Below are 72089 nucleotides of genomic sequence, written 5' to 3'. Positions count from 1 at the left end.
GCGCTCCTATGAATTCCAGAGACTGAGTTGGCTGGAGATGGGACTTTGGGTAATTTATCACAAACCCCAGCAGCTCCAGAAGGTGAATAGTGCACTGCATGGACCGGAGGGCTCCTGCCTCCGAGGTGTTCTTGACCAGCCAATCGTCGAGATATGGGAACACGTGCACTCCCAGCTTGCGTAGGTAGGCCGCTACCACCACGAGGCACTTGGTAAACACTCGTGGGGCAGAGGCGAGCCCAAATGGCAGCACACAATACTGAAAGTGGCGTGCGCCCAGGCGGAATCTGAGATACTGTCTGTGAGCTGGCAGTATCGGTATGTGAGTATATGCGTCCTTTAAATCCAGGGAACATAGCCAATCGTTTTTCTGAATCATTGGCAGAAGGGTGCCCAAGGAAAGCATCCTGAACTTTTCTTTGACCAGGAATTTGTTCAGGCCTCTCAGGTCTAGGATGGGACGCATCCCCCCTGTTTTCTTTTCCACAAGGAAGTACCTGGAATAGAATCCCTGCCCTTCCTGCCCGGGTGGTACGGGCTCGACCGCATTGGCGCTGAGAAGGGCGGAGAGTTCCTCTGCAAGTACCTGCTTGTGATGGGAGCTGAAAGACTGAGCTCCCGGAGGACAATTTGGAGGCAGGGAGGCCAAATTCAGGGCGTATCCGCACCGCACTATTTGGAGAACCCACTGGTCGGAGGTTATGAGAGGCCACCTTTGGTGAAAAAATTTTAACCTCCCTCCGACCGGCAGATCGTCCGGTACGGACACTTGTAGGGCGGCTATGTTCCCGTGGATCCAGTCAAAAGCCCGTCCCCGGCTTTTGCTGTGGAGGCGCAGGGGGCTGCTTAGGCGTACGCTGTTGACGAGAACGAGCGCGCTGGGGCTGTCCCTGTGCCTGGCGAGGCCTTCGGGCCGGCTGGTTGTACCTACGCTTCGCAAAAGAATAGGGTGCAGCCTGCCGGGCCCGGGAAAAACGTCCACCTGTGGAGGTGGATGCTGAAGGCGCCCGGTGGGAGAGCTTGTCGAGAGCGGTTTCCCGCTGATGCAGTTGGTCCACCATCTGCTCGACCTTCTCACCAAAAATGTTATCCCCCCGGCAAGGGACGTCGGCCAGTCTCTGCTGGGTACGGTTGTCCAGGTCAGAGGCACGCAGCCATGAGAGCCTGTGCATCACTATACCTTGGGCCGCAGCACGAGATGCCACGTCACAGGTGTCAAAAATACCCCTGGACAGGAACTTTCTGCACGCCTTCAGCTGCCTGACCACCTCCTGATAAGGCCTGGACTGCTCCGGCGGGAGCTTATCGACCAGGTCCGCCAGCTGTTGCACATGGTCCGCATGTGGATGCTCATATAGAGCAGGTATGACTGGATGCGGGTCACGAGCATGGAGGATTGGTAGGCCTTCCTACCAAACGAGTCCAGAGTGCGAGACTCCCGCCCCGGGGGCGCCGAGGCGGTATCCCTCGAACTCCGTGCCCTCTTGAGAGCAGAATCCACGACCGCTGAGTCATGGGGCAATTGGGGCCGCATGAGCTCTGGGTCAGAGTGGATCCTGTACTGGGACTCTGCTTTCTTGGGAATGGTGGGGTTAGTTAATGGTCGCACCCAGTTCCGAAGCAGCGTCTCCTTTAGGACATTGTGCAGCGGCACCGTGGAGGACTCTCTAGGTGGTGATGGATAGTCGAGGACCTCGAGCATCTCGGCCCTCGGCTCTTCCACAGAGACCACGGGGAAGGGAATGCTGATAGACATATCCCGCACAAAGGAGGCAAAAGAGAGACTCTCAGGAGGTGAGAGCTTCCTCTCCGGTGAAGGCGTGGGGTCCGAGGGAAGGCCCGTAGACTCCTCTGAGGAGAAATATCTAGGGTCCTCCTCTTCCCCCCACGAGTCCTCATCCTCGGTATCGGACATTAGCTCATGTAGCTGAGTCCTGAACCGGGCCCGGCTCGACGTCGAGGCACCGAGGTCTCGGTGTCGTCGAGCGGTGGACTCCCGCGCCGGCGGGGACGGAGCTCCCTCCATCGACGTCGATGGGGACTCCACCTGCGTGGCGGTCGAGACCGGCGCCGCAAGCGGCGGCGGTGTCGACGGCCCCGGCGCCGGGCTAGAGCTCACCGGCGCCACAGTCATCGGCGCCGAGGGCACAAGCACCCCCGGCGCCGGCACAGCCTGGCGCATCAGCCCTTCCAGGATCCCCGGAAGGATGGCTCTGAGGCACTCGTCCAGGCCCGCTGCCGGGAAAGGCGGTGGGGCCGGTAAGGGTGTCGGTGCCGGAAGCTGCTGGGGGCCAGGAGACGGCACCGAGGTGCCGGAACCCCGACGCGTCGGTACCTCCACAACCGACGGAGACCTCTCCTCTCGGCGATGACGCTTCGGCGTCGCCTCCTCTCCGACATCCGGATGCACCGAGGGCGACCAGTGACGGCGCTTCTTATCTTTCTTCCGATGCCCGTCACCGGTGCCGGAAGGCATGGAGGAGGAGGAGGTCGATCCCCCTCGGTCTCGAGGTACCGGGTCAGACAGGGTTCGGTCCCGTGGCCCACGAGCTGAGGGAGTGACCGGGGCCGATTGCCCACGCGGCCTCTCACCCCCACTCTCACCGGCGGACCGGCGGGCCGACGGGACCTGTTCTCCTGGGGCCGCTGCCATCGGTGCCGATGTCTTGGGCATCGATACCGGTACCGAAGGACCGGCCGTCGATACCGATGCCGTCGAGGTCGACGTCGAGGGGCCGGCGCAAGTTCCAAAAAGACGGTCCCGCAGAACTTGCCTCGCAACCTGAGTCCGTTTCCGGAGACCTAGACACAAAGAACACGACTTGAGATTGTGCTCCGGCCCGAGGCACTGGAGGCACCAAGCGTGGGTGTCGGTCTGCGAGATCGGCCGGCCGCAGCGACCACACTTTTTAAATCCACTCGGGACCTTCGCGGACATCGACGGAAAAATCGCGTCGGCGAAGTCAAAGTCGTCAATGGTGGCTGGAATCACACCACGAAAAAAGAAACGACCGAGCGACCACTAGGCCGCAACGTGGCGTCCCCGCTAGAAGCGAGGGAAAAGGGGAGCGCGTGCTCCACATGCGCAGGTTTTTTTTTTTTTTTTTTTTGTTTTGAAACAAAAGGGAAACCGTACGGTAACCAGAAGCAAAGCGACGATCCGCGTAAACGCGATCGAGAAAATCCGGCGGCTGAAAACAGAGAGAGTGGCAAAAGCACAACTCTCTCCAGTCGCGGAAAAAAAGGAACTGGCGGGAGCGGTCGCGCACGGGCGGGAAGACGGCCGCGCATGCGCGGTGGGCGTGCCCTGCGTCCCGACCGTCCCGCGAAGCCTTTTTCCGGTTGGTGGGGGCTGCCGCGGACGTCACCCAGTCGTGAGAACAAGCAGCCTGCTTGTCCTCGGAGAAAACTGTGTTACAAAAATGGCCAATACCGCATGGACTACCGGAAACACAACAGGGCACACTCTGACCCAGTAAGCAGGAGGAAAAGCACTATGGGAGTAGAGCCTACCAACATCGTGAGCTTTTAACACAAGCTAGTGGAATCACGAAGCCCAATACCCTACACCCACCACAATGCATTGCTGATGTGACTCTGCAGTGCACCTAACAGAAAAGGTGTCACACTCACCCGAGAGCCACATCAGAACCAGGGAAAGGCTCACAGGATAGAACACATTCTGCTGTCATGGAGGTGGGTACAGCATTTGAGGCTGGCATACAGGCTGGAAAAAAAAGTTTTTAAAGTGGGTTTTTTTTGGTGGGAGGGGGTTAGTGACCACTGGGGGAGTCAGGGGAGGTGATCCCCGATTCCCTCCAGTGGTCATCTGGTCAGTTGGGGCACTTTTTTGGGACTTGGACCTGAAATAAAAGGGTCCAAAAAAAGCAGACCAAATTCTCGTCCAAAACGCCCTTCTTGTTTCGATTATCAGCTAAAGACGCCCATCTCTCCTCGGCCGATAACCACGCCCCAGTCCCGCCTTCACCATGCCTCCGACATGCCCTGTCAACTTTGTTCATTCCTGCGACAGAGTGCAGTTGAAGACGACCAAAATCGGCTTTCGATTATACCGATTTGTTCGCCCACGGGAGAAAGACGCCCATCTCCCGATTTGGGTCGAAATATGTGCATCTTTCTCTTTCGAAAATAAGCTGGATAGTAACGTGGAGGGGCATAATCGAACACGAATGCCCATCTCCATGGGTGTCTATGTCCGAGAACGGGTACGTGAAGGAGTAGGACAGACCGTATTTTCGAAAATAAAATGGGTGTCCATCTTTCGTTTCGAAAATACGGTTTGTACGGACCAAAATGCCATGGATTTAGTCGTTTCTGAGCTGGGCATTTGTTTTTTTTAGCGATAATCGAAACTAAAACCGCCCAGCTCAAAAATGTCCCAATCCAAGCCATTTGGTCATGGGAGGGGCCAGGATTTGTAGTACACTCGCCCCCCTGACATGCCAGGACACCAACTGGACACCCTTGAGGTCAGTGCGGTGGACTTCAGACAACGCTCCCACATGCATAGGTCCCTTACCACGGGTGCTGAGCCCCCAACCCCCTCCCCCAAAACCCACTACCTACAAATGTACAACACTACCATAGCTCTTAGGGGTGAAGGGGACACCTACATGTGGGTACAGTGGGTTTTGGAGGCCTCCCATTTACCAGCACAAGTGTTACAGAGATAGGGGGGCTGGGCCTGGGTCCGCCTGCCTGAAATGCACTGCGGTACCCACTAAAAGTGCTCCAGGGACCTGCATACACACAGGCCTCTAGGACTTGTTGCTGCTGTATAACCTTGGCACACCAGTTGACACCTGAAGACTAATGTCTCCGAAAACGTCTTTTATTGGAATAAGCACGTTTACTCACAGTTAACTGCAGATCAGAGGTTGTGCCCCACTGGCAAAGAATCTCCCTGGGACTGAGATTAGCAGTAGGTCAGAGCTGGCATAATGGTGTACATTGCCCACTTTCAGTAATATGGGTAATACATGAAAGGGAGCTAAAGGTGGCTTACAAAAATGGCCACTACCTCATGGACTACCGGAAACAAAACAGGGCACACTCTGACCCAGTAAGCAGAGGGAAAAGCACCATGGGAGTAGAGCCTACCAACATCGTGAGCATTTAACACAAGCTAGTGGAATCACGGAGCCCAATACCCTACACCCACCACAATGCATTGCTGATGTGACTCTGCAGTGTGCATAACAGAAAAGGTGTCACACTCACCCGAGAGCCACATCAGAACCAGGGAAAGGCTGTCACAGGATAGAACACATTCTGCTGCCATGGAGGTGGGTACAGCATTTGAGGGTGGCATACAGGCTGGAAAAAAAGTTTTTAAAGTGGGGTTTTTTTTGGTGGGAGGGGGTTAGTGACCACTTGGTGAGTCAGGGGAGGTGATCCCCGATTCCCTCCGGTGGTCATCTGGTCAGTTGAGGCACTTTATTGGGACTTGGAGCTGAAAAAAAAGGGTCCAAATAAAGCGGACCAAATTCTCGTCCAAAACGCCCTTCTTGTTTCGATTATCAGCTAAAGACGCCCATCTCTCCTTGGCCGATAACCACGCCCCAGTCCCGCCTTCACCTCTGACACGCCCCCGTCAACTTTGTTTGTTCCTGCGACGGAGTGCAGTTGAAGATGACCAAAGTCAGCTTTCGATTATACCGATTTGTTCGCCCACGGGAGAAAGACGCCCATATCCCAATTTGGGTCGAAATATGGGCGTCTTTCTCTTTAGAAAATAAGCTGGATAGTAACATAGTAGATGACAGCAGAAAAAGACCTGCACGGTCCATCCAGTCTGCCCAACAAGATAAACTCATATGTGCTACTTTTTGTGTATACCTGACCTTGATTTGTTTCTGCCATTTTCAGGACACAGACCGTATAAGTCTGCCCAGCACTGTCCCCGCCTCCCAACCAGCCCCCCTCTCCCACCACCGGCTCTGCCTCCCAATCTCGTCTAAGCTTCTGGGGATCCCTTACTTCCAAGCAGGATTCCTTTATGTTTATCCCACGCATGCTTGAATTTCGTTACCGTTTTCCTCTCCACCACCTCCCACGGGAGGGCATTCCAAGCATCCACCACTCTCTCCGTGAAAAAATACTTCCTGACATTTTCTTGAGTCTGCCCCCCTTCAATCTCATTTCATGTCCTCTCGTTCTACCGCCTTCCCATCTCCGGAAAAGGTTCGTTTGCGGATTAATACCTTTCAAATATTTGAACGTCTGTATCATATCACCCCTGTTTCTCCTTTCCTCCAGGGTATACATGTTCAGGTCAACAAGTCTCTCATATGTCTTGTAACGCAAAGCCCATACCATTCTCGTAGCTTTTCTTTGCACCGCTTCTATTTTTTTAACATCCTTCGCAAGATACGGCCTCCAAAACTGAACACAATACTCCAGGTGGGGCCTCACCAACGTCTTATACACGGGTTTTAAAACCTCTTTTCTTTTGCTGGTCACACCTCTCTCTATACAGCCTAGCAACCTTCTAGCTACAGCCACCGCCTTGTCACACTGTTTTGTCGCCTTTACGTCTTCAGATACTATCACCCTAAGATCCCTATCCCCGTCCGTACCTATCAGACTCTCCCCGCCTAACACATACATCTCCCTTGGATTTCTACTCCCTAAGTGCATCACTTTGCATTTCTTCGCATTGAATTTTAATTGCCAAATGTTTGACCATTCTTCTAGCTTCCGCAGATCTTTTTTCATGTATTGACATTGTAAGTAGTATACCTTGCCATACTTTTTATTGTTAATTTGAATATTTTTACTGCTGTAATTGCCTATTGCTATGTTTGATTTATTCTTACTGTACACAGCCTTGAGTGAATTCCTTCAAAAAGGCAGTAAATAAATCCTAATAAAAAACTAAAAAATAAAGTCTACATGCTAATGGGGAAATTTTAGTGTAAACTGCTTTGTGGGAATATTTGGATTTGAAAACATGAGACACATGAGTAGCAGACAGAAGTCAAAATGATGTCAAATTTCTATTGTTCTTCCCACTGTTAGGTGGTATTGTTACTCCTGCCTCCTATTAATATCAGTCAGAACTTTAGGACACCAACAGGCTAATTTTCGAAAGAGATGGACGTCCATCTTTTGACATAAATTGGAACATGGACGTCCCAGAGACGTCCAAATCTGTATAATCGAAACTCGATTTTGGATGTCTCTAGCTGAAGTCTGTCGCAAGGACGTCCAAATCTCGAGGGGGCGTATCGGAGGCGTGGTGAAAGCGGGATTTGGGTGTGCCTAAGACTTGGACGTCTTCAACCCATAATCAAAAACAGCAGGGACGTCCATAACTAACACTTGGACGTTTTCACCCGGACATGATTTTTTAAGAATAAGGCACAAAAAGGTGCCCAAAATGACCAGATGATCACCGGAGGGAATCGGGGATGACCTTCAGTTACTCCTCCAGTGGTCACTAACACCCTCCCACCCTAAAAAAACATCATTAAAAATATTACGTGCCAGCCTCCGTGTCAGCCTTAGATGTCATGATACTCAGGTCCATGACAGCACATGCAGGTCCCTGGAACAGTTTTAGTGGGTGCAGTGCACTTCAGACATGCAGACCCAGGCCCATACCCCCCCTACCTGTTACATTTGTGGAGGAAACAGCAAGCCCTCCAAAACCCACCACAAACCCTCTGTACCCACATATAGGTGCCCCCTTCACCCGTAAGGGCTATGATAGTGGTGTACAGTTGGGAATAGTGTTTTTTTTTTGGGGGGGAGGGGGGTTGGGGGCTCAGCACACAAGGTAAGGGAGCTATGTTCATGTGAGCATTTTATGAAGTACACTGCAGTGCCCCCAAGGGTGCCCAGTTGGTGTCCTGGCATGTCAGGGGGACCACTGCACTACAAATACTGGCTCCTCCCACATCCAAATGGCTTGCATTTGGATGTTTTTGACTTGGACGTCTTTGGTTTCGAAAATCACCAAAAGTCAAAGACGTCCAAATCCAATGACGTCTTTGGATTTAGACGTCTTTGACGGTATTTTTGAAACGAAAGATGGACATAGCAGAATCTCAAAAGGTAGACTCAATGTCCCTTTTTCCAGGGATCAGCAGTGGCTTTCCCCAGATCTATCTTAATAATGGTTTACGGACTTTTCCTTCAGGAATTTCTGAAAACCTTTTCAAAACCCAGCTAACTATTTTTGTGACATTCTCCAGAAACAAGTTTCAGAACCTAACATGCACTGAGTCAAAAAATATATTTTCCCTATTTGATTTAAATGTACTATTTACTAATTTTATGGCTTGTCCGTTAGTATTTTTACCTTTTGAAAGAGTAAACAACCATTTTATAGTTACCTATTCCTCTCCACTCATGATTTTACAGACCTCTAACATATCTCCCCTCTGCAGTTACTTCTCCAAGCTGAAGAGCCTTAACCTCTTTAGCCTTTCCTCATATAAGGTCCAATCTAGCCTCTTAATCATTTAGTCACTCTTCACTGTACATTTACATATGCAGCCACAAGAATACTACAAAATACTTGTGGTGCAGCTGAAAAGAGTTTGGCCCATGGGGGGGGGGGGGTAATTTTATAAAAGGGCACCAATAATTAGGTGCCTAGAAGATGTCTGGGAGGAGTCTATTCTCTTAAAAAACATAGACATTCATGTATGTCCTGCAACTGATGCTATTTGTGAGATAAGAAGACAATATTTTTCTGTCTCAGATATGGATACCTGTATAACATGCCCAGAGGACCAATGGGCCAATCAGAAGAGAGATGCCTGCATCTCAAAAGTAATAACTTCTTGTCCTATGAAGAGCCTTTGGGCCTTTGGGGATAACTTTGACTTTCATCATAATTTTCTTCTTTCTCGTCACTGCTGTTATTCTGGGAATCTTTATTAACTACCGAGATACTCCTATAGTGAAAGCCAACAACCAAGACCTCAGTTACATTCTCCTCATCTCACTCATGCTCTGCTTCCTCTGTTCTTTGATATTCATTGGCCATCCTGCAAAGGTGATTTGTATTCTCTGACAGATTGTTTTTGGGACCATTTTTTCCTTATCACTCTCCTCTGTATTGGCAAAAACCATCACTGTGGTCATGGCTTTCCATGCCATCAAACCTGGCAATAAGATCCGGAAAGGGATGAGTTCCAGGTTCTCAAACTCTGTAGTCCTTTTCTGTTCTCTTCTTCAGGCTCTTCTCTGTCTCATCTGATTGTGTACTGCTCCCCCCTTCCCATATCTAAATATGAGATCAGAAACTGGAACCATACTAATTGAATGTAATGAAAGGTCAATAGTTGCATTTTACTGTGTTCTGGGATATCTAGGATTTTTGTCTGGTATCAGCTTCGTCATAGCTTTCCTAGCAAGAAATCTGCCTTATAGTTTCAATGAGGCCAAGTACATCACCTTCAGCATGCTGGTGTTCTGCAGTGTCTGGGTCTTCTTCATCCCAACGTATTTGAGCACCAAGGGCAAGTACATGGTGGCAGTGGAGATATTTGCCTGGCTTCAAGTGCTGGACTTCTGGGCTGTATCTTTCTCCCTAAGTGCTACATTATTCTGCTGAGGCCTGAAAGGAACAGTAGAAAATATATAACTAAAAACTGGAATGATAAAAACTTTTGCAAATGATGGATTAATGTATTTATTATTGTTATCATTTGTTGGGCAAGTCCAAAGTAAATGATCTGTGCTTTTGCCAGAAACTTCATCATTTGTCGAGACCATCTTAAATTTCACACTTGTTTTTATATTACAGCTAAAATAAGATGTTATACACAATTTGAACATAAAATTTATGTAAATATCTTGGTAAATAACAATTTTGTCTGGGATACCTTATTATTGGATTACCTTATACATGTGAGTAGCTTTTCAGCATCTTCTTCCGTTCATCAAATCAATGGGCAACAGTAGTAACACTTGAGGGCTACTTATGAAGCTGTGTTAGCTATTAACATAAAAATTAACATGTGACAACAGTTAATGAGGTACTTCAGCACCTATTGCATTTTCATTTGGACAGTACCCTCTAGTAAGTGGATATCCTCACGGCAATTTACAAAATGGCTCCTTTTATGTAAATAGTACAGAGTCAACTCTGGAGTTTGATTGCCTACATGTGACATTTAAATTCAGTAAAGGACAGGAGTCAGGTGATGAGACAGTAAGATAGAATTTTCAAAGGCTTTTTCACAAATAAAATATGGTTTTACATGCAGAAATTGGGCTTTTTGCAGTTCTCCAAGATGTACACACTTATGTCTAAGTATATGTTCATAACAAAAATAAATAAATAAATATTGGGCAGGGAGGATGGTGATTCCATAAGGTAGAGTTGAACAGACAGTTCACTTACACAGATGCCCACAGATTCTATATATGGCACTTTGAGTTATGTGAACAAATCGGCATGTGTAGTCAATTTGTGTGTGTAACTTAATTTAATTTGAAACAATTTTTTATTGAGGTTACCAAAAGGAACAACAAATCAAACAGGCACAAAGCACAAGAAAGCAACTGCTAACAATTTATCCCCCAATTATCAAACACCAAAGAACCCTCCCACCCCTACTGTCCCCCCCCCAAAAAAACATGAAAATGTAGGGACAAAAAACAAGATTACAGTTGGTTAACAACCAGACTATGAGCTCAATGGGGCAGGGATTGTAAATAAGGCTTCCAAATGTCTAAGAATCTCTTTTTTTGTTGATAAGAACCCTTAGCATGCCAAGCTTCTAAAGTCATATAGGAAAGGAGAGCATTTCTCCAGAAAATGGGCGAGGAAGCAGAAGTCCACCAGTGCAAAATGATTTAGCCAGGAAAGGATGACCCCCCCCCCACAGGCCAAAAGGCCAGGAATAAAACATCTGCTAAATAACATACCTGTCTATGTAAGATGGAGAGACTGCCTGAATAAAGCCCTTAAGTAACCAACAAATTGTGAACAAAAATCTTGTATGGCTGGACAGCTCCAGAAAACATGTGCCAATGTGCCCACTGCGGTCCAACATTTCAGACGGGACTGCAAAAGGCCAACATGATAAGCACGATCTGGAGAGAAATACGCTCTGGTACGCATCCTGAAGTGACACTCCTGCAAAGCAGGTCTACAAGTGATGGAAGATGCCTGACTCAACAAAGTTACAAAGTCTGAGTTTGTGAGACAGAGACCCATCTCACAAAACTAGTTCTCAGTCACCACAGAGTAGTACACCAAAGGAAGAAGATCTTGAAATTCCCGGTGGAGTTCTATTTAACATATTTATAAATGATATGGAAATTGGAACAACAAGTAAGGTGATTACATTTGCAGATGATACAAAACTATTCAAGGTTGTTAAAACACACGGCTGTGAAATATTGTAGGAAGACCTTAGGAAATTGGAAGACTAGGTATCCAAATGGCATATGACATTTATTGTGGACAAATGCAAGGTAATGCACATTAAAATGCATAATCCGAATCATAGTTACCTGATGCTAGAGTCCACCTTGGGGGCCAGCACTCAAGAAAAAGATCTAGGCGTTGTAGATAATATGCTGAAATCTTCTGCTCAGTGTGCGGTGATGGCCATAAAAGCAAACAGGATACTAGGAATTATTAAGAAAGGGATGTTAAATAAGACCAAAAATACTATAATGCCTCTGTATCGCTCAGTATTTCGTTCAGTTCTGGTCGCTGTATCTCAAAAAAGATATAACGGAATTAGAAAAGGTTCAAAGAAGAGCGACCAAAACAATAAAGGAGATGGAATGCCTAATCATTTATATAGCGCTACTAGATGTATGCAGTGCTGTACACATTATATACAGGTACTTTCTCTCTGCCCTACGGGGGCTCACAATCTAAGTTTTTTGTACCTGGGGCAATAGAGGGTAATGTGACATACCCAAGGTCACAAGGAGCTGCAGTGGGAATTAAACCCAGGCTCCCAGGAGCAAAGCCAACTGCACTAACCATTAGGCTATCCTCCACTTTTCTCTTATATGAGGAAAGGCTAAAGAGGTTAGGGCTCTTCAGCTTGGAAAAGAGATGGATGAGGGGAGATATTATTGAGGTCTACCAAATCCTGAGTGGTGTAAAATGAGTAGAAGTAAATCAATTTTTACTCGTTCCAAAAGTACAAAGACTAGGGGACACTCAAGGAAGTTACAAGGAAATACTTTTAAAACAGATAGAAGGAAATATTTTTTTACTCAATGAATAGTTAAGCTCTGGAACTCTTTGCTGGAGGATGTGGTAGAAGCAGTTAGCATATCTGGGTTTAAAAAAGGTTTGGACAAATTCCTGGAGGAAAAGTCCATAGTTTGCTAGTGAGACAGACATGGGGAAGCAACTGCTTGCCCCAGGATTGCTACTAATTGGGTTTCTGCTAGGTAGTTGGTTTGGCCACTGTTTGGAAACAGGATACTGGCCTAGATAGACCATTGGTCTACTCCAGTATAGCTACTCATGTTCTTATAAGTGTTGCCATACTGGGACATACCAAAGCTACATCAAGCCCAGTATCCTGTTTCCAACAGTGGCCAATCCACGTTACAAGTGTCATGGAGGGAACCTACTGACTGTTAGCATCTAAGCTGCATTTCAAGACATCAAGCCCAACGGCACGGACACCTATACAGAAGTTAAGGCTGCAATTCTGGAGATGACAGGCTGTATACAAGAAGCCTATCGACAAGGGAAGTCTTGCCTCACCAATTTGCTTCATTTCTTTGAAGGCATGAATAAGCATGTCAATAAAGGTGAGCTGGTTGATGTGTATCTAGATTTTTGGAAAGCTTTTGACAAACTTCCTCATGAGAGACTCCTGAGAAAATTAGTCATTGGATAGGAGGCAATGTTCTGTTGTGGATTAGGAACGGTTATTGGACAGAAAACAGAGGGTAGGGTTAAATTGCCATTTTCTCAGTGGAGGAGAGTGAATAGAGTCCTGCAGGGATCTGTTTTAGGACCAGTGCCATTTAACATATTTATAAATGCTTGGAAAATCGGAATGACAAGTGAGGTGATTAAATTTGCTGATGACAAAAAACTATTCAAAGTTGTTATAACACATGCAGACTGAGAAAAATTGCAGGAAGTCCTTAGGAAATTGGAAGACCTTAGGAGTCAGAACTCAAGAAAAAGACCACGGTGTTATTGTAGACAATATGCTGTGTGCGGCAGTGGCTGAAAAAAGCAAACAGGATGCTAGGAATTATTATGAAAGGGATGGTAAATAAGACTAACAATACTATACTGCCTCTGTATCGCTCCAAGGTGCGACCTCACCTTGACTACTGTGTTCAAATCTGGTTGCTTTATCTCAAAAAAGATCACCACAGTTATAATAACTACTACTTCAAAATATCATTTTTTATTGTATCTAAATCATCCTTTAATTAAATAATTAAAATCATGAAATCTTAACACAATGTTGTTCTAATATATGTAATACAAATTCACATTCACACCCTCATTTCAACTCCCCTCAAATCAGTCCATTGTAAATATGGAACCACAAAATGGTGTATTCATTTCTACAGTTCTTTTGAGAGTAGTTCAAACAACGGCATCATAGCTGTCTATGTCTAGTCGCAACCTATTTTAGCAGTGCGTCTTCCTATCACCACATCCCCCATCAAGGACCTCAAAACAAAGTCATTGTTTTCTCACATTCTCTTCACTCCATATTCCTCAATATAATCGGAGCCAATGTAGCACTTGAAAGGTAATCCTTCGGCATAGATGATAAACAAAGAACTATTCTCTAGAGATGTTCCTCTCTCTTTTGTCACCACATACAAAAAAGCCTTGCTTGAATGGCGTTAAAACACCCTAAATTGACACCGGAGAGCACCTTGGAAGTGGCAGAGGTCTTCTACCAAGCGTAACCAGAACCTGGACCTTTCAATGGCACAAATTGATTAATGAATCCTGGGAGACAAAGAGGGGCATTTTCGGCTGTGGACGCCCATCTTTAAGGGCGCCTATCTCCGAGGATGGCACAGTGAAGGGGCGGGGCCAACCCTATTCTCGAATGAGATAGGCGTCCATCTTTCATTTTGAAAATACGGTTCGGGACGCCCAAATCTTGACCTAAATGCTGAGATCGCCGGATTTAGAGATGGGCGCCTTCGGTTTTCCCCCATAATGGAAACCGATGGCACCCATCTCAAAAACGAATAAATCCAAGGCATTTGGTTGTGGGAGGGGCCAGGATTCGTAGTGCATTGGTCCCCCTCACATGCCAGGGCACCAACCGGGCACCCTAGGGGGCACTACAGTGGACTTTGCAAATTGGTCCCAGGTGCATAGCTCCCTTACCTTGGGTGCTGAGCCCCCCCCCCCCAAACCCACTGCCCACAACTATACACCACTACCATAGCCCTTAGGGGTGAAGGGGGCACCTACATGTGGGTATAATGGGTTTCTGGTGGGTTTTGAAGGGCTTCCATTTTCCACCACAAGTGTAACAGGTAGGGGGGATGGGCCTGGGTCCGCCTGCCTGAAGTCCACTGCACCCACTAAAACTGCTCCAGGGACCTGTATACTGCGCTGCGATGGACCTGAGTATGACATTTGAGGCTGGCAAAAAAAGTTTTTAATGTTTTTTTGAGGGTGGGAGGGGGTTAGTGACCACTGGGGGAGTCAGGGGAGGTGATCCCCAATTCCCTCCAGTGGTCACCTGGTCAGTTCAGGCACTTTTTTGGGACTTGGACCTGAAAAAAAGGGACTAAATAAAATGGACCAAATTCTCGCCAGAGACGCCCTTCTTTTTCATTATCGGCCAAGGGTGCCCATCTCTTAACCACGCCCCGGCACGCCCCTGCCTTGCCTTCACTACCCTTCTGACACACCCCCAGGAACTTTGCCCAACCCGGCGACGGAAAGCAGTTGGGGACGCCCAAAATCGGCTTTCGATTATACCAATTTGGGCGCCCCTGAGAGAAGGACGCCCATCTCCCGATTTGTGTCGAAAGATGGGCGCCCTTCTCTTTCGAAAATGAGCTGGAAAGAGAACTCAAGGACCAGAAGCCTTCTTCAAGCCCGGGGTCTCAAAAAGTTGGGTTGGAGTGATGGAGGCTTTCGCCAACTACAACCCAGCACCCTACACTTACCCAGTTCTGGGAACTGACCTCTCTGACCTGTTTCAGATGTGGGGAAAAGGAACATACAGTAAGGAAGTGTCATGGGTTAAGCGAAGAGGCTATGATGTGAACTTGGTAACCACACATTCTTGCAAACTTTGTGGAAGCTTCCTACCCCAGAAGCAGGAACTTTATGATCTAAGTCGAGTTGGACAGGAGCCCCACCAGGTGTTGGTAGACTCTGGAAGTGGCAGTGTGAAGACCCTCATGAAGAGAGGAATAGTCACCCAACTTCATGTGTACATGGGGACCAGATAACTTCTATAGCTTACAATGTGGGCTGAAGGGGATATGACTGTATATCAATCAATTGTAAAGTCCCCTTCTAAATGTGACTCTTCTTAAACTTTGAAAATTCAATCATCTCAATCTTCAAGCTCTCAATAGTAGATGATTTCAGAAAACAAACGTAGATATTTATCAATAGAGGGAAAAGCCTCAAGGGACAGCTCCTGTAAAGTGTGGCACTACAGCCTTCTGTACTAAGGAGCACACATGTCTAATCATGGGCACAAAACCTCCGTCCGCCACTAACCGTACATTCTCATTTTAATTTTAACTTCTTTTAACTTATTTTTAATGCCGTAACTTATCTGTGTATACTGTTTAGTGATATCCAGAACGCCACGGCCGACTATGGCCAGAGTTTTGATCCTTCCTCAGGGTCCGTGGCGGGTAGTTCTGTAGGATACAAGACAACAGTGTCAAGCATCGATAATTAGCCTGTCACTACAGGATACACTTTCAAAGATTTAAACAGTCATTCTCACTTCACTCTCCTGGTATCCGGTCATACAGCGTACTTCCTCTCATGTTTCCTCCACTAAGGCTCCTCTATTTATGCGCTGATGTCAGACGCCAACCTTCTCAAGAGGCTACCTGCACTGCCTTCTTAATTAAGATTATTCCTTTTTCTGACTCTGGGTATATCCAATCACGATTTTTAATATTCTTTTTCAATTAAAAAAAATTTTTTTAAGAACAATTTTTAGAAAAAATGACTCCATTCTAGTTTTGAGTTTAAACCTCTCGGTTGTAGGGTGCGTAGGCGAAAGATCCATCTCTGTTCCAATTGAGCTAGGAAGCGTCTATGATCCTCTCCTCTTTCATTAAGATATAACTGCTGCAGAACAACACATCTCAAAGATGTAAAACTATGTTGCTGAGTGTCGCAATGAATAGCCAATGGTGTACCCGCTTTTTAAATGTGTATGTTGCTTTTATGTTCAATTAAGCGGGTGCTCAATGTTCTGGAGGTTTGCCCGATATATAGTTTATTACATGGGCACTGCACTCCATATATCACAAACCTTGACTTAATTGTCGTTTTAGAACTTAAACTAATATGTTCCCCTGTCTGGGGATCAACAAATCTTGTGGTGCTTATCATCATTTCACACATTTGACAGTCGCCACATTTATCATGGCTTCCTTCCTCCATTTGATTTCTGTATTGGGTCCTTAATACCGCAGGTGACAGTATCTCTTTAAGGTTATTCCCCCGGCTATACGCAAATCTAACTCTTGTATCTGCTAATATAGGAATGGTCTGTACCGCCGACCAGTGTTTTCTGATTGCAGCTGTCACCTGCGGTATTAGGGACCCAATACGGAAATCAAATGGAGGAAGGAAGCCACCTGCGATATTAAGGACCCAATGCGGAAATCAAATGGAGGAAGGAAGCCACGATAAATGTGGTGACTGTCAAATGTGTGAAATGATGATATGCACCACAAGATTTGTTGATCCCAAGACAGGGGAACACATTAGTTTAAGATATAAAATGACATGTAAGTCAAGGTTTGTGATATATGTGGTGCAGTGCCCATGTAGTAAACTATATATCGGGTAAACCTCCAGAACATTGAGCACCCGCTTAATTGAACATAAAAGCAACATACACATTAAGAAAGCGGGTGCACAGGAATCCAAGATGGCGGTGGAGTAGGCGGACGTGTCCCGAAACCCTCCGTAGCGTTTCACCCAAGCAGTAAAGGGAGGAAACCCGTGCCTGCCTGATGTGAGGGCTGAGAGTTTCAGGGATTAAGGGCAGCTAAAAAGAAGAATTGAGGTGACTACATCAAAGAGTGGAGAAGAGAAGGAGTGTGTATCCTGGCCGCCACGTGGCTGGCGTGGGGGGCTGACAATTTTGGCAACAAGGAGCGGTCACTGCAGACAGGCGAGTGCAGCAGTCTTGGTGAGTGGTGGACCGGAGAAGAGGAGGGCAGCGGCGGAGAAACTTGTGAGCCATGGAGGCATTGTGGGGCCGTTACCGGGTGCTACTGGAGAGCTGGAGAGTCGGGGCCTGGCGGTGATTGTGTTCTGGTACGGGGCGGGGGTGGAGGCGAAGACCCCATGTGAGCGGCCGGCGGAGAGTGTAGGAAAACGGCGAATGGGAGGAGCAATCGGCTGGAGCACTGCTGGTGAGTGGGGCTGTGAATTACAGTCACTTAGAGGGAAGCACAGTTTATTATCTGGACTTTAGCATTGATAACGAGGAGGCACAAGTAAGCCTGTTGGCAGATGAGAGTTTGATTGGATGGAGCTGTGCTTGGCCTCTTTGCTGTAGAAAAGGCTGAGTTTCTGAAGAAAAGTGTCTGCAGATAGAGAAAAAGATTTGGAACAGACAGAAATAGTCTTGTGTGAATTGGTGGGTTGTGGACTGGAAGGGTAGATTAAGTGCAGAAATTTAAAGGAGCTTGGGCCCGAGCAGGTGAAGCCTAGAGACTCAAGTGGGGTCTGGAAAGATATCTTGAGGGGGAAAGATCCCTGAAGAATGCCACCCAAGAGGGGGTTGGAGAGGTTTCGTTATACAACAGAGCAAGGGAAAAAGACTTTGGTGGCGGCGGCAGGGGCTGAACGGAATGGAACAAAGACGGCAGCGAGTCCCGCGGGGGCTAGAGATGAGCTGGCTGAGGAGGGCCATGAATCCGGTGAAAATGAGAAACGGGAGATGGGAGAATGGTTTCAGGACCTGAAGGCTGATTTTGCAGGAGTCAGACAGGATATAAAAAATGCCCTGAGAGAGATCCGGGCTGAAATTCGTGATTTGGGAACGCATGTTGGAGAGGTCAAGAAGGGGATGGAGACTTGCAAGCAAGATGTGGAAAAACTTCAAAAAGTGGTGAACGAAGACACGCAGGAACTACAACAGCTCAAGAAGCAGGTGGAGGACCTGCAGAATAGGTCGCGCCGCAACAATCTGCGATTTAAGGGAATCCCTGACTCTGATATATTTAATAATTGCGAAGTGGTGATTCGAGAACTGTGCGGGTTCATTTTGAATGGAGAAGATGGGGGACCATTGCCGGACTTGGAAATTCAGAAAGCGCATAGAGTGAATGGCCCATAGCGGGACTATTGCCAGAGGGGCATTGTGGTGTGTTTTGCTGACTTTCCCATGAAGGAGAACATCTTGACCAAAGCACTGCAGCAAAAAGAAATCATATGGAAAAATTGTAAGATTACAGTGTTCCAAGATCTGGCCTGGACTACATTACAAAAGCGTCTATCCTTTAGAGAAGTCATGGCATATATGAGATCTAAAGGGATTCGATATAAATGGCTATTTCCATTCGAGATGTGGCTAACAGTGGATGGTAAATCGCGCAAGGTCAAGACTCCGGAAGCGGCTTGGGCAGCGCTGTGCTTATTGGGGTGCAGGGACGTTCCAGCTCAGAAGGAGGTGCGGCAACCATCCGGGGAACCCAGAGCGGATTCGGCGTGGCAAAAAGTGGTGGCGCAGGGAAAGACCTCTAATAAGCAAGTGGCATGAGGGACTACAGATTTGTATGTGATTGGTGGTGGACTGCTCTTACCATTGGGGAGGTTGGGTTGAGGAAGGTGGGTTTCAAGAAGGTAAGGGATGTGGATGAACTAGGGTGTTGGGAGGGATAGGGATTAGGGTTGGAGAGGTTAAGGTTTGGGGGAGTGTGGGATTCCTTGTGGGATGGCTGATTCATTGCTAGTGAAATCAGTTACAGGGAGGGAGAGGGATGGGGAGGATAGGGTGGGAGTTGGGGTAACGGTGGAGCAGAGGAGTGGGGGTTTGGAGAAGGGGGGTGGACAGAGATTGCTTGTGGGGAAGGAGAGGGAATGAGGGGAGGGGGTGGGGAGAATTTATTGGTGGGAACATGGAAAGTAAACGGGCTCAACAATCAGGGAAAGCGTAGCAGAGTATTTAAGGAGCTGGGTAAGCTAAAATGGGATGTAACGTTTTTGCAAGAAACACATTTAAGGCCGAGGGATGTTCATTTCTTGCGTCGGAAGACGTTTCAGGAGGTGGTGGTACATCAGGGAATAGGGCCAAAATGGGTGGGGTATGTGGCTATTTTAATAAGTCAAACGTGTGGAATTGCAATGAAAGAGGTGTTTCGGGATAACAGTGGGCAGTGTGTGGGTCTTAGAGGGTGGCTGCAGGGGAAGGAGTTGACATTGATTAACTTTTATGCTCCTAATGTGGGACAAAGGGAATTTTTTCAAACATTAAGAGACGAACTTGCAGGGTTTGTGGGAGGGCAGGTGGTGGGGTGGGGGACTTTAATATTGCCCCTGATGCGAGACTGGATCATTCAGTGGGGGGTGGACAGCAGAGTGGTTCTGGAAGGAAAGCTTTGTTACAATTCTTGAAGGGGCTGGAGATGGTGGATTGTTGGAGGTTGCTACATGGGGTGCAGCGGAATTAAACCTTTTACTCGCATGCGGCACAGACCTACTCTAGGATAGATGGGTTATGGGTACATCGTAATGGTTGGCATATGGTAGAGACTGCTGAGATAGAGACTATTAGTGTTTTGGATCATGCGCCAGTGTGGATTAAATTAAATGGGTTGGGACATGGTAGGCGACAAGGATTTTGGAGACTCAATGAGTCATTGCTTGGGGATGAGAAAGTGAGGGAAGAGGTACAGCGCACTATACAAGAGTATCAACACTTTAATTACAATGGGGAAGTAAAAGATGGGGTTCTTTGGGATGCATTGAAGGTAGTGGTGAGGGGGGTCTTGGTCAAGTGGGGGGCGCAGAAGAAAAGGGAAAGAGGGCAGCAGGCGCTGGCTTTGAAGAAGCAGTTATTACATTTAGAGCAGAGGCATAAGAGAAATCCCACACTGCAGGTATGGGCAGAACTCAAGCAAGTGAGGGGGGAAATAGCGCAATTGCAGATGATAGAGGTGGATTTCATGAGAGCTAAGCTTAAGCAACAACATTTTGAGTTTGCCAATAAATCAAGCGCAATGTTGGCCCGTTATTTACAGGCATGGAGAGAGCACGCCATTATTCAGAGGTTAAAGGATGAGAGGGGAAGCTGCCATTATAATGACTGACATTGGAAATTGTTTTGTGAGGTATTATCAAGAGTTATATAGTGCTGCTGAGGAACCACAGGTGTTAGAGATAACTCAATTCTTGGATCGAATTCCCTTAACATGCTTGGAGTTTGATAGAGCTCAGCTGGGGGAGCCCATTAGATTAGGAGAGATACAGGGGGTGATAAAAAGGCTACCTAATGGTAAAGCACCAGGGTTAGATGGCTATTCGGCAAGGTTCTATAAATGTTTTGTAGAGGAGTTGGGTGGTCTTTTGGTGAGGATGGGAAATGGAGTGCTGGAGGGGAATGGGCTTCCGAGATCAATGTCTGAGGCAGGGATAACGGTTATACCTAAGCCTGGGAAGGATCCTATGGTGTGTGGCGCTTATAGGCCGATTTCACTTCTGAATGTAGATGCCAAAATAATAGCTACGGTTTTGGCGAACAGGTTGGCTAGGGTATTGCCAAAACTGATTCATGTAGACCAGTCTGGGTTTATCCCGAGGAGGCAGGTAAGAGATAATACAAGGTGTACTTTGCATTTAATATGGGAGGCACAAAGATCTCAGTCTAGTGCAGTCTTGGTGGTGTTAGACGCAGAAAAGGCTTTTGATTGGGTGAGTTGGGGATTTCTGCGAGCAGTGATTAAGCGCATAGGTTTGGGAGATAATTTTGGGGCTTGGTTGGATGCATTGTATACAGCTCCTACAGCATGTGTTAAGATTAATGGGGGATATACGTCTTTTTCCCCCATTGGTAGAGGGCCTAGGCAGGGTTGCCCATTGTCACCACTTCTTTTCGTGTTGTACATTGAACCGTTGGCAGTAATGATACGTCAGGATCCGGATTTTCGGGGTATTAAGGTAGGGGGGTTAGAACACCGTATTGCATTGTTTGTGGATGATGTGTTATTCTACGTGGTAGAGTCGGAGCAAACATTACCGGGGGTGTTGGAGATATTTAGGAACTTTGAAAGATGTTCTGGCCTTAGGATTAATATGGATAAAAGTGAGATTTGGGGGATTTCTTTTAAAACGGGGGGAGGGGGGGGGGGGAAAGTAGATTGAGGGCTTTGTTTGCTTTTAAGTGGGCCAAACAGCAAATTCGGTATTTGGGGATTCAGATCCCCAGGGACCTGAGTGGGGTATATAGTCTTAATTATGGGAAGATCATAGATAAAATTAGGGGGGAGTTGTCTCGATGGAAGGGATTGTGGCTGTTGTGGTGGGGGCGTATGGCAGTGGTGAAAATGAATGTGCTTCCTAGATTGTTATTTTTGTTCCAGGCGCTCCCAGTGGTGGTTCCAAAACGGGTATTTAAACAATTGCAGGGTTTGGTGACCCAATTTATATGGGGGGGGGGGGGGCAGGCATCCCTGACTAGCCCAAAGGGTGCTATGGGGATCCCCTGAGAGGGGGGGGGTAGAGCAGTGCCTAATATTGAGTGGTATTATATTGCTGCTCAATTGAGGATGATTATGGATTGGGAGAAGGGGATAAATAAACCTGCTAGCCTATTGGAGCAATCATATAGCCCACATAGATCGTTGAGTTCATATTTATGGACTACTGAAGGAGTGGGGGGGATCTTGGCAGGGATACAGAATCCGTATGTGAGGCATTTGGGGGAAGTATGGGGGAGAGTAAGGAGGAACTGGGGGCAGTTTGGGGGTGTCGACACTGGCACATTTGCAATGGGAGCAAAAATTTGCGGCGGGGAGGGTAAATGCTAGTTTTGTGAGGTGGGAGCAAGTGGGTATTAGGAACTTTCAGGCTGTGCTGCAGGGGGGAGGATGAAGAGCTTTGAGACTCCACGTACAATTTGTCTGAGGGTGACAGATTTCCTTATATACAAATTCAGCACAATGGGCTGGAGGGGGGAGAGTCCTCAGGAGCGGGAAAGTTTGGAAAATTTGTGGCTTTTGTTGAGAAAAGTTCCCAGACCTATATCAGTGATATATAAATTTTTTACAGGACATGATCATAGACGGTGAAATTAGATCTTACCTGCTAATTTTCTTTCCTCTAGACCCTCCAGACCGGTCAAGACGCGTGGGTTATGCACTCCTACCAGCAGAGGGAGACTGAGAAAACACTGAGCTTTGGATACTGTATATATAACCTGTGCAGTACACCCACTAGCCAGTATAACCGTAACAAAGCAGAGAAACTAAAACACTAACCAAAACTATCAACCCTGTACGTGGTCATTGCCAAATGCAAGAACAACTTCTGTTCCTTTTATCTGTTTTACTCACTGTGTTCTGTTTGTGCTTCCACAGGTGGGCTATCCAACCACACCTGTTTCAGACTCATACTAACAATCATCTGAAAAAAACAAGAGTCTGAATTATGTAAACCACAATCATCAGCTGCCAAGAGATATCCAATCACTAAAGTCTACCTCCTGGCCTACAGAAAAAAAAGGGCGGGCTCTTGACCGGTCTGGAGGGTCTAGAAGAAAGAAAATTAGCAGGTAAGATCTAATTTCACCTTCCTCAGCGACCCTCCAGACCGGTCAAGACGCGTGGGATGTACCAAAGCAGTAAATCTCTACGGGTGGGACCCCCCTAGGCCAGAGGTCAACACAGCAGCCCCAAAACCTGCCTCCTCTTTAGCATGAACATCAATCCGATAATGTTTAACAAACGAATGCAGAGAGGACCAGACTGCCGCCCGACAAATCTCTAGAGGAGGAAGCATACTACTTTCCGCCCAAGAGGCTGCTACTCCCCTGGTGGAATGAGCCGAAAAACCCTTAGGTACCGCACGACCCTTCAAGACGTAAGCAGACGCAATCGCCTCCTTCAACCACCGAGCTATCGTTGCCTTGGATGCAGCCGCTCCCTTTTTAGAACCGCCAAAAAGAACGAACAGCCGATCAGATGTTCTGAACTCTCGCGTTCTAGACAGATAACACTGCAACACTTGCTTCACGTCCAACTTCGCCAGTCGACGCTGTTCCGAGTCTCCAGCTAGATTCCCTAAGACTGGCAAAGAAATGACCTGATTCACATGAAAGTCGGACACTACCTTGGGCAAAAAGGAGGGCACCGGTCGCAGAGAAACCCTTTCCTTGGAAAAAGACAAGAAGGGCGTCCTTCAAGACAAAGCCTGGAGTTCCGAAACTCTGCGCGCTGATGAAATGGCTACCAAAAACACCGTCTTTAAGGATAGATCCTTGTCCGTAGCCGAATACAAAGGCTCAAACAGAGGCCAAATTAACGCCTCCAAAACCAGATTCAAATCCCACAGCAGAACCAACCGGCGTTGCGGAGGCCGAAGCAATTTCACTCCCTTCAAAAACCGAACCACATCCGGAGACGAAGCCAACGACCTACCCTGAACTTTGCCACGAAAACAAGACAAGGCCACCACCTGAACCTTCAAAGTAGACAAGGCCAGCCCCTTGTCCAGACCATCCTGCAAAAATTCTAACACATCCGCGAGCAAAGCGTGTATAGCCCTCAAATTCCGAGCCAGGCACCAGTGCTCAAAAAGCCTCCAGACTCGAACGTACGCCAGCGAAGTGGACTGCCTACGGGAACTCAACATCGCAGCAACAACTCTGGAAGAAAAGCCCTTCTTCCTCAACTTGCTCCTTTCAAGAGCCAAGCCATAAGCGAGAACTGAGCAGGATCTGGGAGAGTGATGGGACCTTGACACAACAACACTGTCTCTGTCAATGGCAGGGGTTCCGCCACCGCCAGACGCACCAGATCTCCGTACCACGGGCGACGCGGCCAATTTGGAGCTATCAGAATCACCCGACCCGGGTGACGTTCGATGCATTGAACTACTCTCCCCACTAACGGCCATGGAGGGAACACGTACAGCAACTCCTGAGGCCATGGCAGCAGCAGGGCGTCGATTCCTTCCGACCGCGGGTCCCTTCTGCGACTGAAGAACCGCCGCACTTGCGCATTGCACGCCGTTGCCATGAGATCCATCACTGAAATCCCCCACACCAACACAATGCGATTGAAAACCGAGCGATGAAGCGCCCATTCCCCGGGGTCTAGAGTATGTCTGCTCAGATAATCGGCATCTACGTTGTCCACCCCGGCCACATGAGCTGCCGACAAGGCCTGAAGATGAAGTTCCGCCCACTGGCACAACTGCGCTGCTTCCTCTGCGACCGCTCGACTCTTTGTGCCCCCTTGCCGATTGACGTAAGCTATGGCCGTGGCATTGTCGCAGAGAACTCCGATAGCCTTGCCTTGAAGCAGCATCTGTAAAGACTGAAGAGCCAAACGAATGGCCCGTGTCTCCAACCGGTTGATGGACCACTGGGCTTCCTCCTGCGACCACCGTCCTTAAGCCACCTGACCGAGACAATGAGCCCCCCAACTGGACAGGCTGGCATCCGTGGTGAGAACTACCCACTCTGGAGCTTCCAATGGCATTCCCTTTACCAGGTTTCGAGCATCTAGCCACCAATGGAGGCTGAGACGCGGCAGAGCAGTCAGAAGCAAACGCATCTCCAACCCCTGCGATTGAGGAGACCACCGACTGAGAAGTGCCGACTGTAACTGCCGCATGTGCGCTCTGGCCCAGGGAACCACCTCTATAGTCGCTGCCATCATGCCCAAAACCTGAAGGTAAGCACGCGCTGTCGGTCTGTCCCCCGCCAGAAAGCGACGAATCTGATCCTGTAATTTGCGGATCTGAAGAGTCGGCAACACCACTCGACCGTTGAGCGTCTCGAAGCGCACTCCTAGATACTCGAGAGATTGGGATGGGACGAGATGGCTCTTGCTGTGGTTCACTACCCAACCAAGCGATTCCAGCAAGGCTACCACTCGCGCTGTAGCCACTTCGCTCTCCGACTGAGACTTGGCCCGAATCAACCAATCGTCCAGATACGAGTGCACCAAAACGCCCTGTCTCCGCAATGCCGCCGCCACTACTACCATGACCTTGGAAAAGGTGCGGGGAGCTGTTGCTAGCCCGAAGGGAAGAGCACAAAACTGAAAATGCTTTCCTAAAACCGCAAAGCGCAGAAAACGCTGATGCGCCGTCCGAATGGGAATGTGAAGATAAGCTTCCGTCAAATCTAGCGACGTCAGAAACTCTCCCTGCCGAACCGCGACAATAACGGACCGCAACGTCTCCATGCGAAAAGAGGGAACCTTGAGCGCTGAATTGACTCCCTTGAGATCCAACACAGGACGCCAGGCATCCTCCTTCTTTGGTACTACAAAATAGATCGAATAGCACCCTGAGCATCGCTGCGCGTGAGGAACAGGAACCACTGCTCCCAAGGCGAGAAGACGACGCAACGTGTCTTGAACTGCTGCTCTCTTGATTCTTGAATGACACGGGGACTCCAGAAACCTCTCGGGAGGCGACTCTTCGAATTCCAGCGCATAACCATCTTGAATCACCTCGAGAACCCACTGATCGGACGTGATTTGGACCCAGCTCTGGTAAAACCGACTCAGCCAAGCCCCTACCCGTACCAGAGCCTGGGTCCGCACACCTTCATTGCACATTATGTCCGGAAGACTGCCCTCTCGAGGCAAAGTCATGCCCTCCGCAACGATTCCCTCAAAAGGACTGGGTGCGCTGAAAAAAACGGCCTCTAAAAGACCCACTAGTCCGTCCCGGCCTATACCGCCGGGCCTCAGCAAAATGACCACGAGCAGACACCCCCCTGGTGCCTGACTTGAGACGTAAATCTGGGAGGCGAGGAGCCTTAGCATCACTAAGGCCTTTCACTAAATTGTCCAAATCCTCACCAAAGAGCATGGTTCCCTTAAAGGGAAAAGAACACAACTTCGCTTTAGAAGCTGCATCTGCGACCCAACCTCTCAGCCATAGGGCCCTACGCGCTCCAACTATCATAGCCATATTTTTGGTGGACGCCCTCAACAAATCATAAAGGGGATCCGACAAGAAAGACGAACCTATCTCGAGCTTGGCTAACTCATGAACTCTGGAGGCCCCAACCTCCACTGACTCATCAAGGAGTTTCTCGGCCCAGCGAAAACATGCTCGGGCTACCAGGCCCCCACATACAGAGGCCTGGAGTGCGAGCGCCGACAAATCAAAACTACGCTTAAGAAAGGCGTCAACCCTCCTATCCTGGGGGTCGCGGAGAGCGGCTCCGCCGTCTACCGGGATAGCCGTCGCTCTAGTCACTGCTGTAACCACTGCATCTACCGTAGGGGCCTTAAAGGAATCTTTGTCCTGCTGAGGAAGAGGATAGAGCCGCGCCATTGCCTTAGAGACCTTGCATGGAGCATCCGGTGACTTCCATTCCTGGGAAATCATTTCCCGGAGGTCCTTGTTCATAGGAAAGGACCGCGCCTTACTGTGAATACCCTTTACCAAAGGGTCCTGTCCAGATTCACCCACGGGCACCTCAGGCTCAAACTTAAGTGTCACCGTGACCTGGTCTATGAGCTCCGCAAGCTCATCCCTATGGAAGATTCTGACAACAGAGGGGTCCTCACCAGGTAAGGCATCAATAAGGTCACGAGAGCCTTCAAACCCCTCTACCTCCTCCTCAATACCTAGTGGGTCTTCCGAACCCAGCTGAGACAAACAGTCCCCATCTTCTGACCATTCTAACCTTGGTCTTTTAGTTAGCATAGAGCCTGACCCTCCTCCACTTGAGGAGGTCCGGACTTCCAGGCTTGGAACAGGGTCCACACAAATTCCGGAGGAAAACCGACACTTCCTGAGCCCTCCGAGGGTACGTTCTGCCCTAAAATGGAGGAAGCTGGCCCCACGCTCGGCGCATCTGCGGATCGCGCTTGATTCAAAATGGCGGCCGTTCCTGCCGGAACGGTAACCGCCAACATCATGCTTGCCTGCGTTCCCGCTGACACTGAAACCGGCGATCCCGTCGGAACTTCCGCGGCCAGCACGGGGGGAGCCGAAATCGACTGTTTAGACTCTCCACAAAGGCGACACTGACCGCCCGCCGTCTCTAACCCCCGCCGCAAACAGGCGCGACATCAAAGCAGCTTGCCGGTCATAATAAAATAAACACACAGTCTGCCTTCGCACCAAATACCCTGTTATAGCAAATTCACACTGCTCTCCCGTCTAGTGCAAGGAACTGAACTCCCCTTCCGTTCCGCACCAAATAAATAATAAAAGGCTCTTAAAGGCCCAGAACACTGCTGGCAGCTGAAAATTGTGAGGCACTCAAGGCTCCAGTACAGAGAAAGTAGCCGAGGCACAGAGCTGCCACTGATTCAGAAATGGAGAGCAGCATAGGGGGAGGGACCCGCAACTCAGGTGTAACAGCCCAGGGGAAACACTGGGCCCCACCGGACCCAGGGTCCTGAAGCACACTTTTTTTTTTATTATCCACATACAGGGGAGACACAGAATGAACCAATTTGGAACAAACCACCCAATTATTATTTCCTATGAGCAAAACTACCTCACCAGACCAGTGAAGACTGCACAGGCTGTCCTTCTACCTCTGCTGAGAAAATACTGGCTAGTGGGTGTACTGCACAGGTTATATATATACAGTATCCAAAGCTCAGTGTTTTCTCAGTCTCCCTCTGCTAGTAGGAGTGCATAACCCACGCGTATTGACTGGTCTGGAGGGTCGCTGAGGAACGTATGGTTTTCAGGAGGCTTGGGAGGAAGATTTAAATTGCCATTTATTAGATCAAGAGTGGGAAGTTATTTGTGGAGAAGTATGCAAAGCTTCGGTATGTGTTTTGGTGTAGGAGAATGCATATAAAGTCTTATCCAGATGGTACTACACACCGGAGAGATTGAAGCGGATGTATCCGGGTACATCGGACCTTTGTTGGAGGTGTAATTCACAAAGGGGTACTTTTCTGCATATATGGTGGACATGTCCCAGGGTGGTGTTTTTTTGGCAAGAGGTTATGAATGCATTAGTAAAAGTGATGGGATCATCTTTGGTGTGTAGTCCTTTGGTGTGCCTTTTGGGGTTATATAATAATAAGAGAGATTCATGGGAGGAGCGAAAATGGTTGTGGTGGGGGTTGGCAGCAGCCAAATGCCTAATAGCACAGCATTGGAAGAGGGCAGACCCTGCAACATTGGGGGACTGGAAATGTAAATTGGGCTCGTTAATATGTATGGAGAGATTAACAGCTTATCGTAGGGAGGAGACACTGAGACATAAGGTGGTTGGGCTCGATTACAGCAGCAAGTGGCAAGTATTTAGGTTATGGGGGGGTGGGGAAGAGAGAGTGAGTGCCCCAAAGAGTTCGGGGGTGTTCGCAAGTTGAGCTGGGGTTTGAGATGGTTAGAGGAATGGGGAAGGGGATGTTGTATGTTGGTGGTACATGATATGGTTAGGTAGGGGATACTGTTCCTGGGACTAATTTGATCTTATGAGTTTTGTAGTAGTTGATATAAGGTATGAGTTAGTTCCAGATGTAATAGCTTAGGGTGTATGAGGTCCTGCGTGGGCAAATGTGAGCAAGTTGTGCTCTTTTGAGAAAATGAATGTTGCAGAGTTATTTTCATAAATAAAGAAAAACTTAAAGATAATAAAAAAAAAAAAAAGAAAGCGGGTGCACCATTGGCTATTCGTTGCGACACTCAGCAACATAGTTTCAAATCTTTGAGATGTGTTGTTCTGCAGTAGTTACGTCAACGAAAGAGGAGGGGATCATAGACGCCTCCTAGCTCAATTAGATCAGAGATGGATTTTCCGCCTACGCACCCTACAACCGAGAGGTTTAAACTCAAAATTAGAATGGAGTAATTTTTTCTAAAAATTCTTACAAATTAAAAAATTTGAAAAAGAATATTAAAAATCATGATTGGATATACCCAGAGTCAGATAAAGGAATAATCTTAATTAAGAAGGCAGTGCGGGTAGCCTCTTGAGAAGGTTGGCGTCTGACGTCAGCACATAAATAGAGGAGCCGTAGTGGAGGAAACATGAGAGGAAGTACGCTGTATGACCGGATACCAGGAGAGTGAAGTGAGAATGACTGTTTAAATCTTTGAAAGTGTATCCTGTAGTGACAGGCTAATTATCGATGCTTGACACTGTTGTCTTGTATCCTACAGAACTACCCACCACGGACCCTGAGGAAGGATCGAAACTCTGGCCATAGTTGGCCATGGTGTTCTGGATATCACTAAACAGCGTACATAGATAAGTTACGCCATTAAAAATAAGTTAAAATTAAAATGAGAATGTACAGTTAGTGGCAGACGGAGGTTTTGTGCCTATGATGAGACAGGTGTGCTCCTTAGTACGGAAGGCTGTAGTGCCACACTTTATAGGAGCTGTCCCTTGAGGCTTTTCCCTCTATTGATAAATATCTACGTTTGTTTTCTGTAATCATCTACTATTGAGTGCTTGAAGATTGAGATGATTGAATTTTCAAAGTTTAAGAAGAGTCACATTTAGAAGGGGACTTTACAATTGATACATGGGGACCACAGACATTATCCAACTGCTCAAGTCTCAATCAAAACCCCAGTCAGACAGCTCAGTGGGGGTCTTGCCCTGGCTTCCCTAACCAGTTGTCCTGGGCCAGGATTTCCCAAGGTTTAAGGCCATCGTATGCTGGCCGAGAGAAGTCCTTCCCTAAAATCTTCCCTTTGTGTGATCTGAATTTCTATATAGAGAAACCAAAATTGCCCAAATCCTGCCAACAGGGTTGCTTAGAAAAGCTGTGCCCCCTCTGAATTTAGGAGTTGTAGTTGATAGGGACCCGGTTACAGGGGAAGATATACAGCATACCCCAGACACCTTAGACAGCCTACCTGAAGGGAGCGGAGAAGAAAACCTGGGTAATTCCAAGAGGGCTCAGTTAGAGGATGAGTCCCTTAGAGGCAAAGAGCCAAGGTACTAACAGTAGGTGGGAAACCAGTAGACAATAAGGATTCCTCTAAGGCAACTCCCCCTTATTTTATATTAAAAAACAACTTGCTATATAGGATGGCAAAGGGGACCCTTAGAAAGAAAAGGTGGCACAGCTGTTAGTTCCTTAATCTTATCGCAGGCAAATCATGAAATTAGCTCATAGTTACTTGTTAGGGGGTCATTTGGGGGTGGGAAAAACCTGGGAGCATATACTGGCCCAGTTTTTCTGGCTAGGGTTGTATAAACAAACAGTGCTTTACTGTCAATCCTGCCTGACCTGCCAGTTAAGCAGTCCTGCAAAGGGTCTGATGCAGAATGGTACAAACCTGCTTTTGTCAGTAGAAATTGGGCTCTCATAGCTGTAAATTGGGCTTTCTGAGGCCTCTCCCCTAGGAATCCAAGGCTTTATCTTATGGCTTTACATGTTTTTCTTATCTGACATGCCCATGTTTACATTGTTGTCTCTGAATCCTTCTGCCACAGCCAGAGACCATCACCTTCTCTTTTCAGTTAGTAACTGAGGAACAGAAACATTTCTTTTTTTCTGTGGAGGTGTATGCTATTTAGCCCGGGCTCTGTCCACATGTACATATTTGATTGGTCATTCTGGTCAGGTCCTGCCCCACTTGGTTCAGCAGAGCAGGAGTATAACTACATTATATATTGGTATTTTTTACAGGAACTTCTTTGAGCTTTTTTTTTCTTTGTCTTTTTGCTTTGGTATTCCATCTCTGTGCACTGTGGAGATACAGTCTCAATCTCTGCAGGCCAGACTCTTCACTGTCCCCTCCCCATGCACAGGAGTTTAGAGACTGCCATGAATACTATCCATCTGAAACCAGAAGCTATGTGAGATGATTATTCTGCTGGTATCTTATTAAAGGAATCATTCATATCCTATTTCCTGGGTGAATGTGAGTTTGCAGTCTTGGCAAATTTGTCATCCAAAAATACAAAGGAACCTGCAGTTACAATCTAGATCAAATGGTGTAGTCAGCAGAATATTTTTTGGATGACAATTTTGACAAGGAAACAGGTAGGGCTGCTACTAAAAGCTTAACTGCCCCTTTCAGACCCTCCACTTACAGTAGGAATAAGCCTTACCAGTCTCTGCTCCCTCATCAATCCAGCATCTGCCTGCCCTATTCCTCTTCCATCCAATGTCTGCCCCCTCCCTTGTCCCCTCACCCAGTGCCTGCCCCATCCCTCCCCTTCCATCCAGGATGTCTCCTCTCGCCCCCTCATTCATCCATGAGCAGAGTGGCCACGCTTAGCTGGCCGACTGGCTTCCCCATATCGCATGCAAATGAGCCGAGTCGCAAAAGCAACAAGCAGCTCATTTGCATGTTAATTACAAAGCACATATATTTATATGGTGGACATTCCGTTTTTTGGATGGACCGTGCAGGTCTTTTTCTGCCGTCATCTTTTATGTTATGTTGTCATGCAAATTTTTAAAAAGATACCAATAATCTATAAACTTGCCAGCAGGTGGCACCAAACCTCTATAGAAGAGAAAAATGTCAGACCTAGCCACATTTTTCAGGAATATTTACCAGTGCAAAGCACCTCAGTTCTATCGCTACAGCTTGTCTGTCTCTGTAAACATAGGTGCCAACACTTCAAAATGAAACATACAGGGAGCAGCTATTGGAACGGTGAGTGTGCACTCTCACCCTATCAAAATGTTCACAACTTGCTCACTTCTGCAACACGAACTCCTAGGGACAGAATTGAAAGGAAGGAACCAGGAAAAGTGAGACCAATTAAGCCCCAGTGCCTGACCTGACTCTGGAAGTATAGGGGGATGAATGGAGGTGGAAAGATAAGAAGACATTGGGGAGGAGGGAGGGGTAAGGTGTGGACAGTTGGGGATGGGAAGGGAGGGTCTCAGAAACAGGAGGATGAGGAAAGGGAGGTTGAAGGGATCAGGGCTCTGGGGTACACATTTCCCAGGCTGGTCTGAGCATGTTATGCAAATTCATAGGACGGGAGAAGAGACTAAAGCAAGACACATAATGTATTAGTATATACTTTATTAATATTTCCATGTTTATATCTAGAAACATATTCACTTCCTGATGCAGAAGTTATTTTTCTGCCAGTAGGAGTGAATGGTAACCATCTCAAAAAAGACAGAGAAGAGCAATAAAAATGATTAAAGGGGATGAAACGACTCCCTTATGAAGAAACTGCTGAACAGACTGGGGTTCTTCAGATAGGAAAAGAGACGACAGAGGGGATACAATAAAGGTTTATAAAATCATAGGCATGGTGAAACAAATACATAGAGAAACTAAGAGAGCTGACTTTGAAGTTTGCCACAGGTACAAAACACCTGCAGATTTTGGTACCTGCTTCCTACGATCTGAATGATCTTATTCTAATCTTAAAATAGGTCTGAAAACACACCTTTTTTCTTTAGCGTTTAATTTTTCCAATATCTGGCATGTCTGTTTTGGTTTTTTTTGCAATCAGATAGGTTTGGCACAATAGGGGGGGGGGGGGGGGTTTATGGGGGTGGTTAGAAAGATTGTGCTGTATTTCTGTCCTATATTTTAGGATTGTGCTTTGTTCTGTTGACTTTTTAGACCCTCATCAAAATATGTCCACAGCAAACCCTCCTCTTCATGCAGTTAACAGAAACGATGTGGGTGAACTGAACCTCAGTGTTGGAGGGTAAATCTCAGGCATACAAATGACGCAACTTTCAAAATTGCACCTCATACCTGGAGCAGGTGTTAAAGAGTTTCAGTTTTCCTTTCTTCCTGCCTACATTGACAGCAAAGTTCCTGTGCACTAAAGGAGCTCAATTCTATAAAGGGTGCAAAAAGGCGCCAAAAATCTGAGCAATAAGCACATTAGTGCAGCAAATCTGTCTTAGAATACCAGAGTAAGTCAGTGGTTATGTGCCAGCATTCAGGTGCGCACTCTTATACCACGTCAGTAGCAAACTTAAATGTGCGTATCTAAATGTGGTATTGTGCGCCCTTCCCATTTGAACACCCCCCTTGAAGATATGCGCTAGATCGCTGAGACGCCAAGTTACAGAACAGTAGCTAACTGCACTTAAGTGTGTACCTGCCGTTTCACTGTTCCCCCCTCCCCCCCCTGACCATTTTGGCACATACAGTAACTGCTGTTGTAGCGCAGAAGTTACGTGCCAAACGTCTGGTGCCCTCTATAGAATGAGGGTGACAAGTGAAATGAACAGGAACCATCCACACCCCTACTCTCTTTGGCTCTACCCCTGTCCGTATTAGTTCTTCATGACTTTCCCCTCATTCTTCTTGGCTTCATTAACTGTAGTCTGCATGTGCTTCTGCCTCTCCCCACTCTCAATGGTTCCCTATTACTCTCCAGTATCTCTGGCTCCTGGTGCCTTTGTCTGGGATTCTCTGACCTGTCTCTAGATCTCTCTCTCCCTGTGTAATTCTCTTTCATTCCTTTATCCTCTGTCTCCCTCTTCACTATGGTTTAGGTCTTACCTTTTCTCCTCATGCTCTCTCTCACCCAGATTTGTCCCTTAACCAGCAGCAGCCTGTGAGAGAGGTGAGTCAGAAGGAGAGTGACAGAAGCAGAACCAGGTCCTCTTATGAGCCAGCAGCAGATCTTCTACTGAGCCTGTGACAGGAGGGAGGGAACAAAACACAGGAATCTCATAGAAGAGCTGGGAAACTGTCAGTCTAGTTACTCTCAGGGAACTGCTGAGACACCTTTTTAGTTTCACAGGTCCTGATCCCACTTCTGTCACTGAGACCCCTCCCCACATTCAAAGGCTCTAATCCCGTCTGTCCCGTTCACTGTGTCACTGAGACCCCTCCTCCTACTCTGAAAAATCAACTCCCAGATTATACATCAGACCCCTGAGTCTGACTCTCTCATTCCCAGTCTGGCACTGGGCGGATTCTCAGAGCTCCGCCATTTTTACCTTCTTCATTGAAAGGAGGACTGAAATACGGCCAGAGTTTCTCAGTGAAGGTGTGGGTGAAGGTGAAGAGATGAGATTTATTATCTGCATTGTAAAATGAGACCTTTCCTGCCTCATAGTCCAGGAAAATCCCCACTGCCTGTGGTCTCACACTCAGGGGGAGTAGGGTCCAGGAGGAGGTGCAGGCCCAGTATTGATCTCCCTCCCTCAGTACCACTTTCCAGTATCCATTCTCAGGAGTTTGTGAGATCTCCCCCTTCCTGCTCACAGAATCTTCACAAACCCCCAAATCCCAGTCAGTCTCGACGTCTCCCACCTCCACCTCCCAGTAATGTCTCCCTGAGGTGAAGCTCTCACACCCCAGGACACAGGGAAAAGTATCAAATCTCTGGGGATTGTCCAGCAGGTTCTGTCTTGTGTCTCCGTCTTTGACACTTTTCAGATCCTCAGACAGGATGAGATAAGGATAAGCAGTTTCAGGATCCAGAGTCACATTCACTGAAAGGAGGAGACACATTAATATTAATAGCAAGAACATATCCACCCCTAACCCTCATTAGACAGTTCCTCAGTCACTCAGGTATTCACTGACTGAACTCTGCTATTAGCTGTCATGAACACATCACAACTGTAATAAATATTCTAATTGGTTCACTTAGACTCCACTCACCTCTATGCTCCTATACCTCTGTGCACATTATCAGTACATTGTTGAACACAAAGAGGTTGGATAAAAACAGGAGCCGGGATGACATCAAAAAGCTGAAACCACTTTTAGGTTAATCAGTTTCTCCTCCCCTGCGCAGTCGTCATCCTTATACACTCAAAAAACCCCAAACAAACCTATGAGCTGCTACATCCACCTTATCATTCCTTACTGCTGGTGGCATTTTTATTTAATCTCACTTATATTTTCAAGCATGCCAGCTTGTGCAGTATACAGATGTACATAGAGGAAGTATAATAACCAAATAACTTTTCATAGGTAGAGTGGTAATTTATTATAAATTGTAATCAGTGTGTCATTTGGAGGGGCTAGTTATAGGGACACCCTAGCATATATCATATTCATGCAGATATTTTTTTCTCCTTGTAAAGGACCACTAAAACAGACATCATGTTATGAGAATCAGGTGCTCAACATTAAGAGTTTCTATCTATGTATTTAATTACTTATTTATGATGTTTGTATCCCACATCTAATATAATAAAACGCACCCTCAACGTTCTGAGGACAACGTTCTGAAGCCATCTGACGTCACTCCCAGGCTGAAGGGTTCGTGGATTCATGGTGTGAAGCCTTCAAGCCAGCCAGCCGTCTCTGCCCCGCCCTCGCGTCAAACGTCATGACGTCGAGGGCGGAAAAAAAAACCAAACAAATCCGGCAGCACAGCGTCAGGGAAGGAGGCGGCGCTCCCGACGTCTCTAGCCTTCCCTTCGCTGTGTTCCGCCTTCTTCTGACGTCAAGGATGACGTCGGAAGAAGGCGGAACACAGCGAAGGGAAGGCTAGACGTCGGGAGTGCCGCCTCCTTCCCTGACGCTTCGCTGCCGGAACCGCCACGGAGGTAAATTTAAAAAAAAGAAAAAAAAAAGGGATGGGGGGGAGAGAAGAGGGTGGCCAGTAAAGTTCAACAATGGGAGCGGGAGGGCAGGGGAGAAACGACAGCATGGATGCGAAAGGGGGGGGGCATGGATGCGAAGGGGGGGCGGAAAGAGGGCGGGCCAGGCTGGGACATGGGAGAGAGAGGAGCATGGATGCGAGGGGGGTCATGGAAGGGAGAGAGGGGACTTGCTGGAAAAGGATGAATGGAGGCGGCAGGGGACAGAGGAGCATGGATTGGGAGGGCAGGGCTCAGGGAGAGAGGGGAATTGCTGGAAAGGGATGAATGGAGGGGGCAGGGGACAGAGGAGCATGGATGGGCATGGATTGGGAGGGCAGGGCTCTGAGAGAGAGGAATTGCTGGATAGGGATGAATGGAGGGGACAGATGGGCATGGATGGATATGGATTGTAGGGCAGGGCTTAGGGAAAGAGAGGGGAATTGCTGGATAGGGATGAATGGAGGGGGCAGGTGACAGAGGAGCATGGATGGGCATGGATTGGGAGGGCAGGGCACAGGGAGAGGGGAATTGCTGGATAGGGATGAATGGAGGGGACAGATGGGCATGGATGGATATGGATTGCAGGGCAGGCCTCAGGGAGAGAGGAGAATTGCTGGATAGGGATGAATGGAGGGGACAGGTGACAGAGGAGCATGGATGGGCATGGATTGGGAGGGCAGGGCTCAGGGAGAGAGGGGAATTGCTGGAAAAGGATGAATGGAGGGGGCAGGGGACAGATGGGCATGGATTGGGAGGGCAGGGCTCACACTCTCTCTCTCATATACAATGTCTTTCTGACTCTCACTCTCACACACTCTGTCTCACACTGTATCACATTCACTCTCTATGTGCCACACAGTCACTCACACACTCGCTTGGTCTCATACACTCACTCTCACAGAGAATCTGTGTCTCACACACACTCTCTCACCCACACACTCTCTCTCACACTGTGTCTCACATACACACTTGCACACACTCTCTCACAAACACACTCACACCCAGACTCACTCTCTCTCTCACACACACACTCACACTTTCACTCTGACTCTCAAACAGTCACTCTCACATACACTCTCCCAAACATACACACTCCGAGGAAAACCTTGCTAGCGCCCGTTTCATTTGTGTCAGAAACGGGCCTTTTTTACTAGTTAAACATGAATTAGGTTGAAACCCTGGAGCATTTAAAATATTATTTTTCCTGTGCCTAGATCAAAATAGAAAGATGGTTTTTGGGAACTTGCTCCTTTTGTTTTGTGGAATCCAGTGGTATATTATAAAAATGTACTTAATATTGTTTATTACTACTATTTAGTACTATACAGCAGAAGTTAAACAAGTCGATTTCATGCCTTCTAATATACATTTTTAACAGCATTTTCTCAGTTATTACCCAAATGCAAACACAACTTGGAGATGTTCTGGTGGCTCCGCTGACTGACCTCCTCAATACTTCCTTAGAGACTGGAGTGGTCCCAGAGGAGAAGGGCGGATGTGGTCCCTTTGCACAAGAGTGGAAGTAAGGAGGAGATTGGGAAATACAGACCAGACAGTCTGACCTCAGTGGTGAGTAAACTAATGGAAACACTTCTAAAGCAGAGGATTGTGAGGTTTCTTGAATTGAATGGAATATAGGGCCTGAGCCAGCATGGCTTCACTAGAGGCAGGTCATGTCAGACAAATTTAATTGATTTCTTCCACTGTGTGACCAAACAGTTGGACATGGGAAGGGCGCTAGATGTGGTATACTTAGATTTCAGCAAAGCCTTTGACATGGTTCCGCACAGACGACTGAAAAATAAATTGAGTGCCCTCGGTATAGGACCTAGAGTAACTGATTGGGTTAAAAATTGGTTGAATGGAAGGAAGGAAGGGAAAGGGAAATGGAGCTTGCTCTGAAGAAAGGAATGTTTATCAGTGGAATACCGCAGGGATCGGTCCTCGGGCCAGCTCTTTTTAACATCTTTGTGAGCCATATTGCGGAACGGCTGTCTGGTAAGGTTTGTCTCTTTGCAGATGATACCAAACTTTGCAACAGGGTGGACACCAAAGAGGGTGTGAATGACATAAGGAAGGACCTAGTGAAGCTGGAGGAATGGTCCGATATTTGGAAACTAAGATTTAATGCTAAAAAATGCAGGGTCATGCACTTGGGTCACAAGAATCCAAAGGAACTGTACAATATAGGGGTGAAGTGCTTCTGTGTATGAAGGAAGAGAGGGACTTGGAGGTGACTGTGTCTGATGACCTTAAAGCTTCCAAACAGGTAGCAAAAGCGACAGTCAAAGCCAGAAGGATGCTTGGATCCAAGAGAGGGATGACCAGCAGGAAAAAAAGAGGTGATAGTGCCCTTGTATAAGTCTCTGGTGAGGCCCCATTTAGAGTACTGTGTGCAGTTCTGGAGACCGCACCTACAGAAAGATATAAACAGGATGGAGTCGGTCCAGAGGACAGCTACAAAATTGTTAAGCAGTCTTGAACACAAAACATATAGGGACAGGCTTATGAACCTCAACATGTATATGCTGGAAGAAAAATTCTGGAACGAGGGGGCACACGATGAAGTTAAGGAATCTAAGTATTATTTCACGGTAAGGGTGGTGGAAGCATGGAATAGCCTCCCGGTGGAGGTTGTGGAGGCAAGGACCGTGTCAGAATTTAAGAAAGTGTGGGACAAGCACATGGAATACCTTAGGAAAAGGAAGACTTTGGGCTTACAGATGATGGGCAGACTGGATGGGCAATTTGGCCTTTATCTGCCGTCATGTTTCATTGTTTCTATGTTATTAAATTTTGGATGTTACTGAATTCTATTAATATTCTGCCTTGGTGTATTTCCAGTTTTGGCACAGTATCAACCTTATTTTCGAAAGTGATGGGCGCCCATATTTCGACCCAAATCGGGAGATGGATGCCCATCTCGCAAAGGTGCCCAAATCGGTATAATCGAAAGCCAATTTTGGGCGTCTTCAACTGCACTCTGTCGCGGGAACGAACAAAGTTGACGTCGGCGTGTCGAAGACGGTACTGGGGCGTGTTTATCGGCAGAGGAGAGATGGGCTCCCTCGGCCGATAATTGAAAAAAGAAAGGCGTTTTTACTGCAAATTTGGGTCACTTTTTTTGGACCCTTTTTTTTTTTCCACGAACAAGTCCCAAAAAAAGTGCCCTAAATGACCAGATGACCACCGGAGGGAATCAGGAATCACTACCCCTGACTCCCCCAGTGGTCACTAACCCCCTCCCACCAAAAAAAAAAAAAAAACTTTAACAACTTTTTTTTCCAGCCTGTATGCCAGCCTCAAATGCCATACCCAGCTCCATCACAGCAGTATGCAGGTCCCTGGAGCAGTTGTTAGTGGGTGCAGTGGACTTCACCCAGGTGTACCCAGGCCCATCCCCCCCCCCCCCCCCACCTGTTACACTTGTGGTGGTAAATGGGAGCGCTACAAACTGCCCCCAAAACCCACTGTACCCACATCTAGGTGCCCCCTTCAGCCATATTTGCTGTGGTAATGGTGTAGAGTTGTGGGCAGTGGGTTTTGGGATTTGGGGGGCTCAGCACCCAAGGGAAGGGAGCTATGGACTTGGGAGGTATTTAACTTTTTTTTTTACTTGTTACAAGTGCCCCCTAGGGTGCCCGGTTGGTGTCCTGGCATGTGAGGGGGACCAGGGCATTACGAATCCTGGCCCCTCCCACAACCAAATGCCTTGGATTTGTTCGTTTTTGAGCTGGGTGCCTTCGGTTTCCATTATCGCTGAAAAACGAAACCGCCCAGCTCAAATCCGCACAAATCCAATGTATTTGCCCGGCACAAACCATATTATCAAAAAAAAAGATGGATGCCCATTTTTTTTTTTCGAAAATATGGTCTGTCCCGCCCCTTCACGTACCCGTTCTCGGAGATAGACGCCCATGGAGATGGGCGTTCGCGTTCGATTATGCCCCTCCACGTCATCACAAGGACAAAATATATGAAAACCAACAGACTGCATTTGGGGCGTTTAATTATGTTTAAACAGAGATCTGCATGAAAGAAAATATTTATTTTTATTATTTTGACTTATTAAAACCACTTGTCCCTGAAACATGCTCAAAACAGAATAATCCATTTGTACAAAAGAGATGAGTTGAAGATGTGGATTCCATGTATTCCAATGAAAGAGTTTAATTTTACTTCCAATCTTTAGGCTTCCCAAGGCAGATTACAACAACAGTTAAGATGAACCCATCAGGATACTCTCACTGAAATTTGGCCATGCATTACTGTATTGTATAGAACAGCGTAAAAAACATGAGCACAAAATACAGCCTTTGTGCTGTTTCCACCAGCTACAATAATTTTTGAAGCTGTTTTAGTGATATTCAGTTTTATTTCATGATATAGTGAATGATACATACCTGTAGCAGGTGTTCTCCCAGGACAGCAGGCTGATTGTTCTCACGACTGGGTGACGTCCGCGGCAGCCCCCACCAACCGGAAAAAAGCTTCGCGGGACGGTCGGCACGCAGGGCACGCCCACCGCGCATGCGCGGCCGTCTTCCCGCCCGTGCGCGACCGCTCCCGCCAGTTGAATGACTAGCAAAAGATGAAACACACAACTCCAAAGGGGAGGAGGGAGGGTAGGTGAGAACAATCAGCCTGCTGTCCTCAGAGAACACCTGCTACAGGTATGTATCATTCACTTTCTCCGAGGACAAGCAGGCTGCTTGTTCTCACGACTGGGGTATCCCTAGCTCTCAGGCTCACTCAAAACAATAACCCAGGTCAATTGAACCTCGCAACGGCGAGGGTACAACAGAAATTGACCTACGAAGAACAACTAACTGAGAGTGCAGCCTGACCAGAATAAATTCGGGTCCTGGAGGGTGGAGTTGGATTTACACCCCAAACAGATTCTGCAGCACCGACTGCCCGAACCGACTGTCGCGTCGGGTATCCTGCTGGAGGCAGTAATGAGATGTGAATGTGTGGACAGATGACCACGTCGCAGCCTTGCAGATCTCTTCAATAGTGGCTGACTTCAAGTGGGCCACCGACGCTGCCATGGCTCTGACACTATGAGCCGTGACATGACCCTCAAGAGCCAGCCCAGCCTGGGCGTAAGTGAAGGAAATGCAATCTGCTAGCCAATTGGAGATGGTGCGTTTCCCGACAGCGACCCCTAGCCTGTTAGGGTCGAAAGAAATAAACAATTGGGCGGACTGTCTGTTGGGCTGTGCCCGCTCCAAGTAGAAGGCCAATGCTCTCTTGCAGTCCAATGTGTGCAACTGACGTTCAGCAGGGCGGGTATGCGGCCTTGGGAAGAATGTTGGCAAGACAATTGACTGGTTAAGATGGAACTCCGACACCACCTTCGGCAGGAACTTTGGGTGGGTGCGGAGCACTACTCTGTTGTGATGAAATTTGGTATACGGAGCATGAGCTACCAGGGCTTGAAGCTCACTGACCCTACGAGCTGAAGTAACTGCCACCAAGAAAATGACCTTCCAGGTCAAGTACTTCAGGTGGCAGGTATTCAGTGGCTCAAAAGGAGGTTTCATCAGCTGGGTGAGGACGACGTTGAGATCCCATGACACAGTAGGAGGCTTGATAGGGGGCTTTGACAAAAGCAAGCCTCTCATGAATCGAACGACTAAAGGCTCTCCAGAGATGGCTTTACCTTCCACACGATAATGGTAAGCACTAATCGCACTAAGGTGATTCCTTACTGAGTTGGTCTTGAGGCCAGACTCTGATAAGTGCAGAAGGTATTCAAGCAGGTTCTGTGCAGGGCAAGAACGAGGTTCTAGGGCCTTGCTCTCACACCACACGACAAACCTCCTCCACTTGAAAAAGTAACTCTTTTTAGTGGAATCCTTCCTAGAGGCAAGCAAGACCCGGGAGACACCCTCAGACAGACCCAACGCAGTGAAGTCTACGCCCTCAACATCCAGGCCGTGAGAGCCAGAGACTGAAGGTTGGGGTGCAGCAACGCTCCGTCGTTCTGCGAAATGAGAGTCGGAAAACACTCCAATCTCCACGGTTCTTCTGAGGACAACTCCAGAAGAAGAGGGAACCAGATCTGACGGGGCCAAAAGGGCGCTATCAGAATCATGGTGCCGCGGTCTTGCTTGAGCTTCAGTAAGGTCTTCCCCACCAAAGGTATGGGAGGATAAGCATACAGGAGGCCGGTCCCCCAATGGAGGAGAAAGGCATCCGACGCTAGCCTGCCGTGTGCCTGAAGTCTGGAACAGAACAGAGGCAGCTTGTGGTTGGTCTGAGAGGCGAAAAGGTCCACCGAGGGGGTGCCCCACGCTCGGAAGATCTTGCGTACCACTCTGGCATGGAGCGACCACTCGTGCGGTTGCATGACTCTGCTCAGTCTGTCGGCCAGACTGTTGTTTACGCCTGCCAGGTACGTGGCTTGGAGGAGCATGCCGAACCGGCACGCCCAACGCCACATCCCGACGGCTTCCTGACACAGGGGGCGAGATCCGGTGCCCCCCTGCTTGTTGACGTAATACATTGCAACCTGATTGTCTGTCCGAATTTGGATAATTTGGCAGGACAGCCGATCTCTGAAAGCCCTCAGTGCGTTCCAGATCGCTCGGAGCTCCAGGAGGTTGATCTGCAGATCCTTTTCCTGGAGGGACCACAGACCCTGGGTGTGGAGCCCATCGACATGAGCTCCCCACCCCAGGCGAGATGCATCCGTCGTCAGCACTTTCGTGGGCTGTGGAATTTGGAATGGACGTCCCAGGGTCAAATTGGTCCGGATGGTCCACCAGAGCAGTGAAGTGCGGCAACTGGTGGAGAGGCGGATGACATCTTCTAGATTCCCGGCGGCTTGGAACCACTGGGAAGCTAGGGTCCATTGAGCAGATCTCATGTGAAGACGAGCCATGGGAGTCACATGAACTGTGGAGGCCATATGACCCAGAAGTCTCAACATCTGCTGAGCTGTGATCTGCTGAGACGCTCTGGTCTGCGAAGCCAGGGCCAGGAGATTGGTGGCCCTCGCTTCGGGAAGGTAGGCCTGAGCCGTCTGGGTATTCAGCAGCGCTCCTATGAATTCCAGAGACTGGGATGGCTGGAGATGGGACTTTGGGTAATTTATCACAAACCCCAGCAGCTCCAGAAGTTGAATAGTGCACTGCATGGACCGGAGGGCTCCTGCCTCCGAGGTGTTCTTGACCAGCCAATCGTCGAGATATGGGAACACGTGCACTCCCAGCTTGCGTAGGTAGGCCGCTACCACCACGAGGCACTTGGTAAACACTCGTGGGGCAGAGGCGAGCCCAAAGGGCAGCACACAATACTGAAAGTGGCGTGCGCCCAGGCGGAATCTGAGATACTGTCTGTGAGCTGGCAGTATCGATATGTGAGTATATGCGTCCTTTAAATCCAGGGAACATAGCCAATCGTTTTTCTGAATCATTGGCAGAAGGGTGCCCAAGGAAAGCATCCTGAACTTTTCTTTGACCAGGAATTTGTTCAGGCCTCTCAGGTCTAGGATGGGACGCATCCCCCCTGTTTTCTTTTCCACAAGGAAGTACCTGGAATAGAATCCCTGCCCTTCCTGCCCGGGTGGTACGGGCTCGACCGCATTGGCGCTGAGAAGGGCGGAGAGTTCCTCTGCAAGTACCTGCTTGTGATGGGAGCTGAAAGACTGAGCTCCCGGAGGACAATTTGGAGGCAGGGAGGCCAAATTCAGGGCGTATCCGCACCGCACTATTTGGAGAACCCACTGGTCGGAGGTTATGAGAGGCCACCTTTGGTGAAAAAATTTTAACCTCCCTCCGACCGGCAGATCGTCCGGTACGGACACTTGTAGGGCGGCTATGTTCCCGTGGATCCAGTCAAAAGCCCGTCCCCGGCTTTTGCTGTGGAGGCGCAGGGGGCTGCTTAGGCGCACGCTGTTGACGAGAACGAGCGCGCTGGGGCTGTCCCTGTGCCTGGCGAGGCCTTCGGGCCGGCTGGTTGTACCTACGCTTCGCAAAAGAATAGGGTGCAGCCTGCCGGGCCCGGGAAAAACGTCCACCTGTGGAGGTGGATGCTGAAGGCGCCCGGTGGGAGAGCTTGTCGAGAGCGGTTTCCCGCTGGTGCAGTTGGTCCACCATCTGCTCGACCTTCTCACCAAAAATGTTATCCCCCCGGCAAGGGACGTCGGCCAGTCTCTGCTGGGTGCGGTTGTCCAGGTCAGAGGCACGCAGCCATGAGAGCCTGCGCATCACTATACCTTGGGCCGCAGCACGAGATGCCACGTCACAGGTGTCATAAATACCCCTGGACAGGAACTTTCTGCACGCCTTCAGCTGCCTGACCACCTCCTGATAAGGCCTGGACTGCTCCGGCGGGAGCTTATCGACCAGGTCCGCCAGCTGTTGCACATTGGTCCGCATGTGGATGCTCATATAGAGCAGGTATGACTGGATGCGGGTCACGAGCATGGAGGATTGGTAGGCCTTCCTCCCAAACGAGTCCAGAGTGCGAGACTCCCGCCCCGGGGGCGCCGAGGCGGTATCCCTCGAACTCCGTGCCCTCTTGAGAGCAGAATCCACGACCGCAGAGTCATGGGGCAATTGGGGCCGCATTAACTCTGGGTCAGAGTGGATCCTGTACTGGGACTCTGCTTTCTTGGGAATGGTGGGGTTAGTTAATGGTCGCACCCAGTTCCGAAGCAGTGTCTCCTTGAGGACATTGTGCAGCGGTACCGTGGAGGACTCTCTAGGTGGTGATGGATAGTCGAGGACCTCGAGCATCTCGGCCCTCGGCTCTTCCACAGAGACCACGGGAAAGGGAATGCTGATAGACATATCCCGCACAAAGGAGGCAAAGGAGAGACTCTCAGGAGGTGAGAGCTTCCTCTCCGGTGAAGGCGTGGGGTCCGAGGGAAGGCCCGTAGACTCCTCTGAGGAGAAATATCTAGGGTCCTCCTCTTCCCCCCACGAGTCCTCATCCTCGGTATCGGACATAAGCTCATGTAGCTGAGTCCTGAACCGGGCCCGGCTCGACGTCGAGGCACCAGGGTCTCGGTGTCGTCGAGCGGTGGGCTCCCGCGTCGGCGGGGACGGAGCTCCCTCCATCGACGTCGACGGGGACTCCACCTGCGTGGCGGTCGAGACCGGCACCGCAAGCGGCGGCGGTGTCGACTGCCCCGGCGCCGGGCTAGAGCTCGCCGGCGCCACAGTCATCGGCGCCGAGGGCGCAAGCACCCCCGGCGCCGGCACAGCCTGGCGCATCAGCCCTTCCAGGATCCCCGGAAGGATGGCTCTGAGGCACTCGTCCAGGCCCGCTGCCGGGAAAGGCGGTGGGGCCGGTAGGGGTGTCGGTGCCAGAATCTGGTGGGAGCCAGGAGACGACACCGAGGTGCCGGGACCCTGTTGCGTCGGCACCTCTATCACCGACGGGGATCTCTCCTCTCGATGGAGACGCTTCGGCGTCGACTCCTCTCCGATGTGCATCGAGGGCGACCGGTGACGGCGCTTCTTATCCTTCTTCCGATGCCCGTCACCGGCGCCGGGAGGCATGGAGGAGGAGGATGACGATCCCCCTCAGTCTCGAGGAACCGGGTCAGACAGGGTTCGGTCCCGTGGGCCATGGGCTGAGGGAGTGACCGGGGCCGACTGCCCACGCGGCCTCTCACCTCTACCCTCACCGGCGGACCGGCGGGCCGACGGGACCTGTTCTCCTGGGGTCGATGCCATCGGTGCCGATGTCTCGGGCATCGATACCGGTAACGAAGGACCGGGCGTCGATACCGATGCCGTCGAGGTCGACGTCGAGGGGCCGGCGCAAGTTCCAAAAATACGGTCCCGTTGAACTTGCCTCGCAACCTGAGTCCGTTTCCGGAGACCGAGACACAGGGGACACGACTTGAAATTGTGCTCCGGCCCGAGGCACTGGAGGCACCAAGCGTGGGTGTCGGTCTGCGAGATGGGCCGGCCGCACCGACCACACTTTTTAAATCCACTCGGGACCTTCGAGGACATCGACGGAAAAATCGCGTCGGCGAAATTAAAGTCGTCGATGGTGGCGGAAATCACACCTCGAAAAAGAAAAACGACCGTGCGGCCACCAGGTCGCAACGCAACGTCCCCGCTGGAAGCGAGGGAAAATGGGAGCACGTGCTCCTTTTTTTTTTTTTTTTTTTTAAGAAAAGAAAAGTGGAGCGCGCGGCAATTCAATAAAAAAGAAGAAATAAAAGAAATTCGCGTAAACGTGACGGTTTTTCCGGGGCTGAAACAGAGAGAGCGGCACAGGCACGACTCTCTCCAGGCGCGGAAAAAAAGGAACTGGCGGGAGCGGTCGCGCACGGGCGGGAAGACGGCCGCGCATGCGCGGTGGGCGTGCCCTGCGTGCCGACCGTCCCGCGAAGCTTTTTTCCGGTTGGTGGGGGCTGCCGCGGACGTCACCCAGTCGTGAGAACAAGCAGCCTGCTTGTCCTCGGAGAATTATATCTTCATATGGGAAGCTTTCAAATAAATTAAAATCCGTCAAATAAGTTAATAAAAAATCTTTTGTCCTCCACCTTGTAAGGAACTGCCTATCCAACTGGAACAGCTTTTGACTTTTTACAGATTGACCACGTATAGGCAGTCCCTTTTTTCTAATAATCTTTTTGCTATTGTTTTCAGTAGCATTTCCTATTGTTTTGGGTGAACCAGTATGTCAGCAACTTCCACCTACTGCCAGCAAGCTCTGCCTACTGGCTTCAGCCCATATAATGGGCTACATAGGCTCACCCCGCCTCCTGTTTTATCTAACCTCCTTGGTTGAAAATCATCCAGTCCTGCTTAGTGCTATGTGGGAGGGGTTCCAGTGCCCTCTGTACTGGTAAAGGGAGACCCCTACCCAAACCTCCCCCCTCCCCCAGCATGATCCCTTTCTCTTAGCATCAGGGGAGCAGCATTTCTTTTCTGCAAATGCCCCCTCCTCTGCCAACTTCAATCTGAAGCTCAATGCCCCATAGTTTTACAGGACCTCACAAGCCTCATAAGGGATGAACGTCAAACTGAAACCAAACTAGGAGACATGTTCTGCCACAAAATGCTGCTGTCCTGCTCCCAGTGACAGAGGATCAGGACTGCACTAATTAATCTTTATAGGTTTATCCAGTTTAGCTTTGGCTCATTAGGCCTGGGGGAGGGGAGGAATGACGGGAATTAATAACCTGATTTTCACATGAAAACTACTTCATAAAATTCCGACTGGTAAAAACTATGCACTTTATATAGAAAATAGGAGCCATGCCTAGTACATAGATTTTCTGCAAGCGAAATTTATGTGAGCATCGAGTGCACAAGTCTTCTCAGTCAGCGCTGAGCCTGCTAACGCAGCTAAATAGTCGCGTAGTTTTTGATGCATTTCAGCTAATGCTCATGATATTTCTTATAGATGGTAAAATTATGTCTTACCTGATAATTTTCTTTCCTTTAGCTGCAGCAGATGAATCCATCAACTGGTGGGTTGTGTCCATCTACCAGCAGGTGGAGATAGAGATCACCGACTTCAGTGAGTGGTATTGGACTACCAGCCCCTCTGCAAGCTAGTATATGTCTCATCACAAAGCAACAGTAGCTCCAAACAACCAGAAAACCTTCCTCACCCAAAGAGAAACAACATCAGAACCCTTCATAACAAATTGAAGAGAAAATTGTCTCCAAAAGTAGAACCTCTATAACAACTAGAAAACAAAGAAACATGTGGAACAGAGAGAAACAACAACAACTTCCCCTAGTGAACAGATCAAAAATCGCAACGGTAAATCAGGGAGGGATGCTGGATTCATCTGCTGCAGCTAAAGGAAAGAAAATTATCAGGAAAGACATAATTTTACCTTCCTTAACGCAGGCAGCAGATGAATCCATCAACTGGTGGGATGTATCAAAGCAGTATCTAAACAGGGAGGGAACCCGTCGCCCCCCTAGTCAAAACTGCTGATCCAAAAGCAGCATTGGATCTGGCTGCCACATCCACTCTATAATGCTTGGAAATAGAGTGAGCAGAAGACCAAGTAGCCACCCGAGAGATCTCTTGTAAAGACAAAACTGACGACTCCGCCCATGAAGTCGCCTGCGCTCTAGTGGAGTGTGCCCGCAAAGGCGTAGGCGCAACCCAACCAGCTAACAAGTACACTGAGGAAATAGCCTCTTTAAGCCATCTAGCAATAGTCGGTTTAGAAGCTGCTAAGCCACGACGAGAACCAGAAAGAAGAACAAACAAATGGTCTGTACGTCTAAAGTCATTAGACATCTCCAAGTAACGTAGGAGGACGCGACGCACATCCAACAAATGAAGTTTATGAAACGTCCCTGGGAAGTCCTCCTCCCAAAAGGAAGGCAGAAAAAGAGGCTGATTGAGATGAAAAACTGAGATAACCTTCGGCAAAAAGGAAGGCACCGTGCGCAACGTAACTCCCGCTTCCGAGAACTGCAGAAAAGGATCTCGACAAGAGAGGGCTTGAAGCTCGGAAATTCTCCTCGCTGAAGTAATAGCTATTAAAAATACTGTCTTTAAGGTGAGGTCTTTCTCAGAAACCTTATGCAAAGGCTCAAAGGGAGAGTTCTGCATCGCCTTCAGAACCAGATTAAGGTTCCAAGCCGGACAGGGTTGACGTAAGGGAGGGCGCAGATGAAGAGCCCCCCACAAAAAACGAACCACGTCTGGATGCGCCACCAAAGGGGAGCCTGACACTCTACCCCGAAAACACGCCAGGGCTGCTAACTGCACCTGGAGCGAGTTATAGGCTAGACCTTTCTGTAATCCGTCTTGCAAAAAAGCCAAAAGCTGAGGCACCGAAGCCTGAAAAGGAGACCACGCACGCTCGTTACACCATGCCACAAAGGTGCGCCAAACACGGGCGTACGCCATGCAAGTGGTTCTCTTACAAGCCTGCAAAAAAGAGTGGCTATAACTACATCAGAATAGCCCTTTTTTCTCAAACGTGACCTCTCTCTCAATAGCCATGCCGTAAGACCAAAGTGGTAGGGATCCTCCATGTTTACTGGCCCCTGATGAAGAAGGCCGGGTAGGACCGGAAGCTTCAAAGGTGGTTCCTCCAGCAGACGAACTAGATCCGCATACCAAGGACGCCGAGGCCAATCTGGAGCCACCAGCACGACCCGACCTGGGTGCAAAGCAATCCGCAGAAGAACTCGCCCGATTAATGGCCAGGGAGGAAACACATATAGAAGATCGCTGACCGGCCACTGTTGAAGAAGAGCGTCCAGCCCTGCAGAACTGGGCTCCTTCCTTCTGCTGAAAAACCGAGCTACCTTGGCATTGCTCTGGGTCGCCATGAGATCTATCATCGGCGTCCCCCAAGTCCGACATATCAACTGAAACACTTCGTCTGCCAACTCCCATTCCGCCGGATCCAGGACGTGTCGGCTGAGAAAATCTGCCTGAAGATTGCTGCTCCTCGCAATGTGAGCCACCGACAGGCACTCCAGATGAGCTTCCGCCCATTGAAGAAGTTGTGCCGCTTCTGTCGCCAGAGTTGAACTCCTGGTGCCGCCCTCACGATTGATGTAGGCTACTGCCGTCGTGTTGTCCGACAAAACTCAGACCTGGTTCCCCTCCACTAGGGACTGAAACTGCAGGAGGGCACAGAAAACTGCTCTGAGTTCCAGACGATTGATTGGCCAACCGGCCTCAGTCGATGACCATGTCCCCTGGGCACACCGTTGCAGAAAAAGAGCTCCCCAACCCAACAGGCTGGCATCCGTGACCACTACAATCCACGGAGGAATTGCCAGAGAAATACCCTTCCGTAAGTGAGGACTGTGGCACCACCACGTCAAGCTGTGCTTCGCCCTGGAAAGCCAAGGGAGCCTGCGCTGATAATCCTGACACACTGGGGACCACCTGCACAGAAGGGAAGACTGAAGTGGTCTCATGTGAGCTCTGGCCCAAGGAACTACCTCCAAGGTCGCTGCCATAGAACCGAGAAGTTGAACATAATCCCACACTCGAGGACTGGACAACCGGAGGAGACCGGCTATCTGAGAACGAAGCTTGAGAACACGTTCCTCCGGAAGGAAAACACGTCCCAACGCCATGTCGAAGCAAACACCTAGGTATTCCAGCTGTTGAGAAGGAACCAACTGACTTTTGGGCAGATTGATTACCCAGCCCCAACAACCGCAACAGACAAATGACTCTGTCGGTAGCCCTGTGGCTTTCCTGAGCCGAATTGGCCCGAATCAGCCAGTCGTCCAAGTAGGGATGAACCCTGATCCCTTCCTTTCTTAAAAATGCTGCCACCACCACCATGACCTTGGAGAAAGTCCGAGGTGCTGTAGCAAGGTCAAAGGGAAGCGCCCTGAACTGGAAATGATGTCCGAGTACGGCAAAGCGGAGAAACCTTTGATGTGGCTGCCAAATAGGAAAGTGAAGATAGGCCTCCTTGAGGTCTAAAGCCGTGAAAAACTCTCCTGGCTGAACTGCTAATACCACGGACCGCAACGTTTCCATGCGAAAATGACGCACCCTCAAGCACTGATTGACCTTGCGGAGATCGAGAATGGGCCAAAAGGAACCTCCCTTTCGAGGTACCACGAAATAAATGGAATAACGACCCGTCCGAATCTCGGAAGGTGGAACAGGAACAATCGCCCCGAGATCCAACAGGGAACGGATAGTCTCTTGCTGAGCCACCCATTTGGCAGAAGATACACAACAGGATTCCAAGAAAACATTGCCGACGGGCGAAGAAAACTCTAGCTTGTAACCGTCTCTGATAATATCTAGAACCCAACTGTCTGACGTAATGTTGGCCCACTCTTCGAAGAACAAGGTCAGCCGACCTCCAATCTTTGGAACGGAAGAGTGAACCCGCGCCCCATCACTGTGAAGGACGTCCTGCAGGCCCTGGACACGAAGAGGAGGCTGCAGAGTGTTTATCATTGCGAAAGGAAGAACGCTGCTGAAAGCGGCTCCGCTGAAAGTTAGGAGCCGGCCGACCAGGACGATAATGGCGAACCTCTCTGAACCGAGATCGAGCAGAAGAAGAATTAGACGAGGGTCTCGCAGCAGACCGAGTTCTATCTTCAGGGAGACGTTGACCCTTCGAGTCACCCAAATCCTTGACAATCTTCTCTAAATCTTCTCCAAAGAGAAGCCTACCTCTGAAAGGAAGCCGAGTAAGTCTCTGCTTAGAGGCCAAATCTGCCGACCAATGGCGCAGCCATAACAGGCGGCAAGAAGACACCGTCAGAGCCATGAGCTTAGCTGAAGAACGAACCAAATCATAAAGGGAGTCAGCTAGATAAGCCAATCCAGATTCCAAAGAGGCCGAAACAGATTCTAAACGAGAACCTTCCTCCAGAGCTTGCTCTTGCGCCTGATGAAGCCAACTAAGACATGCCCTTGCTGAATATGAACTACAAATAGATGCCTGAAGCGCCAACGCCGACACCTCAAAAGCATGTTTTAAAGAAGCCTCTAGGCGACGGTCCTGTGTATCCTTCAACGCCACCCCTCCTTCAACTGGAAGAGTAGTCTTTTTTGACTGCGGTTACTAAGGCATCCACAGTCGGAAGAACATACTTGTCTGCCTGATCCGAAACCACGGGATAAAGGCGAGACATAGCTTTGGCCACCTTAAAACTGCCCTCAGGATCAGCCCATTGTGCAGAAATGAGCTCCTGAATAGCCTCATGAACAGGAAACGCCTTAGAAGGCTTACGGGTACTGGTCATCTTAAGATTGACCACACAGGAGGACGTAGACTCTGGATCAACAATGTCCAAAGCCACCAACGCATTAGAAATCAGCGAGGCTAGCTCATCCCTATGAAAAACCCGCACCGCAGTGGGGTCATCATGTTCTTCCTGTTTTAACTCCCCCTCCTCAAAATCTTCTGTTCTAGAAGGACGAAGAGAACCCTCTGACCGAGCAGCCAAAGAAGGCAAAGAGGACCCAGGTCCTAAAGAAACTGCCTCAGAAAAAGAAGCAGTTCTTCTCCTCTTAGAAGGGAGAGAATCCTGAGCAGATAATAAATGCTCCAGCCCTGCCTCCGAGGAAACAACAGGGAGCACAGAAGCCTGAGGAACAGGCTGAGAGGCAGCTTTCTTTAACAGGAAAGCCTGATGCAGCAACAGAACAAATTCTGGCAAAAATGGATCCCCAGAGCCCCCAGAAACGAATCCTGAACATGTGCTGGGGCTGCACAAAGAGTCTCTGATTCAGCCGCTAGCAATGGCTCCGAAACCGCCATCAGCTGACTGGCGGGCGCCGCGTCGGCGGGGAGAGACAAAATGGCGTGCGGAGCCGCGCTCTCAGCGCGGGAAACTGACGGTTCTTCTATGGCCGCAGTATCAGCCGGCCCAGACTTGGAGCAACCCGCTACACAAAGCCCTGCTGCGGATCTCTTTTTACCACAGCGGGAGCAGCGCTTGACAACTTCAGCGGCCATAACGAGTCTTCGCACGAAGCCGAGGAGAAACAAAATCAAAGCACTCACCCCGCGCTGCAAGAGAACCTCCCTCCAACGAACACTGACGGGACAGCTCAAACGGAGAGTCGGAGTTCCCACTCTGTTCAGCCCACTGAAAACATCTGTCTCTCTAATATGTATTTGAAACACAGGTCCTGCTGCTGCTTCTAGTCAAATCTCTTTTTTTTTTTTTTAAGGTGAGGAAGGTTACATAGGAAAGCAAAGCAAAGCAGAAAGAGAGACAGACGTGGGACAAGGGGTGAGGCAGGGACCCCCAAAAGAGGTATGCCGCCAAGGATGACACCAGTGTCAACCGCCCCCACCTCAACTGGCTAGCAAACAGCAGCCCAGGAAGAGTCCCAAAGCAGAAAATCCAGGAGCTGGTAAGGAGATATAGATATACTAGCTTGCAGAGGGGCTGGTAGTCCAATACCACTCACTGAAGTCAGTGATCTCTATCTCCACCTGCTGGTAGACGGACACAACCCACCAGTTGATGGATTCATCTGCTGCCTGCGCTAAGGAATTGGTGATTTTTGATATTACAATTTGTAAAAGTGAATAAATAATAAAGAAGTTAATGTTAAAGACACAGGGGGGTTGGAGACTATGGGGTCCTTTTACTAAGCCGCGGTAAAAAGTGGTCTGCGGTAGTGTAGGCACCTGCATTGGGCGCGAACCGGGAACATTTTTACCACGTCTGCAGAAAAGGGCTTTTTTTTTTTTTAATGGGATGGGAAAAGGGCCTGCGGTAAAACTGAAGCCAGCGCGTGTCCAAAACCGGCCTGAGCCCTTAACGCCTCCCACTGATCTAGCGGTAAGGGCTCACGCACAGTGACTGGTTGGCGCAAGCCAACAGTCTATTAGCACCGGAAACGACGCGTGTGGGAGGAAATAAATCATCCAGGTGGTATGGGCATGAGCCAAATCTAAAATTACTGCCAGGGGAACGCGGTAGCCTGGCAGTAGTCTCGTTTAGGCGTGTGCTGCATGCACATAGCGCCTAACACGTCTTTCTAAAAGGGCCCCTATGGATACAAATGATTGATGACATGCAGTAGGCTCAAGGTTTTGAAATAGGAGATCCAATAGCATAACCACTGATTAGCATCTGATGTTTCCATGCTCCTTTCTCCCCATTTTTTAAAATAATACTGAAGTTATTGAATGTCACAGTAGGCCTGGCTCCTATTTTCTGTATATTCACTTTTGAGGAGCCTTGTTGGTTATACATATTTCCATTTTTGTACTTTTGTGAAAGCTATGCACTTCAGCAGGAATGCACATAATTCCTGGTACACACAGCCAGGGGCGAGGTCTAGGCGGAGTACAGGTGAAGTTCACAGGTCACACCTTAATTACTTTAGTTCACCTCCATACTTACATACTTTTGGGCCTTTTTACAAAGCAGTGCCCAACGCAGGCTTACCGCACACTAAAACTGAACTGCCGCCAGCGGTAGTTCCGGGTTGAGCGCACGCCATTTCTGATGCTCCCTAGAATTCTTTTTTTTTTTTTGGCTAGCGTGGCGCTAACCCAGCGGTAACTGGGTTACTGCGGGAGCCCTTACCGCCACTTCAACAGGTGGTGGTAAGTGCTCATCACCGCATGGCTTTTTTTTTTTTTGGGGGGGGGGGGGGGGTGGAGCTTTCTACCCACTGCAGTAAAAAAGGCCCTAGTGCAAGGGTAAAACGGCCCCCGCCACTACCGTAGGGCCTTTTTTCCCGCAGCTTAGTAAATGGACCCCTTTATGTGCTATAGGGAAGATGTAAATGTCTGCACCTCCTTTTAAGGTACAATCACTGCTAATTACACTACTGTTTTATAAAGACAACTAGATGCTTACTGATCTTTATAGAATAGGCTTAAATACGCATTGTTTAGGCTGCCTTAACCTAGACACCCTGTTATAAAATTACCCTCATTAAGTCCAGAGATGCAATGAAGAAAAACATGGACTGGATTATCGTTTCAGTGTTTATTTGGATCAGGTAGAAAATGACCTAGCTAGTCCATCCATTTTCCCTCTCAGCTGGTTGAGTTTCTACTCCTTCTCTCCCCCAGGGAGCTCCATGCCATCCCACTCACTGTCCCACAGCCACTTCTATCCCCACCCCTTCCTTTCAAGTACTGACTCAATCCACCCCCTTTTACTGGCTAAAAACCCGCATTCCTTTCCCCCAGCTAGTTCAATCTCTGCTCCCTCGTCCTCATTCACAGCATCCCTGCTCCACTTTTGACCCCAGCCTGCATTATCCCTGCTCCTTGGTCTGTTCCCCTGACCTCAGGAAGCTCTATCACAGTTCCTCTTCTGTTTCCAGTTCATTCCCTGGTACCTCTCTCTCTCAGGAATTTGTTATTCTCTCATTCCCTAAGATGAGTGGTAAGATAGCATCCACTTTTAAACACCCAAACCTACCCAATATAGTTTCATTTCTGGTGTGTGAAGTCCATGGCATCCACAGATATCTCACTCCTCTTATGAGATATGCTAACACTATGTGGTTCATCCTGCAGGAATGGAATTTTTGGTGCTAAAGAAGCAGGTCAGCACAGTTAAGAGGCACCACACTCCTCTCACTATCAGGGGGTCAAACTGACTTGGGGGGGGGGGACAGTGACCAGAGACTGAGCTAGCAATAGGGGGACAAGAGGTATAGGAAACTAAACTGGTACAGCGGGGAAGGATGGAATGGATGTTGAGTTAACCTGATGGGAAGGACCAAGCAGAGGTTGACTGTGTGGGAAAGAAGGAACAAAGTACAATGGATAGAAACAGAAGGATTTGGAAAGTACCAGGAGGAGGAAGGTCATAGACACATTTTCAGAATATAAAGCATCCCCATGGGAAAAACTATTGTACATGCTTTCTCTAGGGTTACCTTACACCCATGTTACAACACACTCACAGCAGAGAACCACATAAAATGCAATTATCTGTTGTATATTTGTAACCACCCCAGGATAGAGATTCATCTTCTAAAGGATTTTTAAATGTGAAAAAATGTAACAGATAACATCTTACCCAATTTGGCAGAAAGGTTTCCTGAAAGAAAATAGAACAAAATTAAATTAATAAAATGACAAAACCAAAACCAGAAGTAATTTCTTTATCAATAGAGACAGATCACGTATCAGTACTGTATTTATTTCTTTGCTAATCAATTACAGCCCTAGAAATGATTCATTACCTTGGTGTCTTCTGAGCATTTTCTTCACAATAAAATACTGCCGAGGGTACATCAGATGGAAATAGAGTTTCATTTCAGTACAAACAGCCTTTGGTCTTGGAAACTTCACTGTTTGACACCTGAGGATCAGAATGTGACTGAAATTATTCTAGGAGACATTCACCCCCAGTTCTCAGAGTCCCAGGGGACAGAGATGAGACAGAGACAGGTGTAAGGAGGGAAAGATACTGCTGTTACTTCGCAGGTATACAAACAGAACTTACTCAGAGAAAAAGAAGAGAGAACAAATCTCAAAGCCTGCTGAATTAATTTAGTGCTAGTAATAATTTAGATTCTTTCATGTCTATATCCCACAACTTTTTATACTTCTAATATAATGGAGCATGGGGATAACAGGGTGAAGTGAATAGAAGAAAGCATGATTACCCTGGCACAAGGAGTGTGTTACACCCGATACATCTTTGTCCCATCACCCATCATTGAGCCTGCCAGTGGTGGGAAATTGTGGGGTATAAATGATATAAATAAATAATAAAATCAGTCACTGGAGAGGTGAAAGTCCCACAGTGACATTACAGGGCTGCTATTTCTTATACAATGAGAGAACTCAGAACAGAGCTGTACCTGCTCAGGGTGGCCTTCGCATCCTAGAGGGGAAAAGAGAATGATTATTACATTTATATTCTACTGATTATTCACTACAAATGAAAATAAGGTGCTTATGTCTTTATAACTCCAAAAAGATCATGAAAGTGGTAATTTTTGAGGATCCATTTATTCCACAAATATGCATATGCAGTTACAACACCTAATAACATTTGGTTTTTCCTCTGATCAATCCAAATTTTCAGGACACGTCAGGGGGATACAAGAATCCTGACAGGGGTACTTTTTATGATTCCACCTAATTATCGTCCTCCAATCGATATCACATTTTCTGCGCAGTCTATCAGGTAATTCGGGGGGGGGGGGGGGTGTTGAGTATTTCATGATCTCCTTCAATTCTTAAGCCTTGTGGTAATAAAGTAATTCTCTGTCTTTGTTGCACATACCTTACACATTTTAATTTATATCTTATTCCACCCTCTCCCAATGGCCAGTCTCACATCAGTCTCTCCCCTTTCTAATGGTGCCCTATTGCTCCTGTCACCACCTTCATCTCTTCTATCCAAATTCCCTTCCCATCTCTTTTTCAGTCTTTCTTCTTCTCGCCTCTTCCACATTCTCTCGTTTCTACGTCTCTCTTCACCCTCTCTGTATGGTTTTTCCTCTTCTATTGAGGTGCCGCTTCCATCCTTCATCCTTACTCGAGGTATTTCCTCTCCTCATCTTCTTTCACCTCTCCCTTCCCTTCTCACCATATTTATTCCAGCTCCCCACATCTCACCTCTTTTCTCCCTACTGTCTCAGATACAAACTTAGGGCTTCTTTTACTAATGGATTTAGCATGCATTAAATGCAAAGAAGCCCATTTCATTCCTACGGGCTTCATAGTATTTAGAACACACTAAATAATAATAACAATACCAAAATTTATAAACTGCACTAGCCTTTCAGTTCAGAGCAGTTTACATAAGAATCTAGTCAATATCCAGGAAATTACAAAAAAGGAAACCTATTCCTACCACACTATTCACTTAATAATTGTAACAATTTACAAAATAGAAAAGGTATGTCTTAATCTACAGCCATCTAATTAACGCTGTGCTGAATTTAGTATATATTTCCTAAATAAAGATGTTTTTGTATTATGACGAAATTCTAAATAGGAGCCAGATAATGTAATTATAGTTGAAATTTCTTTCCCAATCCTAGCTGCTTGAAAAGACAACAAATATTCAAAGAATTTTAACCTTTTTATACCCCTAGGGCAGGGGTAGGCAACTCCGGTCCTCGAGAGCCGCAGGCAGGTCAGGTTTTCAGGATATCCACAATGAATATGCAGGAGATAGATTTGCATACCATGGAAGCAGTGCTTGCAAATCTATCTCCTGCATATTCATTGTGGATATCCTGAAAACCTGACCTGCCTGCGGCTCTCAAGGACTGGAATTGCCTACCTCTGCCCTAGAAGAAGGGAAAAAATATCAGACCCCTTCCTACTATCCCTGCTATTTACTGCTAACTTGAAATCTCCATAAAAATAAGATGGAACCAGGAGGCCATGTACAGAAAACATGACAATTTGAACAAAATTCTGGCACCCATCAGCAACCAATGCAACTCAATATAATATTGAGACAAACCATCAAAATTCCACAATGAAAAAATTAAACAAAGGGCCATATTTTGTATTGTTTGAAGCTTTTGAAAAGTTGTTTGAACATCCCAAATATATGATGTTACAACAGTAGTAAACGAAGCCCCTTAGATTGTAAGCCCTCCAGGGATAAGAAAATCCATACGACCTGAATGTAACTCACAAGGAACTACTACTGAAAATGTGGGAGCTAAACCCAAATACATACATAAATTGAAGCCCGAGTCTTTCAACTGCTGTTGCAGCTTCAGTCATCCACTATTGATGTTACAGTGTGTTTTTTATCAACCAGTTCTTGATACAGCAGCAGTGGGGAAAAAGTAGCTGACCAGGGGTCAGTCAGATGGGAGAATGTGGACCAGGGGCATAGCCAGACTTCGGCGGGAGGGGGGTCCAGAGCCTGAGGTGAGGGGGCACATTTTAGCCCCCCGGCGCCAACCCCCCCCTGCCATTTCCGACCCCGCCACTGCCTTTGCCCCCGCCGCCAACTACCTTTGCTAGCGGGGGACCTCAACCCCCGCCAGCCGAGGACCTGTTCTTCCCGCAAAAGGCTTCCTTCTGTTTCTGACATCCTGCAGGGACGTCAGAAACAGAAGGAAGCCTTTTGCGGGAAGAAGAGGACCTCGGCTGGCGGGGGCTGAGGTCCCCCGCCAACAAAAGCAGGCAATGGTGACAGCGGGAGTCGAGAGGGTCGTTGGCAGGGGGGTCCAGGGCCAAATCTACGGGGGGCCCAGGCCCCCCTGGCCCCACGTAGCTACACCACTGATGTGGAAGATAAGAGCAAGAAAGAGGGAGACAGATACAGAAAGGAGTCTATGAAAGAAGGAGAAAAGAGATTGTTGAAAGAGGGAGAGCAGAAGGAGCAGGAGTGTCAGTATGGGAGACTGACAGGAGAAACAACAGGAGCTAGTTCATTCATTTGCTGACAGCAAAGATTCTCTTCCAGGTATTAAATATCAGATGCATTGGGGGCCCAGCTCCATACTGGAGTCTCACCTTCAGTAACTCAGTCGCTGACTGCTCACACTTCTTCTCTATCTCTGAGATCAGTTCCTTGAGGGAGGAGCTTTGATCATCCAGTTGGGTCACATTATCCCTGATTTTCTTCAGAATCTCCTTTTCTTCCTCTTCCATCCTTGAGAGAAGGATCTGCAGCTCCTCCTTCAGAAACTGCTGCAGCTCCTCAAACTCAGACAGGATTTTCTCTCTCTTTATCTTTGTCTCATTCTACATTGAAAAGATCAAAAGCATAAAGAAGAAATATCAGCGTCCTTAAAGTGTACCGAGTAGATGAAAACAAGGCAAGCAAGGTTAGGAATCACAAGATCAAAGGTAACCAGGAAAGAGGAACAAAAGGACAAGGATCGGTGAAGAGCTTCAGGAGCACATGAGACAGACAGCACAGCAGAGCAAACCATGCACAGAAGACAACCAGATAATGAACCAGCAGGGGGCACAGCCAGAGATTAGGAAGAAATACCTCAACCAATCTGGGCTGCCCCCTGCTCAACCAATCAACACACAGAAGAACATTATACTTAACACAGACCTGGCTGGACAGTGATCTCCAGGTCATGGAATTGCGTCGTTGTTCTCAACTCCCAATGTACAGGTTTAACTCTGGCCCATACCTTACACATGGGATTGGAACCTACCTGAGTTCACTGGAGATGGTTGTCCCTTGACTCTCCTTGTTTATTTATTTATTTATTTACTTATTTACTTTCAGTCTACCTATCCGCAGTACTAATTCCTGCCAGTGTCTAGGGAAGGGAAAGAGATCCTAAGTCTATCACTCACTATTTCTCTTCTCTTCAAGGATACTTTGAACCCATGACAGAAGAATCTGACTCTACCACACATCCATCATTCTTACTCCTGCTGATGTAGCAGCTACTGTGGTGCTTATTTTAGAAGCATTACTCATGTTTTACAGAGGCATAAACTGGAATTTAGAAGTTTATATTGCATAAAAATAAACACGTGTTCTGCATTTCAGAACGGGAATGCACGTCTGTGTCTAAAATGATTAACCTAGGGATTCGCACCTGCTACCTGGGCTGTCTAGGTTTTCAGAAAATTGCACTCCACTGGAGGGATTAGGGAAGGTCTATTGAAAAACCCCTTACCCCCCTCAACCAAATGATAGTTGGCAAAATATATTGGACTCTGGGACAATTTAGGAAAAATAAATGGCAAATTTATTTTCCACCGCATAAATCTGTATTTGATATTTCAGAACATACACATTTATGTGACGGCATCTGAACGTTTATGCTGCTATGCTGACTCCACTGATATTTTAGACGCTTAATGGTTCTATAATGGACGTTCCTGACACGCGTAACTGGTGCATCCATTTTCTTCAAGAATTTTACAAGAAGTTCTATGACCTCACGCGTCACCTAGATAGGATTTTAGATAGTGCTGGGGAGGAGTCCGCTGTCTTGGTACATGTGGGTACCAATGACATAGGAAAATGTGGGAGAGAGGTTCTGGAAGCCAAATTTAGGCTCTTAGGTAGAAAGCTCAAATCCAGATCCTCTAGGGTAGCATTTCCTGAAATGCTACCTGTTCCACGTGCAGGGCCCAAGAGACAGGCAGAGCTCCAGAGTCTCAATGCGTGGATGAGACGATGGTGCAGGGAGGAGGGTTTTAGATTTGTTAGGAACTGGGCAACATTCTGCGGAAGGGGGAGCCTATTCCGAAAGGATGGGCTCCACCTTAACCAGCGTGGGACTAGGCTGCTGGCATCGGCATTTAAAAAGGAGATAGAGCAGCTTTTAAACTAGAAATGGGGGGAAGGCCGACAGTCGCTCAAAAGCGCATGGTTCGGGAAAAGGTATCTTGCAAAGATACCTCACAAACAGGGAAGATAGGGTTTCTGGATAGTGAGGTTGCACAACAGACCGTGGTAGACCAGGTGCCCTTAAATACAACTAAAGATCAGACAAAAGATGTCAAATCAATAGTGTCAGGTACTAAGCATCATGCAAATAAGAACAACAAACATACTCTGAAATGTCTATATGCAAATGCTAGGAGTCTAAGAAATAAGATGGGAGAGTTGGAATATATTGCACTAAATGAAAAATTGGATATAATAGGCATTACTGAGACCTGGTGGAAGGAGGATAACCAGTGGGACACTGTCATACCGGGGTACAAAGTATATCGTAGTGATAGGGTGGACCGGACTGGTGGAGGGGTAGCATTGTATATTAACGAGAGCCTTGACTCAGATAGATTACAAATTCAGCAGGACACAAATTACACCTTTGAATCATTGTGGGTTGAAATTCCATGTATAAAAGGGAAAAAAACGGTGATAGGAGTGTACTACCGTCCGCCTCGCCAGGATGAGCAGGTAGACACAGAAATGATAAAAGAAATCAGAGACGCGAACAAAATGGGCAATGTGATAATAATGGGTGACTTCAATTATCCAAATATAGACTGGGTAAATGTAACATCGGGACACGCTACAGAGATACAATTCCTTGATGAAATCAAGGACAGCTTTATGGAGCAACTGGTGCAGGAGCCGACGAGAGAAGGAAAAATTCTAGACTTGGTCCTTAGTGGAGCGCATGATTTGGTGAGGGACGTTATGGTACTGGGGCCGCTTGATAACAGTGACCATAATATGATCAGTTTTGATATCGACCTTGAAGTAACTGTACACAGAAAGTCAAATACTTTAGCGTTTAACTTTAAAAAAGGAGACTATGATAAAATGAGAAGAATGGTAAAAAAAAAAAACTTAGGGGGACAACTGAGAGAGTAAAAACTGTACAACAGGCGTGGACGCTGTTCAAAAATACCATCCTGGAGGCCCAGGCCATACACATTCCGCAAATTAGAAAAGAAAGACGGAACTCCAAAAGACAGCCGGCCTGGTTGAAAAGTGAGGTGAAGGAAGCTATTAGGGCTAAAAGAAACGCCTTCAGAAAATGGAAGAAGGAACCGTCTGAAAATAACAAGAAGCAGCATAAGGAGTGTCAAAGCAAATGCAAGACGCAGATAAAGAAGTCCAAGAGGGATTACGAAAAAAAGATAGCATTAGAGGCAAAAAAACATAGTAAAATTTTTTTTCGGTATATTAAAAGCAGGAAGCCGGCAAAAGAATCGGTTGGGCCGCTGGATGACCGAGGGGTAAAAGGGGCGATCAAGGAAGACAAAGACGTAGCGGAGAGACTGAATGAATTCTTTGCTTCGGTCTTCACAGAGGAAGATTTGGGTGGGATACCGGTGTCGGAAATGGTATTTCAAGCGGACGAGTCGGAGAAACTTACTGACTTCACGGTAAGCCTGGAGGACGTAATGGGGCAGTTCGGCAAACTGAAGAGTAGCAAATCTCCTGGACCGGATGGTATTCACCCTAGAGTACTGATAGAACTGAAAAATGAGCTTGCGGAGCTACTGCTAGTGATATGCAACTTATCCTTAAAATCGAGCGTGGTACCGGAAGATTGAAGGGTGGCCAATGTAACGCCCATTTTTAAAAAAGGCTCCAGGGGAGATCCGGGAAATTATAGACCGGTGAGTCTGACGTCGGTGCCGGGGAAAATGGTAGAGGCTATTATTAAAAACAAAATTACAGAGCACATCCGAGGACATGGATTACTGAGACCGAGTCAGCACGGCTTTTGTGTGGGGAAATCTTGCCTGACCAATTTACTTCAATTCTTTGAAGGAGTAAACAAACATGTGGACAAAGGGGAGCCGGTTGATATTGTGTATCTGGATTTTCAAAAGGCGTTTGACAAGGTACCTCATGAAAGGCTACAGAGGAAATTGGAGGGTCATGGGATAGGAGGAAGTGTCCTATTGTGGATTAAAAACTGGTTAAAGGATAGGAAACAGAGAGTGGGGTTAAATGGGCAGTATTCACAATGGAGAAGGTTAGTTAGTGGGGTTCCTCAGGGGTCTGTGCTAGGACCGCTGCTTTTTAATATATTTATAAATGATTTAGAGATGGGAGTAACTAGCGAGGTAATTAAATTTGCTGATGACTCAAAGTTATTCAAAGTCGTTAACTCGCGACAGGATTGTGAAAAATTACAAGAGGACCTTACGAGACTGGGAGGCTAAATGGCAGATGACGTTTAATGTGAGCAAGTGCAAGGTGATGCATGTGGGAAAAAAGAACCCAAATTATAGCTACGTCATGCAAGGTTCCACGTTAGGAGTTACGGACCAAGAAAGGGATCTGGGTGTCGTCGTTGATAACACACTGAAACCTTCTGCTCAGTGTGCTGCTGCGGCTAGGAAAGCGAATAGAATGTTGGGTATTATTAGGAAAGGTATGGAAAACAGGTGTGAGGATGTTATAATGCCTTTGTATTGCTCCATGGTGCGACTGCACCTTGAGTATTGTGTTCAATTCTGGTCGCCGCATCTCAAGAAAGATATAGTAGAATTGGAAAAGGTGCAGCGAAGGGCGACTAAAATGATAGCAGGGATGGGACGACTTCCCTATGAAGAAAGACTAAGGAGGCTAGGGCTATTCAGCTTGGAGAAGAGACAGCTGAGGGGAGACATGATAGAGGTATATAAAATAATGAGTGGAGTGGAACAGGTGGATGTGAAGCGTCTGTTCACGCTTTCCAAAAATACTAGGACTAGGGGGCATGCGATTAAACTACAGTGTAGTAAATTTAAAACAAATCGGAGAAACTTTTTCTTCACCAAACGTGTAATTAAACTCTGGAATTCATTGCCGGAAAATGTGGTGAAGGCGGTTAGCTTAGCAGAGTTTAAAAAGGGGTTCGACGGTTTCCTAAAGGACAAGTCCATAAACCGCTACTAAACAGACTTGGAAAAATCCAAAATTCCAGGAATAACATGTATAGAATGTTTGTACGTTTGGGAAGCTTGCCAGGTGCCCTTGGCCTGGATTGGCCGCTGTCGTGGACAATATGCTGGGCTCAAAGGACCCTTGGTCTTTTCCCAGTATGGCATTACTTATGTACTTATAACAGATCCTGTTCTAAAATACTAGTAGAACCTCAAATCCAATTTGTACATTCTTTCTAAAATCTGTATGAATTTTTCATATCTTTAATCGTACATTGTATTATTTGGATAATCTTAAATTTGCTGTATGACACTGGCGTTTTCTCTTTTAACAGATATTTCAAGGCAGTGGCATAAGTCCACCTCTAAGAGCACCAGGGGTTGTTCTTCTCTGATCTGGGAACAGGCAGGGAACAGGATTCCTATTTCCTTTTGGTCCCTCCCTCTCTTCATTCCTTCCCTTCCTTTTTCTCTCCTTCTCCCAAGCTAGATAAAGCTTCTATTGAGGCTGGCAGTAGATGAGCAGACAGAACACTAAACTTACCTCCAGTGGTGTTGCCACACCATCTCCCAATCTTCTCAGTTATCCCGTCAGACTCAGCAGCAGGAGATGATCATAAGCTCACCATCTCCTGCTATCACAGGGCCAAGCTTCCTGATGAGAGCCACATGCTTTTCCACTGCTAGCCTGATAGAGTAACTGAAGAAGGTTGGGAGGCGACACAGCAACACTTAGAGAGAAGTGCAATATCAGCCACGCTCTGCCTCTGCTCCTATGGTTCCCAGTCATTTAGCCCCTTCTTGACTGGGCCCTTTCCCTCACCACATACTGCAGGAGCTGCCTGGGTGGGATTTATATCACTGCTTCAAGTATGTATGTAGTGCAAATGATGAAACCTAACATCTGCATAAACAAAACGAGCCCTGAATTCCTGGACTGATTAACCTTACTCAAACTATTTATGACCCAGTAGAAAGCAACTCAGAGGAAGACACGTCACCTACCACCAGGTCCTCAGCTTTCTTCTCTTCACTGGATTTAAATTCCAGAATCGTCTTCAGCTTCTTCCTCAAAGGCTCCAGTTCAATTTCATACTTCTCCTGTGAAATATGACCATATCAATTTTAGATCCTGTATCATACAAAGGGCATCAGCAATACTGCCACTAAATTACCCCAAATAGGCTGGAGACACACACAAGATATGAGAATTCTTCAAAGTAACATCGATATAAGTGACATATTCTGATTGGAGAAAAGGACGACCTTAGCAGCTGTCTCCATCCTCATTCTCACAACGGTGTGGCATGTAACAACCATATGGATTCACACAGTGGTACGGCATAAAACTTTTAAGCATCAATGCTCAAAAAAAAAAAACCAACCCAGAGAAGCTTTCAAGATAGAGTGGAGGAGTGGCCTAGTAGTTAGAGCACCAGTCATAGGCGGTCGGTGGCCCAACCGTTTGGGGAGGCTAAAGGGGGTGGGGGCGGAGCTTAAACCCATAATTGTCACCCAGCATCAAGCACCCCTTCCTCCCACCCACCTAGCATCAGGCAGGTACCCCTCCCTCCCACCCAGCATCAAGCGCCAGGCACCCCACCTAGCATCAGGCCTGCCTGCCTTCCTTCCTCCCACCCAGCAGCATCAGGCCTTCATCCTTCCCACCCACCCCGCATCAGGCCTTCCTCCTTTCCTCCCTCCCACCGAGCACCAGATCCAGTTCCCGCCCCCCCTACGAAATTTAAAACTTGATACCTGCTCGGGGTTAAGGGAAGGCGGCGTCGGCAGCGACACAGCACGTCAGCACCAGTGAAACGCTGGCTCGGCGCGCCTTCAGCTTCCCTTCGTTCTGTCTCTCAAGCGCTGGTCCCACCCTAGAGGGCGGGACCAGCGCTTGAGAGACAAAACGAAGGGAAGCTGAAGGCACGCTGAGCCAGCACGCGTTTCACTGGTGCTGACGTGCTGTATTGCTGCCGACGCCGCCTTCCCTTAACCCCGAGCAGGTATCAAGTTTTAAATTTCGGAGGGGGGGCGGGAGGCAGGCGGCGAAGGTCCCAACTGGGCTGGGGAGGCTTAGCCTCCCCAAGCCTCTTATACGGGGCGCCTATGGCACCAGTCTTGACATCCAGAGGTGGCCCATTCAAATCCCACTGCTGCTCCTTGTGATCTTGGGCAAGTCACTTAACCCTCCATTGCCTCAGGTACAAACTTAGATTGTGAGCCTTCCAGGAACAGGGAAATACTCAGTATACTTGAATGTAACTCACCTTGAGCTACTACTGAAAAAGGTGTGAGCAAAATCCAAATAAATACATAAGATATAAGTTGGTAAGAAAAGCAGAAATTTCAGACCAAATTCAGTCAATGGCACCGAAAGTCCATCTAGCCCAGTATCCTGCTTCCAACAGTGGCCAAGTGCCTGGCAAAATCACAAGAAATAGTAAAACGGAGGTTCCAATTTCCAAGAGCCAGGAATTCCCAAAAGTGGATTTAAGCAACCTAATCCCTTGATAGACCTCAGCTGTGGCACCAACAAGCTGCCTTCCCTTTGGGCAGTAGGAGACGCCATAGCCACCGAGAGGGGGGGAAGGGGTGACAAAATCCCCTGGGACTCCAAGGGAAGCCCGGTGTCACAGCCCCACCCGCCCTCTGTCTGCACCGGGCCGAGCCCCCTGCATTGAAATCACAGCGCCTCTCACCTCTGTGTGAAAGCGCTGCAGGCAGCAGATCGCCTCCCTTCGGGCCTCCTTCCCTCCCTGTGTCCCGCCCTCGTCTGACGTAACTTCCGCGAGGGCGGGACACAAGGAGGGAAGGAGGGCCAAAGGGAAGTGATCTGCTGCCCTGCTGCCTGCAGTGCTTTCACATGGAGGTGAGAGGCGCTGTGATTTCAATGCAGGGAACCCAGCCCAGTGGCGGGGGGTGGGGGGGGAGTGGTGACCTCAGGGGGGGGGGGGGCAGGCCTGGCCCAGTCTCTCGGCGGCCCTGGGAGACACCTTAATAAAATGTCATCTCCTGCTGCTGCCGGTCCAGTCTCACAATAAGAGCATGAGATTTTGGAACTCTTATGAGACTGGTCCCACAGCAGCAAGAGATGACATCTTATTAATGCATCTTGCAATGGAAGGCTGCTAAGCAGGAGTTTCTTCGTTCCTCAATGGGAGTTCGGGAGATAACACACGAAAGCAGGAAGCTTGGCAGGTCTGAACTCCTAACTTGCCCAGAGACCTGAGTCCTGGCACTAAATATCACTGGATAACTTCCAGGAGCAGCGGGGTGCCAGAATATTCAATGTCCTGGCTCAAATTAGGCCCAGTACTGAATATCTAGGTCACATTCAGTTTGCAGCTTTCAGCGCTTTTAGAATCACTGACCACCACTAGATGAACATTTGGGGGTGGGGGGGGGGGGGAGAAATTTTTTGTTTCTTTACAGAACAACTTAAGTTGAACACTGCTGCTGACGCATAATGTACTCATAAGTAAGCATAAGCACCGCCATACTGAGAAAGACCAAGGGCCCATCAAGCCCAGCATCATGTCTCCGAAAGCGGCCAATCCAGGCTTCAAAAACCCAGCAACCCCCCCCCCCCCTCAAAAAAAATTAATAATGTTCAATGGACTTTTCCCTCAGGAATCTGTCTAAGCCCCCTTTAAATTCCGTAAGGCCAGCTGCTGTCACTACATTCTCCGGCAACAAGTTCCAGAGTCTAACTACACGCTGAGTAAAGAAAAACTTTCTCCTGTTTTAAATCTACCATATTCTAGCTTCATCTTGTGTCCCCTGGTTCTATTGTTTGAAAGTGTAAACAAACGCTTCACATCTGTCCACTCTACTCCGCTCATTATCTTGTAGACTTCTATCATAACACCCCTCAGCCGCCTTGTCTCCAAGCTGAAGAGCCCTAACCTTCTCAGCCTTTCCTCACAGGGAAGTCGTTCCATTCCCTTTATCATTTTCATCGCCCTTCTCTACACCTTTGCTAATTCCTTTATATCTTTTTTGAGATGCGGCGACCAGAATTGGACACAATACTCGAGGTGCGGTCGCACCATGGAGCGATACAACAGCATTATATCCTTGTCTTTGTTTTCCATCCCTTTCCTAATAATACTCAACATTCTGTGCGCTTTCTTAGCCGCCACAGCACACTGGGCAGATGTTTTTTTAAACGTCTTAGCCACGATTACTCCCAGATCCCTTTCTAGGTCCGTAATTCCTAATGCGGAACCTTGCACGACATAGCTGTAATTCGGGTTCCTCTTACCCACATGCATCACTTTGCACTTGTCAACATTGAACTTCATCTGCCACTTGCACGCCCAATCTCCCAGTCTCGCAAGGTCCTCCTGTAATCTTTCACACTCCTCCCGCGACTTGACGACCCTGAATAATTTTGTATCATCTACGAATTTAATTACCTCACTAGTTACTCCCATCTCTAGGTCATTTATAAATATGTTAAAAAGCAGCGGTTCCAACACAGACCCCTGCGGGATATTCAGCGCCCACTATCTGTATAGGTAGCGTAGAATATCCTGATATTGTCGTCACCATGTTAGCATTATGCATTACTTCAGGCCTACTATTTGGCAAGTCTAAACTAAGCATGTAAGTTATCCAGAAACAGCTGAATATCACCACTATTCAGACAATTTTCCGCAGGGCCGGCCTTAAGCTGGGACAACGGGGCAGCCGCACAGGGCCCGCGCTCCTAGGGGTCACACACCTGTTTCAGTCTCGCAACAGGCGGCTGACCAAAAGTTCAAGCTTCATTTTCCTTTTCATCTCCATTTCCCTCTCCATCTGCTTCTCCCTCCTCCTCCCCCTTGGTAACCCTGCTCCTCAGCACTAATGCTCTATATACTCCTCCCACCGCACCAGCAGTCAACCTTTATATTTCCTTTCTCCTCTTCCCAGTGGGGTAGCAAGGGCGGGGCGGTGGGGGCGGTCCGCCCCGGGTGTCGGCGGGTGGGGGGGTGCTCCGTCGGCCGCTACCTTGCTTTTTTTTTTAATCCATTGCAGCGACGCAGGCAGCGCTTCCCGTCTGCCCTGTCAAGGAGAAAATCGCGTCGCTGGCGTTGGGCCTTCCCTCATTGTGTCCCGCCCTCTTCTGAGGTAACTTCCTATTTCCTCGAAGGCGGGACACAACGAGGGAAGGCCCGACGCCAGCGATGCGATTTTCTCCTTTGCAGGGCAGACGGGAAGCGCTGCCTGCGTCGGTGCAATGGATTAAAAAAAAAAAGCAGGGTAGCGGCAGGAGACGAGAGCTGTCGGCTCTCAACGGAGGGGGCACAGGACGTGACCGGCTCGGGGGAAGCTCAGAGGGGAGCAGGGGATTGGGGAGGGTGAGTGAGCCTAGAGGGGTGCTCAGGGGAGAAGGGGATTGGGGAGGGTGGGAGAGCCTAGAGGGGTGCTCAGGGAAGAAGGGGATTGGGGAGGGTGGCGGAGCTTAGAGGGGAGAAGGGGACTGGGGAGGGGAGTGCTCAGAGGGGAGAAGGGGTCTGAAGCTGTAACTGGGGTCTGACAAGGGGGCAGGAGGGAAAATGGATCCATGCCTGGGGCAGGTGGGAGAATGGGTCTGGGGCTGAAAAAGGGGGATGCAAGGCATGTGGTGGATGAAGGGGGCTGAAAAGAGCGGGCAGAGAGAGAGGGGACAGACCCTGGATGGAAGTGGGGAGTGTGAGGGAGGGCAGACGGATTGAAGGGGCAGAGAGAAAGGGCAGATGGTGGGTGGAAGGGGGAGAGAGAAAGAGGGCAGACTGGGGCAGACGGTGGATGGAAGGGGCAGAGAGAGAGGGCAGACACTGGATGGCAGAGAGCGAAGACAGATGCTGAATGGAAGGAAGACAGTGAAAAGAAGATGAGGAAAGCAGAAACCAGAGACAACTGTAAATAAAATATATATTTTTATTTTTTTGCTTTAGGATATAGTATTGTAGCTGTGTTAAATATTTATAAATAGAACGTGTAAATAAGGTAATCTTTTTATTGGACTAATTTTAATACATTTCGACTTAACTTTCAGAGAAGAAAACCCCCTTCCTCAGGTCAGGATAGGATACTGTAACAGTACTATACTGTATTGACCTGAGGAAGGAGATTTTGGCCTCTGGAAGCCAAATGTATTAGTCCAATAAAATGGTATTATTTTATTTTCTGTATTTGTTTTATTTCTATTTGTTAATTTGTAAAGTGGTGATTGGTATTTGTTAGTTTTTTCAAATTTACATCTGCTGTCTTTATATTTTGCACAGTACTAGGGGACCTTTTCTGTTTCTGTGGTGTTGCACTGTATGCAGAGTCTGGCATCTTGGGGGTTCAGTTTAATTTTTGTCTAAATAGAAAGTTTATGATTACTTATTCTATAGTTGATTAGGATGTATCTGTGTTTGTGAAAAAGACATGGCTTTCGGTTAGCATTGACTGTGCAGGATTGATGATCTGTACTAATCTGTCTGTTTTCGTTTTACAATAGGTGAATTGATGTTCTAGTGCTCACTGTAGTGTTTAAGATGCTTTCCTTTTCCTTGTGTGACTCGTACAAATTACTGTTTATGGTATGGTAGAATTGCTCTATAGGTCCTGAGTGTTTTGTATTCTCGGTATGCCTAGTACTGGATTTGGGGGGGAGGAGTTAAAAAAATGACCGGCCCCGGGTGTCAACTACCCTAGCTACGCCACTGCCTCTTCCCCCTTTGGTTTGCCACTGCTCAGAAGGATAGCACCATTTTACTGACTTTTCAGTTTCACTTTCTCACACGCATTATGTGAGTGGGCCCTGCATAATATAAATTCTTCCAAGCATGAGTCAACCAGGACCCCAGGAGACAATCACTCACCTTCCCAGCCAGGATCCAGCCAACCTCAATCATAGTTATATCAGCAGAGCAGAGGTCACTAGAATGAAAATTCATTGGAATAAGGCCTGGCCATGAGGGCCCCATAATTGCTAAGTCTCCCTTGCTCTGTGCCAAATTCTGCCCCATCTTATACAGTTATTATCGCGCTGTTCAGTTTGATTTTTGATTCAATACTATTTGTATAAAGGCCCCAAATCCTGCCCCATCTTATACAGTTATTATCGCGCTGTTCAGTTTGATTTTTGATTCAATACTATTTGTATAAAGGCCCCAAATCCATGGAGGTTCCAGTTTCCCAGATGGTCATTGTGTTACTGCCATTCAACATCAGGCTGTAAACAGCTTTCCTGCCCACTTTCCATACTTCTAAATTTAGGGGACTTCAGAAACTATTGGCCTGGTATTCAGAAAATGCTGAGCTCCTAAGTTAGTCTCCTAAATTAGTTCCCTATTTTCAGCCAGACTTAGGAGCATAACTTTTCAGCTAAAAGTTCATCCTAAAATAGGAGCTTATAAATTATGCTCATAAATTTAGGGCCTGGCATTTGCTTGTCTAGATTTATGAACCTAGTGCTGAAAATCAGTGTTAAGCTTATAACTTTTTCCCCCACCCTAAATCCACCCCTCTTACCACCTACTTTTTATCCTAAATTTAAGAGTTCAGTGAAATGTTGAGTACAATTTGTGCACTCAACCCTAGACAAATTTCAACTAGGCCAGTTTATGAGCATAATTCTCAAAGTAAGTAGCATAAAGTTTTTGAATATCAAGCCCTATATGCCTAAATTTAGGTACCCAGCCCTACTCAATTTTCAAAGGGGTTAAACTTTGCCACTCAGTTTTCAAAATAAAGCAGCTAATCTCTTTGAAAAGCTATACATGTGCTATTTATACTCTGCCTTCTAAGGAGGTAACACACTCATATACTAGTCACTATATGCACACCTTCCAATCCTGCACTGCTTCCATCATAGCATGAGAACCATGTCCTCAGAACACACTGTGACTGATAATAAAGATACTGACACACACCTTGTATTCCTGCACAGCCTCCTCTATGGGGATCACAGTGTGAGATTTGTGATTCCTGGACTCTCTACAAATGAGGCAGATAATTTTCTGATCCTCTTCACAGAACAGCTTCAGTTTCTTTTCATGCTTTTCGCATCGATTCTCCTTTGTTGGTCTCACTGGGCACTGAGAAAGCTGTTTTACCATTTCTGTGATATTTGCCAGCTGCCTGTTTGGCTTGAGGCTCGTCTGCTGAGACGTTTCCCTGCACTGGGGACAGGAAAAGTCTGTGTCTTTCCCTTCCCAGCTCTGAGTAATACAGGAGCGACAGAAGTTGTGTCCACAGTCTATAATCACCGGGTCTGTAAAATAATCCAAACAGATGGAGCAAGAAGCTTCCTCTCTCAGCCTCTCAGCAGGGTTTGCAACAGCCATGATTCTTACAGGAAATGAGAGTGAGATTTTCCTTTCTGTTTCATATCCTAACTGCCAGGGAGTTTGAAAATAAGGGAGTGTCTTTCTGAGACAGAATCTTTGTCACATGTTTTTGCACTTTGCAATCTGAAGACTCCCTCCAGGGCAGTCTGCCCTCCTCCTTCCTGCTTTCTATTCCAAGGCCCTCTTTCGGAATCTTTCCCAATGACAGAGTAAGATAAGGGGTTCTGGGAGATGCAAGGAGGGCAGCAGTAACTTCCAGTGTTTTTTTGTTT

At 47.9% G+C, this 72089-nt stretch overlaps 1 protein-coding gene across 1 annotated transcript; it reads right to left on the bottom strand.

The window, feature by feature from the left end:
* Positions 1-33410: 33410 nt before the first annotated feature.
* LOC115466326 (E3 ubiquitin-protein ligase TRIM39-like) lies at positions 33411-71884 on the bottom strand. The gene is made up of 7 exons (XM_030197503.1): positions 71401-71884; positions 64511-64606; positions 58703-58933; positions 56071-56093; positions 55447-55565; positions 55281-55301; positions 33411-34725 (listed from the first exon to the last, which is right to left on the bottom strand). The coding sequence occupies exons 1-7, from the start codon at positions 71812-71814 to the stop codon at positions 34178-34180; spliced, it is 1452 nt and encodes a 483-aa protein (XP_030053363.1). The 5' UTR covers positions 71815-71884; the 3' UTR covers positions 33411-34177.
* Positions 71885-72089: the final 205 nt, after the last annotated feature.

This window comes from Microcaecilia unicolor, chromosome 3, assembly GCF_901765095.1.
Source record: "Microcaecilia unicolor chromosome 3, aMicUni1.1, whole genome shotgun sequence".
Lineage (NCBI taxonomy): Eukaryota > Metazoa > Chordata > Amphibia > Gymnophiona > Siphonopidae > Microcaecilia > Microcaecilia unicolor.
This window is presented reverse-complemented; position numbering and strand designations above follow the sequence as displayed.

What these genes read in the sequence shown, in the direction of transcription:
- LOC115466326 (XM_030197503.1), bottom strand. Translation starts at nt 71,814, where the DNA reads ATGGCTGTTGCAAACCCTGCTGAGAGGCTGAGAGAGGAAGCTTCTTGC. An exon ending in GCGAAGGCCACCCTGAGCAG is followed by an intron (nt 55,566 to 56,070) that starts GTACAGCTCTGT and finishes TCTGATCCTCAG; the next exon opens with GTGTCAAACAGTGAAGTTTC. An exon ending in AAACCTTTCTGCCAAATTGG is followed by an intron (nt 34,726 to 55,280) that starts GTAAGATGTTAT and finishes TCCTCCTTTCAG; the next exon opens with TGAATGTGACTCTGGATCCT.